The sequence below is a fragment of the Juglans microcarpa x Juglans regia genome, chromosome 3D (assembly GCF_004785595.1).
Source record: "Juglans microcarpa x Juglans regia isolate MS1-56 chromosome 3D, Jm3101_v1.0, whole genome shotgun sequence".
In the NCBI taxonomy this organism is placed as follows: Eukaryota; Viridiplantae; Streptophyta; class Magnoliopsida; order Fagales; family Juglandaceae; genus Juglans; species Juglans microcarpa x Juglans regia.
Genome location: NC_054598.1, coordinates 19,490,248 through 19,562,336, shown reverse-complemented (window position 1 = coordinate 19,562,336; position 72,089 = coordinate 19,490,248). Strand labels below are relative to the sequence as shown.

General features: G+C 38.4%; 2 protein-coding genes and 2 long non-coding RNA genes across 5 annotated transcripts; 1 reads left to right on the top strand and 3 right to left on the bottom strand.

The window, feature by feature from the left end:
• Positions 1 to 31,081: 31,081 nt before the first annotated feature.
• LOC121256605 lies at positions 31,082 to 33,962 on the bottom strand. The gene is made up of 4 exons (XR_005939030.1): positions 33,271 to 33,962; positions 33,108 to 33,144; positions 31,334 to 31,383; positions 31,082 to 31,223 (listed from the first exon to the last, which is right to left on the bottom strand). It is a non-coding gene; the product is annotated as an uncharacterized LOC121256605 (long non-coding RNA).
• Positions 33,963 to 33,964: 2 nt separating this feature from the next.
• LOC121256601 (pentatricopeptide repeat-containing protein At5g61370, mitochondrial) lies at positions 33,965 to 35,862 on the bottom strand. The gene has a single exon (XM_041157444.1). The coding sequence runs from the start codon at positions 35,577 to 35,579 to the stop codon at positions 34,119 to 34,121; it is 1,461 nt and encodes a 486-aa protein (XP_041013378.1). The 5' UTR covers positions 35,580 to 35,862; the 3' UTR covers positions 33,965 to 34,118.
• Positions 35,863 to 42,707: 6,845 nt separating this feature from the next.
• On the top strand, positions 42,708 to 46,876 carry LOC121256603. 2 transcript variants are annotated; one of them, XR_005939028.1, is made up of 3 exons: positions 42,708 to 42,863; positions 44,854 to 44,974; positions 45,072 to 46,876. It is a non-coding gene; the product is annotated as an uncharacterized LOC121256603 (long non-coding RNA). The 2 variants fall into 2 exon arrangements; XR_005939029.1 differs by having other exon boundaries at positions 45,069 to 46,876.
• Positions 43,275 to 63,103, bottom strand: LOC121256602 (tobamovirus multiplication protein 3). Its single transcript, XM_041157445.1, has 11 exons — positions 62,710 to 63,103; positions 62,395 to 62,485; positions 62,234 to 62,286; positions 62,031 to 62,123; positions 61,851 to 61,922; positions 50,198 to 50,270; positions 50,061 to 50,106; positions 44,845 to 44,908; positions 44,702 to 44,755; positions 44,232 to 44,309; positions 43,275 to 43,728 (listed from the first exon to the last, which is right to left on the bottom strand). Exons 1-11 carry the CDS (start codon positions 62,875 to 62,877, stop codon positions 43,636 to 43,638), a joined length of 885 nt encoding a protein of 294 aa, XP_041013379.1. The 5' UTR covers positions 62,878 to 63,103; the 3' UTR covers positions 43,275 to 43,635.
• Positions 63,104 to 72,089: the final 8,986 nt, after the last annotated feature.

The window sequence follows — 72,089 nt, the reverse complement described above, 5'->3', positions numbered from 1 at the left end:
TGGTGATTCCGGGTGTGTGTGAGTCTTACCGTGCGTCAATCATCATGGGCGGGTTGTGGATTCCTCGAACCATTCCTATGATCGTTGCTACTAATTTCACACTGGAAGGAGAATGCCTCGTGATGAATGGGGTGGGACATTTTCGTATTGACCTCATTTGATAGACGGAAATGAGAATACCCTAGACTTATCATATGTGGTGTCTTCGAGTTAGTTGGCCAGGTAGACGTGTCCTTGGTGCAACATGTATATTTCAATGTGTGATTGAATGACTTGAAATAGGTGAATCAGTTTGCACGTTGGTCGGGTGGAAGTGATTTCTCGAGTCGAATGGTGAAGTGATTTCCCTTACTTGGCATTTTATGCGATGAGATTTTATGTGATGACATTCTATATGATCAAATTCTAGATTATGAGTTTTACATGTTTGATAAAAGGGTGATTTCTCGCCTCGATGATATATGTGTGTGTGTGTGTGTGTGTGTACACTTGAGATTCACACAAAGGATAATTTCTCAAAGGGTGTTCCTCGCCTTGAAAATATGTATTCTTGCTTAGAGGGTGATTCCTCATCATGCATAAATATATGTATTCATGGACATTTTACATGAAACTATGCATTACATCATCACATACATTGTTTCTCATTAGTAGTTTTGTCATAGTTGTTTAACCTACCTATGGTTTTATTTATCAAAACCGTAGATTTTGATGCAGAGGTTGACTCAAGAGAGGTACCCGAGGAAGAATGACCAACCCTGCCAAGCAGTAGATACAAAGGCCTATCTCCATTATAATAACTGTATTGTTTATTTAGAGTTGTATTATTTAGTCTAATGACAAAATATGTTAGGTTCGCCATATTTGAATATAGGGAACAAGCATATGGTTTTCTATATTATTATTTGGGAGATAAAGTGACATATGGATATTTGGGTAATTAATGAATGAACATATTTGTGGTTTAAACTCTGGTACAAATAGTGTTTAACTTTACTTATTCTGTTTTGATTTAAACGTTCATCCACTTACACGTGCAATTCCTTGTGAACATTGTGTAGGGGTGTAAAGAATTCGGTCCAGACCGAAAAAATCGACTGGACAAAAAATTTTGGTACAAACCAGACCAGACTGAATACTGTACCGGTTGGTCTCGATCCCAAAAATTGTGGACCGAAGACATTGAGTTCGATCCCGAAGGGACCAGACTGGACCGAACTATATACATATTTTTTAAAAATATTTTTAATAATTTAATATATTATTTTTATATAATAATTATATAAGTTATTGATATAATTTTCATTTAATCTATTATCATTGACCATATAAAATATAAAATGATATATGTTATCAATTAAATAATTAATTTAATGTGATAATTGATGTCATATATGTAAATAGTTAATACATTATACATTCATACATACTCTATTATTTACACTTAATTAAAGTAATTCTTTCAGGCTTTTTAAGATACCTAAGTTGCAAGTAAGCATTAATAATATATGTTATCAATTAATAATATATCATAAATCATGTGATAATTTATGTTATATATGTAAATAGTAAATGCATCATACATTCATACATATTTTACTATTTACACTTAATTAAAGTAATTATGTAATGTTTTTACGATACCTAAGTTGCAAGCAATCATTAATAATATATGCTATTAATTAATAATATATCATAAATCATGTGATAATTTATGTTATTATATGTAAATAGTTAATACACCATACATACTCTACTATTTACAGTTAATTAAAGTAATTAGGTAATTTTTTTAAGATACCTAAGTTGCAAGCAAGCATTAACTATTTAATTACAAATATGCTATCAATTAACTAATGTATTATATCCATTAACTAACAGATCACCATTAACTAATTACTAACATCTACATCCATGATCTAATTAAAGTATAATAATTGCATAATCAATTATGTAATTTTCATCTAACTCACCATTGATAATATCAAATATTAAATACTTAATTACAAATATGCTATCAATTAACTAATGTATTATATCAATTAACTAACCTATCACCATTACTTAATTACTAGCATCTACATCTATATCTAATTAAAGTTATTAGATAATTTCTTTTTTATAAAATACCTAAGTTGCAAGTAAGTGTAAAGCATGTATGGTCAATGACAAATTGACAATTATTTATTAATAATATACAGAATTTATAAAGTTTAATATAGCCCCATTATGCATTAACTATCATAATACATATATATACTCTAAGTTAGTAATAAATTAGCAATTAACATCATAAATATAATTATAATAAACTTTTTTTTAATGAGTTAAATAGTTAATTACATAATCCACATTAAATAGTTTACTTAATTTTAATTTTGGTTTTACTAATTTAAATAATTTTTTTAGTCATTTATGTGCAAAAAAGAGAAAAGAATTAAAAAAAATAGCTCTTACTCAACAAAGGAAACAATGTTGTTTAGTGTAAAATTGGACTTAAACGACGCCGTTTATGTCTAGTGGCAAGCAAAATTAAGACTGAGTTGTTTGAAACGACATCGTTTTACAAGACTCAGTTTTTTTTTTTTTTTTTAAATAACACAATGCCGTTTAGGGATATTTTCAATCCAAACGGTTCCGTTTCAGTAGAAGGATTACACTTCAAAGACCACACCCCCCCCCCCCCCCCCCCCCGGGCGGCGGGAATCCCTCCCATTCTCTCACACTCCCTCTCATGCAAAACACAAGCATTTTTAGAGCCCCCTACTATCGCCCATTATCCCTTCCATCTCCAACCCCTCCGTCACATCCCTTCCCTTTTCTGAAATCATCGTAGTCCCTACCCCTAATGTACGGTCTTCACTCTTCAATTTTCTTTTTTCTCAGTGTAGTGAATTTTCTCCTTGGTCCTATTTAAATATTTACAATGTAGTGATTCTAGTTAATTAGTGATAAATTTGCATATAAATTGTTAGATTCATTCATCCCTATTTACATATAATTTGTATGAATTTTTTTCCCATGGATTTCTTGATTTATTTGGTGATACTCATGGCTTGATTACAGTGTAGTTGGTTTTTTCCCTTGGATTTCTTTGGATACTAATACTCACGGCTTGATTAGTACATAGCATCTCTAGTACTCATGTCTTTGGATTTAAGACATTTAAGACTAGTTCTTTAGGTTTGTTGTAGGAAATTTGGGAAAAAAGATTTTTTTTCATGAGCTATTCTTTATATGTTTAGTATTTTACTAATTAATGAAAAGAACTAAGAATGATTCTTATGTCTCTGGATATATCGTTAGATATTTATTATTTGTTTGGTATGTTTTTGTAGTATAGTAAAATCGTTGTTATGAGTTGTGGAGACATGGAGACTTGGAGTTTGGGTTGTGAACTTGTGGCATCATTGTCAATCATTTAGTCATTTCTTTTTTTTAATATCATTTAGTCATTTGTAATTTGAAATATCACTTTTATAAGTGGGTTATGACTAGATGCATGAATTGTTAAATTGTAATAATAATAATTCTTATGTGTTAGTTGCCTTTATTGTTTTTGGTTTTTTTTTTCCTTTTATTCAGAGTTTGGAATTTGGAAGATTATGAAATTTTTTAAAAAATATTTTATCTCTACTTTTTTAATTTTATTAGTATGAATCATATGATTGATAGCCTTGTTTGGAGGGATATAGATAATTTTTATTTTTATTTTTTCCTTTTATTTTGAGCTTGGTTGTTATTGGATTTTTTCATGTTCTTTTCTGGTATTTCTGGGCTAAAAGGGGACTAAAATGTCATTTGGACTGAAAATGGACTACAATTCTTAGTTGGGCCGAACAACGTAGAATTGGGCTAATTAGCCCATTTGGTAGATTGGTACTGGGCCAGGCTGATCAGCCAGACCGAATCGATAGGGACCGGTCTGGTCCAGTCCCTTTGGGGGTTCGGTTAGGTCTAGGGTAGGAAAATCTTGGATTGAAAGGGGTTCGGTTCGATCCAAAAAATATCCTCTGGACCGACTAGACAGGATCGAATTCACCTTTATCCATATTCTTAATCTAAATCTTGGGTGTTGCCAACCAGTTAGTACCTTTGGTACCATAGATCCTCACCAAGTCATTTACCAAGGAATAGGGAGCCACAATTTGGTATCAGAGCGCATTTAAACAGCTCTGGATAAATCCATTGTCACATAGAAACCGTACCGAAGATATAGTATTTGATCTTTAGAATCATAAGCTTGTATCTTAAAGTATTGTAGGCTTGATATCCATATAGTAGGCAAAGGTTAAGCTAATAAGTGATGGTTGGGTTATGTGGCAGGGTTTGAATATGGTGCGACCGAGAGTTCCACAAGGTGAACCACCAATAGGTAGTTGTGAGCTGGAGCCATCGAGTGAAGGGAGAGATAGCGAGTTAGCAAGGGCACTTAATCGCATTTCGGATGTGCAGCAGCAACAACACGAGCTTTATTCACATCGCATGCAAATTTAGCAAGTCAATTCCCCCAAGGATGAGTAGCAAGGGTCACGTACAAACAATTTCTAGCCTACCATTGCCTGGGATTCTTTGGTAACGAATGACCAATGAAGGTGGAGAGGTGTAGGATATTGAGAGGACTTTCGACATGTGTGGTTGCACCAAAAGTCAGAAGGTGCTATACACAAGCTTTGCTCCAAGGAGAGGTTGTAATATGGTGGAATGTCAAGTGCCAACTTCTTACCATAGAACTAGAAACCATGGAAAGAATATTGTGGAAAAGGTTCAAGAAAGAGTTCTTCGATCAATACTTTCCCACCATCATAAGACAGTAGAAGTCGATGGACATTGCTAACTTGGTCGGGCAAATATGCTATTAAATTCATAGAGTTAGGAAGGTTTGCTCCTCATCTCATTTCTATGGAGAGCATGAGAATGGAGCAATTCCAGGATGGACTGCAAACGTGTATCAGAGCACAAGTACGTGTTAGGAGATTAAGGATTTTCATAAGTTAGTACATGTGGCCTCTATTGTCGAACGTGAGCAATGTAATTTGATGATTGTTTCGACTGGCCTAAGGAGGAGGATGTTCACGAGCAAGGGAAGTCGTTTGGTTTCTCCTCATAAATTTGTGTCGAGGACGAGAGTATGACCGCCAACTACTCCAGAGTATGCATGGCCAGTGTGCGATCTTTGTCATAGGGCTTGTGGTGCCCCCAGCCCCTACTTGGAATTTGAAGAAAATTGAAATGTCGGGACATGCAACACCAATGTTACCTGCCCCTCGTACATGATAATATAAGATGCAATGCACCTAATGTTAACTAGTAGTATGCAGTATATCGCAATGGAAAGTCAACTTAAGTCAAATAATGGAATAATAGTCATGGTATCGAAAATAAACATAAAATCCCAAAAGTACTTCATAATCCATAAGAGTCATCATAGTTGTTACGAGTTTCCAAAAAACTCCAAAAAAAAAAAAAAAAAAACACGAGACCAAAGCATTAAAGCTAAACAGAAAGTCTTTTTTCCAAAAGTGTTCCCATAACATAAGTCTTTTACTTTGGCGAGATGTGGGCTTCACACACTTCGTTAAAGCCCAATCTTTGTCCCGATTATGGGATCTCTTAAACTTCTCAATATATTATAGTATCTTAGTGATTGCTCGATCAATAGACTCTAGGTGGTCCAAGATAGAAGGCTCGGTTAGGCCTATGACCATTTTAGGCACGATCCTCTCCGGAGGAAGTGTCGTCCTCTTGCGCTTCGTTATTTGCGACCTCTTGGGTTCCTGTCATGAGTTCTATCATTCTGAATAGGGGAATGATAGTGGAAATAATACGACAGTGAGATTTTGAGAAATCTCAATAAGTAAACAGATAACATGTAACAGATATCGCAAGCATATGAAAGCAAACTTAACAATGAATGCATGGATATGAGACTTTACTTATACATTTGACCTTTCAAAAAGATATCGTTTAAAACATGACTTTCATGACCTTTCTCTCATAAACATTGTTTCTTCATTTCATACTTGTTCTTTTAATATACTTATGAGCTCAAGGTCTTTCTTGACTTATAACATATAATTGGATACCTCACGACTCCTCTATGCACCATGTGTTCCCTACTAGTTATCGCATCAATCATTGGTCACTTTGACCAAGGTGACTACGTCTTATCTTTCATATATGACAGTTCGTAATTCGCCTTCACCGTAGGTGCACCCACAAGCTTTATGTGTGATCTTGCTCTAGTGTCCTTTTCTTTTAGGAACCATTCGAGATCCACCAGTAGTATTTCGTCGACCTATGAGGTATCCTTCCATTTTAAACACCTCTGAAAGAACAGAGGAGTTCCACTAGGATATTTCCCGGTCCTAAGCATTTGGGGTCATGATAAAAACTTTACTTTAAAAAGACTATTTTCCTTTCAAATGGGTTTTCACAATCTCAATGAATGTGACATGACAATGAAACTTAGAACTCTCATGAGACACATGAAATGGCGAAATGCTTCATCATAACCATAAGACATTCATGCATGCAATACAAATCGCGTTATGGCTTGAAAATATTGGACCATGCAAACATGTTCTTTTATAACAATTCTATTGCATCGAACATCAACCAATACTTCATCTATGGGGTTGGCTAAAATCTCTCATTTTTTAAAATCATACATTCCATTCAATTTTCATGAATTTAGAATCTTCTAATGTTTTAAACAAAATCTTTAATAAAGAATACTCATGGTAGGTTGAAAACTTTATTAGTTACGGGCAACATTTTCATGAACTTAATCTCATACTAAAAAGGGGTAAGTGACAAATATTTATGTACAAACAACATAGTGCAACCAAAACCCTAGCATGGCTTCTTACTCCTTTTTCACAACAAACATACCTTCCATAGACCATTCTAATCATGCATTAAAATAATCAAACCAAGAGGAGTTCATAGCACATGGAAGAACATCAAAATCATGAACAACCACAAAACCGAATCAACCAACAAGTTCTCATAACATATACATAAAATATCCAAATACAAGTTAGAGGTTTACTTACAAAAATCTGAAATATATTTATAGAAAGCAAGCTGAAAAATCAAATGTAATACTAGTTAGGATCATTATTCAAGAAAAACTCTAACCCAAGTATTCAAGTGTAGTGCTCTTTACATCTCTTTTCTTTTCCAAGGAAAGATTCCCAGCATTCAGACCCTTCCCCTTGAATCTGAAACTCATCTTCAACAAAACCCTAGCTTAAAGAAACACTAGTGTCGTGGCCTTTAATTTAAAAAACACCATGTTTTAAGGCTTAAAACAACTAGGGTTACATTTATCTTTCTTTGATGAAAACCCTAATCTAACCTTGTGAGTGTAGGCGTGGGTTCATATGGGAGAACCTTTCAAAATACAAGTTAACTCCTTCTAGCTCAAGTGTGTGGGTATTAGAGCATAAGTTCTAGATGAACTTTTCTTAAACCGAAACTCTTCTTTCTTTAAGCCGTGCGTGTGTGTGTATGTAACAAAGGAAAAGTTGGCTTTATACCTCCTATGTTTCTCTTCTTGAGAGTATCCTTTCACTTTGCTTATCCTTGAAAGAATGTTTGGATGAGAAGAGAATATTGTGGAGAGTATTTGGAGGTGAGAAAGTAATAGAAACTTGGAGGAAATGGTGATGACCGAAACTATCAAGAGTAATGAACAAAATAGCCAAAGGTCCTAGGCTTTTCGGCTCCTTCCCTTTTATTGATACTCAAAAGCTTCTTGCATAGGCCAAGCTCATGCATGAATGCCAAGTGGCATGTAGCCCTATGAGCTCTTTCTCTAGCTCATCATTTGATTGAGTTGGAAACCCTAAAGCACCCTATTGCATGTGGTGTGCCTCCTTCCTCCAAAACCGAAGCTCACTTCCCTTTTTGTCCTCCATTTCATATCTTTCTTCAACATATCTTGTGGCTATAAGGTCTTTTATCAAACTCAAATACTCCTCAAGCTCTTACATGTGTGCATGAGTGTCAAGTGGCATATGAGGAGTGTGTGTATGTGCGCGTATGGGCTGCCGAACCCTTCTCTTCCCTAGAATATCTTCTTTCCATCATACATTTGGACAAGCATGTGATTGGTTCTTGAACAAAAGATCATTGCCCTAGCCGTCCATCTCAAGGGGTTCTTACACAAGATTTCCTTCTAGAAGCCCTAGCGTGTAAGCCTTCTTCCAACCTTGATCTTGCCCTTTCCCAAGACAACTTTTTACCTACCTTTACACATGTATAACAAATGGCAAAAATCAATCCTTTTTCCTCCATGGTTTCCATCCATGGCCTCTTGGCCTTCCCTAGGTTCCACTTTTCCATAACCTAATCATTCCCTTCTAAAATCTCTTTCCCATAGTGACACGTGTCAAAAAGTTTCTTCCTACAAGCAAATATCCTTATGCGTGCGTGACACATGGCAATAAATAATTGGTCCCATATGGTAGGCGTGTAAGCCAACCCTAATTTCTTCTTACCTCACTTTCTTATTTCTATCTAGATTCATCAAGCACTAGATATAGCTCTATGGATGACAAGTAACATGCTAGAACTTAAGTTGGGCGTGAGCCCTAATTCCTTTGGGTTTCAAAACCCTAATTCTTACTAAGGACAAAATTCTCAAGGGCTTGTAATTAAAAACATATTACACAAAAATCTAGAAAGTCTTGGTCGTCACATCCTCCCCCCCTTAGGAAAAGATTTCGTCCTCAAATTCGGTATCATACTCTTACTAGAATTTTGCGAAGGAAAATAAACCATTCTCCTTATTACCTCTTGCACTAACAACTGTAGATTCTTTAGATGATAATAGTCGTGGCACTTTGCCTTCTTCATTTGTCACTTAGTCTTCTGAGAAATAAAATATCACATCCAAGTCATAATCGTAATACATATTTACTCGCATTTCATTTAGCCTATACTCAATCTCAAGCTCAATGTCTTCAATAGATTGTCCTTCTTCACAACAACGGATACGATCAATAGATGTATATGGGGTTTCAAAAGGCTCATGTCTCGAAACGCGAGCTTCTGCGGCATGACTGGATTCCGCTTCAGAGTTAAGTCCAAGAAGACGTAACCTATTAGCTTCTCTCCATACCAATGGGTCATGCGGGGGTTGACACTCTTCATGTGGTCGAGCTCTCCTTAGAATGATATTGTTTCGAAGATCCGTGTCTAACACATGAGTACGATGATGTTCGAACCTTTCCATTTGCTACCAATGAGCTCTCATCATTTGATCTCTCCTTATTTGTCGATTATGTCGACTACATTCATGTCTCCCTCTTATCTGTGCTACCGAAGATATGGACATACGAGGGGTATTCCTATTACGAGCCATACCCTTTGCACGGGTATGGTAGGTACACACATATCATTATATACATTTCATAGATAACATAGAGACAGTCACAATTAAAGAGCAAGATACAATCAATTAACCATATCAAAAGGTCCGGGATACCAGGAAATAATGGAGAATAGAAGATGGTGGCTATAGTGGGATCTTTTCTCTTATCGCGGACGACACTGAGGCATCAAAGGATGGGGGGTCATAGGTACATCAGAGACACCACACTAAGAGAAAAGCCACTCGGGAATACAAGGATGACATCAGTGACAAATATCCCTATCTGTTTAATCTTGAGGATGAGATTTCTTTTAAGGGAGGGAGATTTATAACATACAAATCAATAGACAATAATAATAAATAAATAACAAAATAAATAAAATTAGGATAACAAAATAATTTAATTTGAGTCTAGTTATTATTCAATTATTTAATTTTCGAATGGTATTATTACTTTATTTATGGATACACCATTCAAATCTTTAGTTAGAATTTTCCTCATTCTGAATTATCAGTTTAGATTTTACTATGTTTGAATCCAAATCAATTGATCGAGTTTTCCTTTGGAATTTACTAATAACTTTTATCTAAAACTCTCATGTTTCTTAAAATCTTATCTGTTGCTTGGATAAATTTTACATGTTGGTTGGATAAATTTTACATGTTTAATTCATCCACAGATTCCTTCTCTAAATCCCACAACCATTGTATTATCCACCAGCCAACCGATTAGGCATAATTTCATTAGAGTTGTCATCAAGAACAATTTCATCAAATCGGCTTTTTCCGTTTAAACAGTGAACCATGACATAAATATTTTGGCTTATGGCAATTGCTGCTCGGCTTCAAGTCAGACACATTGAATCCCTTATTCCATCTATATATATCACCTCTTACCCTACAAATTCCTAAAAAACACAACAATATTCTCCCCACAACAAACCATCTCTCACATCCTCAGTAGCAAAGCCACTGTAGCATTTTTCTCCAATCACTCTCGTAGCACATAGCCTTCCCTTCCTCAAACCCAGACTTTGTCGGTAAGTCCTCACTGATCTCTTCCTCTGCTCCATCGTTTCCCTTGGTTTGACAGCACCAATAACTTCCTCTCTCTCAGGGTTTCACCACCCTGTTCAAAGGATGTTGAGGACGTGACACCTCTTATCACCCACGATCTCCTGCAACCAAAGGATAAAAGACACTGGGACGGAGAAATGGAGTCTCTGATGCTTAAGTCAGTAATAATAGGAGTAATCTCTAGGCTAATTCATTTCATGCCTTATTTTACGTACTTGATCCCTTTAAATAGATCTTTTGCTTTCTTCTCATCTTTTGGGTTTAACCACTTTATCTATCTTTTGAAACTTGAATATCAGTCTTTTGAAGTTATTATTTGTCTGTTTCAAGTGGATAAATATCCTTAACTGTGCCGAGGTAATGGGCTAGAATCTCCCTTATTAGTCTAGCTTGAACTTTATCGAGTTAGATGAGTATTTAGGCCTCATACGTCTTACTGGGCCATGGAGGGTTGAGCCCATGTTAACACCCTGCGATCCATTGAGAGTATTTAGAACCTTCTAGTTACCCCGCGAAGTCTCTTGGCATTTTATGCCAAGGGACTTTTATTTCAGGCATTTTGAGGTTCTCGAGGCTTGGGCTTAATAACTTCTGTTATTGATGGGGCCAAGTCTTGGGTTTTACGATTTGAGCCCAAGTTTGTATTTCCCCTTTAACCACCCCGCAAGCATTTTCTACTCATGATGGCTTTTGAAGTGACAGCGATGACGCTTCGTGATCCACGTCATGATTCCCATGCTTCTGGTTAGAAGTTGATACAGCTTCCCAACAATATGCTTTCTTTCTTATCAACAGTCGTTGACTATTTATTGCCACAGTCTTCTTGCATAAGTCTCTTCTGCTTTTTTGCTTCCGAGTCTCATTTTCTCTTCTTCTTTTCTTCCTCCGTGCTCTCTGTACTCATGCTCTGATGGCTTCTGGTAAGAGTCCAATTGGAGGTTCCTCACAAGGTGTGGGTTCCTGGCAACCCCACAAGCCTTTCACTCTAGGCGGTTCTGGGGGTGCCGGCAATGCTAGGGCTAACCCTAACGCCGATGGAGGTATTTCCCGTTCCATTTTTTACGGCCATCGATTCTTCTCTCTCCCATCGTGAGCTGGACGGAATGAGGGATCAGTTCAACATCCCCGACACTATGGGGTTGTAGTTGCTCGGCCCACGGAAGGGGGCGGTGGATATTAGAGGTATGCCTATTTCTGTTGCTTTGTATTTAGCTATGTTCACAATGGAGCTTCATCTACCCTTTGTACAGCCTGTTCGTGACGTTCTAGAAGTCCTGGGCCTTGCTTCTACCCAACTGGTGCCGAATGCATGGCTTATCTTGGTGGCCTACTGTATTATGTGGCGGTGGGTCTTGGAGACTACTGATGATGATTCTCCTGATCTCACTGCCCGAGAATTCATTTCCCTTCACGGGTTCAAGCGTCTGGATGTGAATCTGTGCTATGTCAGATCCCATAATAAACTTGTTCAGCTTAAGCGTAAATATTCTCATACCAAGGATTGACATAAATAGTTTTTCTTTGTATCGGGAAGGGGGTGGGAGTTCCCGGCGGATGAGGTTGTACATCGGGAGTTCCCTATTAGGCAACATCCAACATTAACTCTAGTTGGTCTTACGCTCTTTTAACGCCTATAATAAACATTGATAGATTTTTTATTGTTCCTAGTCATGCTCACATGCTCGGTCATGAGTTAGGTGCTTTATCGCCAGTGAGAGACCAGAAGAAGAGGGGGCCACCCACGGAGGCATTGGCGAAGAAGAAGAAAGCCCGTTCAACGTCAAAACCTATGGATGCATCTAGTTCTTCTAGGGGTGTTCCCCTCCTCCTCCATAAAACAAAGGCGAGGGGTCAAGGAATCCCCGTTTAACCTGATCTGATTAGTTGGATGCTATTATGGCTTAAGCGACTATATAGCTGGACTTTATTCAAGAGGTCAAGGAAGTGGAAGCCTTGCTGGCTAGTCCTATTAGACAAATAGCAACTCTTGAGGATGTTTCTCCTGGTGAGAGGGAGGACTTTATTTCCGTTATGGACCCCGACCGTCTTAATGCACCTCCCATCGGCGATCTTCCTCCTTTCTTGTTTGAAGACACAGATTCTCCCCACTTGGTGAATGTTGGTAAGCATTCGTTTGCTGCTTCAACGGCTTCCGGTGGGGATTCTCCTGAATTTCCCTTTGTTTTTCCCAATTTGTCGGTGACGAGTGGGAGTATGGTATCGACTCCTTCCCCCCTTTCAACACTTCCCAGAGAGGATGCGGGGAACCTTCTCCTCTGTTGTTGATGAAGGACGCCAGCATTCCTTCTATGTTCAATACATCACCGGGGGTGTTGGAGAGACATCGCCAAGTTTTCTATTGGCAACGGGCAAATGGGACATTCTAATGTCAATCAACCAATCAGGATTTATCCTCAAGTAAACACCAGTATGTTGCCCTCTCTTGCTCGGGAACCATTGTTTTCAGAGAACACAACTGGGGTTTCTCGTCGGATCCCTGTCACTCAGGGTGAAGCCTCCTCTTCTTAGCCCAAGTATTCCTCTCAGCCTTTCAATTCTCATCGGGAGAAGCATTCCGCTTGACTGTTCTCAAACTTCGTGGTATTCGTTTGCCGGTAAGACTTTAATTTTACTTCTTGTGATCATTCTACGATTCTCTTTTCTTTAAATAATATTTTTTTAAGGGGTCGACCAACTGGCTAAGATACTTGTAAATGATTACGTGAAGCTTGAAGAGGAAAATGACCCCGTTCGTTTATTGGTCGGGCCCATGGGGTTGTTGCTTCCGTTCGGGAGGAGATTGCAAAGCTGGTCGCTGAGCTTGCTCAGGTTGACGTCCTTCATCAAGATTAGGTTGCCTCCCTCCAATCTCAGTTGGTAGGCACCTGTGAAGAAAATGAGTTATACAAGGGCAACGCAGCTGTTGTAGAAGCCAAACAAAGTAGTCTTGCTGCGCGCTTAAATGAGTTGGAGCAAGAAGTGGAGGCCTTAAGCAAGGCGAAAGCTGATTGCCTTACACGTTTGGCTGCTTCTGAGGAAGAACGGCGAGAGACCATCCTGAAGTTGAGTGTTGCTCAAGGTAAGAAGGTTAAGGCAGAGCAAGACTTAGCCACCACCAAGATTGCCCTCCTAGAACACGATCGCAATTTACTAAAGTTGAATCAGAGCTGGGAGGGTAATAAGAAAGCCTTGGATGCTTCTGAGCAAAAACTCTCTGAGTTAAATTAGGAATTGGGCCTTTTGCAGGAACAAATTACTCACCTTATCTCTCAAATTCATTCTGCTTATGCCATTTGAGATCGTGCTTTTGGGATCAGTTTCAAGCTTGGCATCAAACAATTGCGGTCATTTCTTCTTGCACATCCTCAGGCTAATCTTCATACCTTAAATTGGAAAGACATTCGTGCTAGCTCAGCTGCTTATCATTATTTCGATTCCATTGGGCGAGACGTGATGCCTGATGCCTTTCCTCCCCTTCGCCTGCTCCTGGACATTTTACTTCTAATGTTTTGTCCTTGTGTTTCCGGCAGTATGCCTTTTTTATTTGCATTTTGACTTTGTAAATTCTAGTCTCTTTAAACGACTTTGGTGAAAGTTTTATGTTTCTGACTTGACAAGAAATGCACTCGTTTCTAAATCAATGTTCATGTATGTCTTAAATGAATGATTATCACAGCTCGCCTAGACTTTAATTGAATCAACTTAGGTAAAAAATGAATTCAACTTATTTGGAAATCCCTGGTTTGTCTTGGTTAAAGGAGTGGAATTTGGCGAGAGTGATGCACGACCGCGTAACCGACTGGTGAAAGGCGGGAGAGATGCTTGACCTCTCAGTTTAAAGGTGAGTAGGTGTGGCGAGAATGATGCTCGACCATGTAGCCTTGCCGATTGGAGAAGGGCAGGAAAGATGCTGGACCACTCACTTTTTGGCGATAAGGTGTGGCGGGAGTGATGCTCGACCGCTCACTTTTTGGCGAGAAGGTGTGGCAAGAGTGATGCTCGACCGTGTAACCTTACCTTTTGGAGAAAAGCAGGAGAGATGCTCGATCGCTCACTTTTTGGCTAGAAGGTGTGGCAGGAATGATGCTCGACAACGTAATCTTACCGATTGGAGAAAGGCGAGAGAGATGCTCAACCGCTCACTTTTTTGCAAGAAGGTGTGGCGGGAGTGATGCTCGACCGCTTAACCTTACCGTTTGGAGAAAGGCAAGAGAGATGCTCGACTGCTCACTTTTTGGCGTGAAGGTGTGGCGGGAGTGATGCTCAACCACTTAACCTTACCGTTTGGAGAAATGCGAGAGAGATGCTCGACCGCTCACTTTTTGGCAAGAAGGTGTGGCGGAAGTGATGCACGACCGCATAATCTTAGCCATTGGAGAAAGGCGGGAGAGATGCTCGACCGCTCACTTTTTGGTGATAAGGTGTGGCGGGAGTGATGCTCGATCATGTAACCTTACCGATTGGAGAAAGGCAGGAGAGATGCTCAACTGCTCACTTTTTAGCGAGAAAGTGTGGCGGGTGTGATGCTCAACCGCTCACTTTTTGGCGAGAAGGTGTGGCGGGAGTGATGCTTGACCGCGTAACCTGACCGATTGGAGAAAGGAGGGAGAGATGCTCGACCACTCACTTTTTGGTGAGAAGGTGTGGCAGGAATAATGCTTGACTGCTTAACCTTACTGTTTGGAGAAAGAAGGGAAAGATGCTCGACCGCTTAACCTTACCGTTTGGAGAAAGGTGGGAGAGATGCTCGACCACGTAACCTTACCGATTAGAGAAAGGCGGGAGAGATGCTCGACCACTTAGTTTTGGGGAGAGTTTCAGAGAATCATAGTCATAACACGTTATGGAATAAAAACCTCTATAATATAAATAATAGTTTAATCAAAACGGTCTTAGCCATGAACAGGAAAAAAAATACTTAAACAATTAAACATAAAACTTCCTTGGATACTTGGCATTCCATGGATGTGGCAATTCACATCCCGTCATATCTTTTAGGCGATAGTTTCCTTGTCGGTTGGTGCCCTAACCAAGTAAGGTCATTTCCACCTTGGTCCTAGCTTTTCTTCTTTTGCCGTGGTTACTCCTGTCTCTTTCAAGACTAGGTTGCCTATTTTGAAGGTTCTTGGTCTTACTCTCTTGTTGAAATACTGCTCCACCTTTTTCTTGTAAACAGTTATTCTTGGCATTTTCCCTTTTTTCTTGGAGAAGGTCCAAATGCTCTTCTATCCAAGTTTCTTTTTGTTCTGGCAGTCATTGAAATGGAGCCTTCTATGACTTGGTATCCCAACTTCCACAGGTATCATGGCCTCAGTTCCGTATGCTAGCACAAAAGGAGTTTCACCTGTTGATGTCTTGGATGTTGTTTTGTATGCCCATAGTATCTCGGGGAGCTCATTTGCCCACGCCCCTTTGTTCTCGCCAACCTTCTTCTTTATTATCCCGACTATAGTTTTATTGGTTGCCTCGACTTGCCCGTTCGGCTGTGGATATCTGGGAGACGAGTGTTTGACTTTAATCCCAAGCTCCACACACCATCTACAATAATGCTCCGAATCAAATTGCTCGCCATTGTTGGTGATAATGCTTTAAGGGATCTCTAACCTGCACATGATTGCCTTCCAGATGAACTTCGTCACGTTTTGAGCAATTATTGTCCCCATTGCCTCAGCTTCTGCTCATTTTGTGAAGTAGTCGATGGTAACAATGATGAACTTTGTCCCACCTTTACTAAGGGGCATAAAGCCGACCAAGTCTACCCCCCATTGTGCAAATGACCATGGAGCTGTCATTGACCTTAACTCTTCTAGTGGCATGTTTGAGACTATCACATGTACCTGGCATTGGGCACACCTTTTGACGAACTCTTTTGCATCGCGCAAAGCGTTGGGCCAATAATAGCCCGCTTTCATTATTTTGGCCGCCAATGACCTTCCTTCTGAATGATTCTTGCAAACACCCTCGTGCACTTCTTTCATTACATATTCGGCCTCCTCCTCTGAGATGCACCTTAGCAATGGGTTAGAAAAGCCCTGCCTATACAACGTTCCATCTATCAAGGTAAAACGGGCCGCCTTATTCCTTATCTTCCTTGCCTTATCCCTAGAAGTGGGTAGGTCACCATCTTTCAAATACTGAATGATGTCATCTGCCCATCCCGACAAACTCCCGTCAATCCCAAAAACTTCATCCCCTATGGCTGCCGTGTCTACTGCTCTGAAGGCAACTTCCCAAGGTAAAACCTGCTTTTGTCCCACAGATGCTATTTTTGCTAGTCGATCTGCCTTCCAATTGTCCTATCTTGGAATCTGCTTGATTCAAAAATACTGGAATAGTTGGGATTTCTCTTGGACGCAATGAAGGTATTTTATTAGCTTTGGTCTCTTTGTTGAGAACTCCCCCGTCTCTTGGCCAACTACCACTTGAGAGTCCGCCTTAATTACTACCACCTGTCCTCCCAATGCTTCAGTTATGTCCAAGCCCATGAGTACTACTTCATATTCCACTTCATTGTTTATCATTTTGAAATTCAATCGGATGGCATGAAATGATTCTACACCATCTTCCACGACCTTGTGGATGCCCACGCCTCTTCCTGTTCGGCATGACGAGCCATCGACATGTACGAGCCATGGTTTTGTCTCAATGGCCTTTGGTGCCTTTTCAGGAAGATTCGTTAACTCCACAACGAAATCTGCCAAAATCTGCCCTTTGACAGAAGTTTTGGGGACATAACTGATGTCATACTCGCTCAGCTCCACAGACCATTTCAACAAGCGCCTTGCAATGTCGGGTCTTTGCAGTACTTTCTGTAAGGGTGTCGAAGTGATGACCCTTATGTGTGGGCTTGGAAATAAGGATGCAACTGCCATGCTGACGTTACTAGGGCGAAAGCAATTAGCTTGATCTTCGGGTATCTCCTTTCTACTCCTCTCAAAGCTTTACTTACATAATATACTGGTCTCTGATCCTTCCCTTCGTCTCTAACCAAAGCTGCAGATATTGCTTCCGGAGTTGTAGCCAGATAGATTGACAAGGGCTCTCCTTGTCTAGCCTGACTGAGTAGCAGCGGGTAAGCGAGGTATTCCTTTAATTGCACAAATGCCTCTTCACATCGCATATTCCACTCCTGCACTTTTTTCAATACCTGGAAAAATGGCATGCACCTGTCAGTTGAACGGGACACAAATCTGTTGAGAGCCGCTATCCTCTCTGCTAGCTTTTGTACTTCGTTGAAAGTCGTGGGTGGCTTCATCTCAATGATTACTCTAAGTTTTTCGGGGTTCGCCTCGATGCCCCTTTTAGATACTATAAAGCCTAGGAATTTACCCGATTAGACTCCAAACGCACATTTAGTTGGGTTGAGCTTCATCCTGTACTGTCGTAGAACTCTAAAGGCTTCCTTTAAATCTTCCACATGCTGGTTGAACTCCATGCTTTTTACCAGCAGGTTGTCCACATATACCTCCATGTTCTGGCTTATTTGTTCTTTAAACATTTTATTGATCAATCTCTGATAGGTTGCTCCTACGTTCTTCAATCCAAACGACATAACCGTATAACAATATAAGCCCCGGTCGGTTATAAAGGTCGTTTTCTCCTGGTTTGCACGGTTCAATTTGATTTGGTTGTACTCGGAATAAGCATCCATAAGGCTCAACATCTTGTGACTAGTCGTGGCGTCGACTATCAAATCTATCCCTGGGAAGTGGAAAACTATCTTTTGGGCATTTGTTTAGGTTTGTGAAGTGGACGCACATTCTCCATTTGCCGCTGGATTTCTTCACTATAACAACATTCGACAGCCATTCTAGATATTGAGTTTCCCTGATAAACCCTGCTGCTAATAGAAGATCCACCTCTTTTGTCATAGCCTTATATTTTTCGTGCTGAAATTTCTCTTCTTTTGCTTCACATGCCTCTGGTCGGGATTAACATTCAGTCGATGCTCCATCACCTCCTTATTGATTCCCGATATCTCCTGGTGATTCCATGCAAAAACGTCTTTGTGTTCGACAAGGAGCTGTATCAGGCGACTTCTTTCTTCTTTTGCCATTGTAGTCCTGATCCTTAAATGATTGTTTGGCTGGAATGGATTTAGAGACACAGGTTCCAACGGTTCGTCGGCCTCTCCTTTCCTCGACACTTCCTCATCCCTTGTTTCTGCTTCTGTTATAAGAATTGTTGACGGAGGTGGTGGGCAAACTTTCTCGCCATGTTCTTGTGACTCTACTAGTCTTACATCTCGCTCTCCCCTTTTCGACTCTTGTACATAACATTCTCGAGCGAGTACCTGTTCTCCACGTACCTCGCCAACTCCTGATGGCGTTCGTTACTTCATTTTTAAGTGATAAGTGGATGTAATCGCCTTCAAAGCATTCTACGTTGGTTGACCTATTATGGCATTGTAGGATGATTAAGTCTAAACCATCAGGAACTTAGTCATATTGGTGGCAATGCAAGGGTCATTTCCCATTAACATCGGTAATGTGATGGACCCAATGGGTTGAACCGCGTCCCCCGTAATTCCCTTCACCCATCTTTATGAAAGCCTCCCAAAACAAAATGTCTGTCGAGCTCCCGTTGTCTATCAATGTTCTTCTTGTAGTATAATTTTCAACCAACATTGTCACTACTATCGCGTCATCATGTGGGTACACCACCCCCTGGAATCCTCCTTGCTAAAGAAGATTGAGGGTGAGTTCTGCATAAGTGCCTGCTTAACAGGCCTCTCTACATTGTAAATTTCTTCAAACCTTGCCTGCCTAGCATAACCCTTTCTCCCTGACGAGGTTGGTCCTCCTCCTGCATATCCACCAGTTATAGTACGGATTTCTCCCAAATGCGGTCTCCGCCTATCTACTTCTTGCCTACACCGCTAGTTTCTTGTTTCTTGCAACCTTCTCGCCTTTTTAGGGGATCTCCTCTTCAAGCTTCTATTCCATCTATCTTCATGTTTTTGGTTTTTGTCATTCTAGTGTCATGGAAGAAATGTGTTCTCGGCCACAATATGCTCCAGCTCCCCACTTCCCTTCAGTTCCTTGATTTTTTGTTTGAGCTCATGGCAATCCTCAATTCGATGGCCATTCACCATGTGATACATACAATGCCTTTCTTGTCGTTGCCCGTGGTCATCCTCTAGCCTATCTTCTTTTGCCTCATCCTGGTTATGTGCACTAGAATAGTGAACGTGACTAGTATTATACCTCCCACCTTCTCACCTTTTCTCGTATTGATTCTTCCTTGGCTTCTGACTATTTTCTTGAGTCTTCTTATGGCCCTCCCTTGATGCATTCTCTTCTTTTCGCCCCAGCCGGGTGGTGAGGGCGATCAATGTATCTTCAGCATTCACAAAGTCGTCCGTCCGATCCATAAATTCTCGTAAGGTGGATGGAGTTTTTCTTGCTAGCTCAGCCATAAAGGGACTCCTCAACCATATTCCCCCAAGTAATGTAGCCAACATGATTTTTTTTATCTTAGTCATCCGCTATCATTCTCTCTTTATTAAATCGTGTCAAGTATGCCTTCAGACTCTCTTCTTCCCTCTGCTTGACTGTCAATAAGTACACTACCAGTCACCTTCTCCGCCGATTGGCCATAAATTGGGTATTGAACTGCCTGCCGAATTCTTCAAAATTTTCAATGGAGCCCGGCCGCAGCGCCCCGAGCCATCCCCTAGTCGTTCCCTTTAGTGTTAAAGGGAAAAGGGAAAGCTCTACATGCAATCTCTCCTCGGAATCCATGGAGGGTCATATGTGCCTTGAAAGTCTCCAAATGTTCCACTAGATCCTTAGAGTCGTTCTACATGTCTATCGACGGAGCTTTGAACTTTGGAGGGAGTGGGGCTGCCATGATCTCTGAGGTGTAGGGTAGGTTGGTGTTGGTTAACAACTGGTCAACAATTGAGGATGTGTTTATCTTTTTGGCCATTTCTTCATATTTATCCATCAGGCTGCGTAAGTCATGGTGCATCGTCTTCGTACCTTCATCCTTCTGAAGGCCCTTATCGACACCCGCATTGTTTTTCCTCTGTCTCCTCTCTATCAGCTTGATTGGGGTTTGCATCTTCTCCCGACGGCCCGTTTCGCGCCTTGAGGGTCTTGTTCTCCTTTCGCAGCAAGTCTACTTCTGAGGTGAGTTTCTTCACCATTTCTTCCATTTCTGCAAGTCTTCCCTCCATATTTATTGAAGTTTCTTCCAGATCTTTAGTTGCCTAAGATCGAGTAGTGATGGGCATGTGAAAAGCGCACTGATTTGTAAGATACGACGATACCACTAACGACGCCAACTGTTGAGGACGTGTTTCACCGCTTATCACCCACGACCTCCTGCAACCAAAGGATAAAAGACACCTGGGCAGGGAAGGGGAGCATATGATGCTTAAGTCAGTAATAATGAGTAATCTCTAGGCCAATTCATTTCATGCTTATTTTACGTACCTAATCCCTTTAAATATATCTTTTGCTTTGTTCTCATTCTTTGCGTTTAACCACCTTATCTATCCTTTCAAACTTGAATCTCAATCTTTCAGAGTTATCTGTCTATTTCGAGTGAATAAATATCCTTAATCGTGCTGAAGTAATGGGCATGAATCTCCATTATCAGTCTAGTTCGAACTCTATCGGGTTAGATGAGTATTTAGGCCTCATACGTCTTACTGGGCTGTGGAGGGCTGAGCCCATGTTAACACCCCGCAATCCATTGGGAGTATTTAGACTCTTCCAAAGGAGATCCTAGTCGTCGTCGGCATCTTCGTCTCATGTCTAGATCTGTTCCGTCGCTTGCTCTACCGCATGGTAAGCCTTCCTCTGTCTCTCGACCCCAGCTCTCTCTTTCTCAACTTCTTTCTCTCTCCCTCTTTTTCCTTTCTGGTAATTCGCACTTCGTTTCTCTCTCAATAGTGTATTGCTTTTATCATATGCGTACACTAGCAAACAAATCGTGTCTAAAACTCTAAGCAAAACGATGGCTTTTCCTTTTCCAATAAAGTATTTTTAGCTTTCCGAAAAGCAGGTGCAACCCATTTTTAAATTATTGTGTCGTACTTCTTAAGTGTTATTACGTTATTACCCATATTTGATAACCATGGCAGCTTAGAGTTGGTCTGGATTTATCTTATAATTTCACGTGGGCTTTGCTTTTACGATGGGCTCGAGTTTTATGTTGAGCTCGATTTAATTTGTACAGAAATTATTTTAAGTTGGGTTGGGGATAACATTTTAATTTGAGTTTAATTGTGTAATTGAATAAATATGTTAGTAAAAAAATTTATTTTACAGAGAATATTTAAGGAACTTAAAATATGTCCCCTCCTAAATTATAAATTGAAAGTTAATATATGGTATTAGTATGTATAACTGAATATTCATTAGATTAAATTCCCTAGTGCCAAATTAAGTAAATAGAATATTATAATACAACTTCCTAAAACTTTAGTGATGTTTAGTACTTTGTATCGGTGAAGTTACAAAGAGAAAATTTGAAAGCAGTACGAGGTAAGCAGCTTGATCAGAAATTAGGATAAATATATGTTAGCAATTTATATATATTATTATTAAATCAAGTTCTTTGGAAACCAATATTTATATACCACGCATGTCATGATATCTGCAAGCACGCCATTCATCATAATTCATAATTATGTTTCATTCCGAATATTATAGTTATATATGTATTATGCATCTCATGCATTTCATATTGTATAAGACACGTAAACTTCCATAAGATAAAGTGTAAGATAAAAATTAGATTAATCATATGGTCATTCAGATGCATGATATCAATGCATACAGACTGGATATGCAAGCCACAGACTCAAGCGTGATTCAACATAGTATTTTATCAAATCAGATCAACAATTCCTCTTGTGGCCACATGATTTGGGATTCGTGCACAACCTTGCACATTAGGTTTATTGTGTTGGCCAGTCAGTTAATCCATATAAGTTAGATAATTCAAATCAGTCATTATACCATAAATATTTCCAAGTCATGCATGCAATCAGCATATTTATGAACAGTCGGGATTTTAATTCTCAACATGAAATATTTTATGAAAAAACTTATGTTAAGTATGTTTACGTTATGATCGATTTCTAATGAGTCTTCGACTCATTTAACTTTGTTTTATGTTTTAAACCTCCCCAGATCAGAATAATTATGAAGGTGGAGCTGCAGAATAAGACTTGGCCCAAGAAGTCGTGACATAGGCCTAGATCATGCACAAAGATTTAAGTTATGATTTTTATAGTACAAAACTTAAGAAATTTTAACAAGTCATTCCGTATAGTCTCTTTTACAATTTCAATACTTTGAAAGATTTTTTTTTATTATAAGGAATCTTTATATTTAGTGCTTCTTTAAGAATATTAAATTTTTAACTCAAGGTCAGTAGTAGCCACCGATTCATCAGATATTTCTAAAAATGACGTCGTTCTTAACACTGAGAGACTTGGGTATTACAAGTGGTGTTCATAGATGATATTTTAGTGTATTACAAGAATGCCAAGGTTCACCCGAGGTTGGTGTTAGGAGAGTGCAAGGAACATCAATTATTTGCTAAACTTGACAAGTATGAGTTTTGGCTGGAGGAAGTTTGATTCCTAGGTCACATTATATCCAGAGAATGAGTCATGGTGGACCCAAGCTAGGTTGAAGCAATGGAGAATTGGTAGCGTCCTATCACGGTGCATGGGGTTAGGAGTTTCTTAGGACTGGCTAGTTCTGTAGGAGATTCGTGGAGGATTCTCCAAATTATCAAGTTCTCTCATAGCGTTAACAAGGAAGAACGCTAAGTTCATTTGGACCAATAAGTGTGAGTAGAGCTTTTAGGATTAAAGATAAAGTTAACCACAACCCCTATGTTAGGATTGCCAAAACCTTAGAAGCCATTTTTGGTTTATAGCAACGCATCAAAGTACGGACTATAAGGGTTGCCAGAATACCCCCAGAAGTGTTGCCTACCACCGTCGACCTCTTCTTTGAAGACAGAAGCTCTATCGGAGCCTTCGATCACTTGGGCTGGCCCACCACCCTTGTCGGGCTCTTAGATCTCGAAAGCTCTAAGTTGGTCTTAGCCCGCCATTTCAATGGTCTAGCAACTGGGCCTTTAACCAGCCCATTTATGATCTTCATATTATTGGCCTTAGATCCATTCAACCCAGACAACTCCCCCTTCGAACCATTAGGCACCTTAATACCCACAAATTCCCGGCCCAAGCCCACAAGATGGCCCGAGCCCCTATCTACTTTCTTCATCAAATTTTTGAGCCTCTCTTTCCAGCAAATGAGCACTGCCCTAATATGCCACAAAGACCCCTCGACTTCTCCATATCGGCTCCTCCATCATTATGATTCCATCGGGATACTTCATTTAAACATTCTTCCCTAATACTTCCTTCCGACTGAAACACTACCTTCCTATGATCTACATGGCCACTATTTTGACATAAACCAGTGGACCTAGTCATCAGCTTCATCAACGCCAACAAGTACGATGATGGCATCCATCTCACCGAAACAATACTTCGAGGAACTCATCAATCTAAGCTTGATCACATGTTTCACAGAGGACAAATGTTGGAGTAAAGACATGATGTATCCATAGTCTTTTCCAAAAGCCTTGCATTTTCAAGGGTAGATAAATGAATTATCTTGAAACGCTAGAGAATTTGAGCTATGCTTATGAAAATACAAGAAGACTATCCATTCAAGTTCCCAAGGAGTTATGCCTATTACTGCTATTTTTTTTCTTATGCTATGCTTTTTATAGTTAAGGATAGAGTTTAGAAATGCAGTCCTTATAGAATTGAAGTTATTTGAGATAGTGCATGTAGGAAGCAGAGCTTTACGTATCATTGAGAGGGGAAGGAATGTGACTAAAGAGTTGGTAATCAGTTTCACCACTGCGAGATGGCTTGTTCAGTCTCTTGAAGGCTGTGGTCAAGCAGATGCCAACAAGGAATACATTAAAACTTTTAGTTATGGCAGCAATGCTTATATTGCCCTGAGATCCTCTAATGCTTTCAGTAGACATATGGCCTTTGTGGAATATAGAGGTGGTGGCAGGAGAAGCATCATCATTGTCCCAGAAGATGCTGGAAGTCAAGGATGGAGAAGGCTAGCGTTGGAGATCAGTGAGATGAGTGGTGGTGGGGTGAAAAATGCAGGGGAGAAGCATGGGAGGGAGGTCCCCAAACACCTTCCTGTACAGAACAACACCTCATCCAAGACCTATGCTGAGGCCGTAGTTGGTGTTGGTCCAGCCATGAGAGGAGCTGCTAGTAGTCTAGATTTTGAATTGAAGAGCAATGATGGAATTTTGAAGGAGAAGGGCAGAGTGGAATGTCAGGGCAGAGATGTTTACACAAGAAGGGATGAAGGTCTTTTGATCAAGGGGAAAGTAGCTGAGAAGGTTTCCCTACATAGAATAAAAGAGGAACTGATAACTAAAAGGGAGAGGCTCACGAGGTTAATTGATAGTATTGAGTTGGACTTGGGCATGGATCAGGGGTCTGAATTAGTAAGTGGAACACCTAAGGCTTTGAGAACATAAATGCAGATGTTGGGCCCGTAGAAGGTCACGGGAGGAGTTGGTAGACTAGACAAGAAGTGGGCTGGTCAGCATACAGGCCCAAGAAGCAGGCCTAGAAAAGGAGGGCTCGAGAAGCAGATCTAGAGATGGAGGGCCAAGCTCTCAAGCCCATCCACATACGAGATTGGGTCATCGTCCGGCGCTTCTGTACCGGCGACAGACAACCAACAGACAGGACCACCACAGACTTGGTCGATGGGGGCAGGCGAACTGGTGGATGGTCTCCCGGACGAGGGGGAGTGACGGCGTCATCGTCATCAAGCTCTAAGGAACCTGTTATGGTTCTCGAAGCAGAAAATGCCGTTGAACCTAGTTCAACAATTATGGAATATCCACAGACCACGCCGACGGCAGAAATGATTGCCCTCTTGAGGTCGGAAATGGACTTTACTGAGGTGAGGAGTGGTGAGGTTGAAATGGAGGCAACGGGATGCACGTTGGCGTTGGTTCCTTTCGATGGTGAGATTGACAACACCGGGATGGGACCACCACAGACTGGGTTGACGGGGTCAGGCAAACTGGTGGCCGGTCTCTCGGATGAGGGGGAGTGACAACAGCGCTGCAGTCAAGCTCTAAGGAGCCTGTTTTGGCTCTCGAAGCAGAAAATGCCACCGAAGATTCACAGACCACGCCGACGGCTGATATGGCTTCCCTCTTGAGATCGGAAAAGGACTTTGGTAGTGTAGGGACAACAGACACATGTTCCTTGGCGTGTGAAGATGAGTGTTGCTAGGTCCTGAACAAGGCAAAGGAGATGCAATACAGCTTGGGGATTTTATGCGATGGTTTTGAGTACCAGCTCATTGCCCTCTTTGCAGCTATGGAAGCTGGAAAGAACAGTTTGGGATCACCTAGGGAGCTCGCATCAGCTAAGAAGCGAGCAAGAGAACTCCATAGACTTGACTAGATAATAAATAATGGAGCAAATGGAAAGAGCTCTAACCGGGGAATAGTGAGGGGAAGGGCAAAATATGTGGTTTTATGAAACCAAAGATTGTTTCTTGGAATGTAAAGGGGCTGAATGAGAAAGACAAACGTCGTATAGTTAGAAATCAACTTCGTAAATAGAAGGTGGATGTTGTATGTTTACAAGAAACGAAACTTGTAGTTATTTCTCTGCGTATCATTAGATGTCTGTGGGGTTGTAGTCAAGTGGGATGGCATTATTTACCGTCCATTGGAGCATTTGGGGGCATATTAGTAATGTGGGACAGGAGGGTGGTGGAGAAAATGGAAGATTTTCTGGGAGATTATGTGGTGGCATGCTCGTTTAAGAATGTCATGGATGGGTTTTAGTGGGCGTTCGCTGGAGTTTATGAGCCTAATCTTGATAGGTCCAGAAGTTTATTATGGGATGAGTTGGCTGGTATTGGCAACGTGTGGGACCTACCTTGGTGTAACGGTGGTGATTTCAATATCACTCGCTTTCCAAGTGAGAGATTGGGTGGTTCGGGTTTCAACCCATCTATGGTAGACTTCTCTAACTTCATCTCTGAGCAAAATTTACAGGATCTTCCTCTTGCAGGTGGCTCTTTCACTTGGTCTAGCAATCGAGATCTTCCATCTTGGTCTAGGCTAGGCAGATTTCTAATCTCACCGGATTGGGAGGCTCATTACCCAGACCTTATTCAGAAGAGATTACTCAGGCTATGTTCAGACCACTTTCCCATCCTTTTGAACTGCAGAGGCATTAGAAGAGGTCTAAGATACTTCAAATTTGAGAACATGTGGTTGAAGTCTGATGGTTTCCTGGACAAAATACGTCAATGGTGGTCATCTTATCATTTTCATGGCAATCCTAGTTATATTTTGGCCTGTAAATTAAAGGATTTAAAAGAGTTTAATGCACACGAGTTTGGTAATGTGGAAAGCCAAAAAATTGTTCTCTTGGAGGAGCTTAAGGGCTTGGAGAGTGTGGAAGAGGAGCAAGTACTACTTGAAACCGAGCGGGCGCGCAAAACTCAAGTAACTACAGACATTGAACGGATCTCTCTTTTGGAAGAAATATCTTGGCGACAAAAATTACGTGCTTTACGGTTGAAGGAAGGGGATAGATGTACCAAGTTTTTCCACCAGGTGGCCAATTCGCATAGGCGGAACAATGCTATAGAAACTCTAATGATAGACTGGGCGGTCTCATCCAACCAAACCGAGATCTCAGATTATATTGTCAATTACTATGATAAGTAGTTTTTAGAACAGTTTTCGTGGAGGCCGAGACTTGATAGGCTGGCTTTTGATGTTTTTGATCCGCAGGCGTTGGAACAACTTGAAAGGCCGTTTAAGGAGGTAGAGGTCAAATTGGTAGTTAAAGGTGCAACGGGTGACAAAGCCCCAGGTCCTAATGGTTTTACCATGGCCTTTTTTCAGAATTGTTGGGATATACTTAAAGAATATATCATGAGGGTTTTCCAGGAATTTCATAGAAGTGGGTGGTTCGAGAAAAGCCTCAATGCAACCTTTTTAGCACTCATCCCTAAAAAGACCGGTGTAGTAGAGGTGAAAGATTTTCGTCCCATTAGCCTGGTGGGTGAGTTATATAAAATCTTATCCAAAGTATTGGCAACAGGTTGAGCAAAGTAATGGAAAGTTTGATCTCAAAGCCTCAAAATGCCTTTGTTAAGGGCAGGCAAATCCTAGACTCAGTACTTATTGCCAATGAATGCCTGGATAGTCGTATTAAGTCGAGAGAGCCGAGACTTCTTTGCAAGTTGGACATGGAGAAAGCTTATGATCAAGTCAATTGGGGATTCTTATTGTATATACTTGAGAGATGTGGCTTTGGCATCAAATGGCGCACTTGGATCCATTACTGTATCTCTACGACTTGTTTTTCTGTATTGGTGAATGACACGTCAAAAGGCTTTTTCAAAAGCTCTCGAGGATTGCAACAAGAGGATCCCTTTTCTCCACTCCTCTTTGTTTTCGTGAAGGAAGCTTTTAGTAAGATGATTGCAGGGGTAGTGGCAGGTGGTTTCTTATCAGGATTTTCAGTTGGCGAGACAGCCTCAGGTTCGATCAACATTTCACATCTTTTGTTTGCTGATGATACTCTAATCTCTTGTGATGCCAAACAAGAGCAAATCCAAGCGTTGAGGGCTTTGTTATTATGCTTCGAGGCCGTGTCAGGGTTAAAGGTGAATTTGGCCAAATCTGAGGTAGTGCCAATGGGGTTTGTACCAAATGTGGAGAGTTTGGCATCCATCTTGGACTGCAAGATATCTCTGCTGCCCATGAAATATCTTGATCTTCCGTTGGGTGCAACTTTTAAATCAAAACCCATGTCGGATGATGTGCTCAAAAAAATGGAAAGGAAATTAGTCGATTGGAAGCGGGTTTACCTATCCAAAGGGGGTCGGGTGACTCTCATCAGGAGCACTCTATCCAACTTCCAACGTACTTTCTCTCATTATTCCCGCTCCCTACCAAAGTGGCTCATCACATGGAGAAACTTCAACGTGATTTCCTTTGGGGAGGGATAAATGATGAGTTTAAATTCCACTTGGTGCAATTGGGCCACAATTTGTTCTCCCATCAAAGAAGGTGACTTGAGTATTCGAAATTTGAAATCTTTCAATAACGCTTTGCTAGGCAAGTGGTTATGGAGATTTCACAATGAACAGGAGGCCTTGTGGTGAACTGTCATTGCTTTGAGGCTTGGAGAATCATGAGGAGGTTGGTGTTCCAATGAGGTGAGTGGGCCTCATGGAGTTGGGTTATAGAAACATATTAGAAGAGGTTGAGACACATATGCAGCACATACTTGTTTCAAAGTTGGAAATGGAGTGAAGATAAAATTTTGGCATGATTTATGGTGTGGTGATCGGGCACTCAAGGAAGTTTTTCCTCAAGTTTATGGCTTAGCAAGAAGAAAAGAGGTATCAATAGCGGATTTAGTTCTCATCTCCAATGGTCTTCCACAATGGAACATTACTTTCCTTAGAGATGCACAAGACTGGGAAATGGATGAATTTTCGGTGTTCTTTGACTAGGTGTACTCCACTCGTGTGTTAGGGGAAGACGAAGACATGATTTATTGGCGCCCTTCCAAGAAGGGAGTCTTCACAGTTCATTCTTTTTACCATTCTTTGACCATGCACACCTCAGCCCAGTCCTTCTTATGGAAGAGCATATGGAGGACAAAGGCACTTCTAAAGGCGGCCTTTTTTGTTTAGACAGCTTCTTTGAGAAAGATTCTTACTATAGACAATCTGAGGAAACGTGGAATCATAGTTATGGACTGGTGTTATATGTGCAAGAAGTGGGGCGAGTCCACTAATCATCTCTTACTACATTGTGAGATTGCCAGGATCTTGTGGAACAAAGTTTTTGCTCGATTGGGTTTAGCTTGGGTGATGCCGGAAGGGGTATGTGACTTTCTAGCCTCGTGGAGAGGTATTCGAGGCAACCCTCAAATTGCATCCATATGAAAAATGATACCTATATGTCTATGGTGGTGCATTTGGAGGGAAATGAATGCAAGAAGCTTTAAAGATCAAGAGCGACCGATGGAAGAGCTTAGAAATTTGTTTTTCAATACCTTGCTTCATTGGTCGATTGTAATTGATTTCCATGGCATGTCTTTTCATGAATTCCTTGTATCTTTAAACTACCACGCACAAGCGTTGCTCTTGTATATGTCCCATATACTTGGGTTTTTTGCCTCCTTTTGATCAATAAAATTTTGTTTACCGATAAAAAATAAAAATTAAAATAAAAAAATTAAAAAAAATGTTCCCAAGGAAGTTGGAAGGCTGATTCATTTGAGGTACTAGAGGATGAGAGCTTGACGTCAGGCATTTTTCTTCCACCATATGCAATCTTCTTAATCTGCAGACATTGGACATGAGAGAATCTAGCTTGAGCAACTTGCTGGCTAGGATTTGGCAGCTCCCGACATCTCCACTTCTGCTCCATAGTTTACCTAAGCATCAAGCTGACGAGAAGTCTCTTGTTCCAATGAGATGGACATCGTCACCGTAATAGTGGTGGGAGTTGGGAGAATTCAGATTTTGGCGATGAAAAAAACCAGTTATCGGGCAGAGCAAAAGAAGTGGGTTTCAAGAAAAAGTTTTTTGAATAGTACTATATGTACTTACAGTTTTACTTACAAGATTTATTTTGTCCATTTTCTTTCGAAATTCAAATTTTGAATTTCAAATTTCATAATTTTCAGCATATCAATAACTAACACGTAGAAATAAATTTTTTGTATGTTTTTCTTAAGTACATTTAGCATTTTTCAAGTTTTATTTTTATTTTTATTATGAAATGGCTATGACAAGTGTCAGGCCACGTCAGTGTGAGGAGATTTTATGAAATGTGTGTGTGAACCTAGCAATTCTCATCTAGTAATTCGAAAAAAAGATGCTGATATTCACACATTGAATTAATTTTTCCCAAGGAATTCTTCATGGCAATACTGATCAAATTGGCAGAGAGATGTGAGGCTCTGATGTAGCATCCTCCTTTCCCTTTGAGTTTTACCTTGCCGTGCTGCATTAATTGCACATATCCATGATTGAGCATAATAATCTGCCGCATTATTTGCCAATTCCTGCAATTGTAACCATATAAAGAGGAATCCATAAAGGTGAATATGAACATAAGGTACACTATCTTTTATCTTATCCTGATAGTGGATTCCATATCCTAGACCATCAGAACCTGACTACATGATCTTGTACCAACTAATACATTTGAAACTTAATCCGACTCATCAAGGAAATTAAAGACTCAGTGTGAAACCTCAAAGTTGGTCTGTTAATTCATATGTTTAATAAAATTTCTGTAGCCAGCAGACTTACAGCACATTGTCACCAAGCTGTTATAGGCTACAACTTAGGTTGAAGCATTTGATATCGCCAATAAAATCTCAACGAACCCAAAAATGTCAGCATCCATCCATGCAAAACCATAGTAAAATATCATAGGCATTGCTAGAGTCTTTTAATGCTCTTACTCCGAAAATAAAGGCATACCATCATACTTCATACTTATTTTTGAAACTATTTTCTTTTCCTTTTTATTTTCTTCTCTGGAGAGGTAGGGGGTGTCTACAGCACACATACAAATGGGAAGCCAAACTAGCAATTAGCTTGCCTCTTCTCTTTCTCTTGTTCCTTCAGCTGGGTAGCTATCCTGCACCCATTCAACCTTTGCAAAACAATAGCTGCAGGAATTATAAACATCAGCAAAACATAGAGTCTAACCAAAACAAACAAACAGCCGATGATCTGAATGACCAGTAAATAAACATGTAAAATGACAATAATAACTCACCCATCTTGATCCCAAGATCAGATTATGCTAAATCTTTGTTTACTTTCAACCTGCAAATTAGATATGGATAATATTTATTGAACATCAATATGAATATTAGTATCCATAACGATTATGACTCCCTATCTATAGATACATAAGCACACATTATGCACATGCTGACATGTATTTAATCATATGAGAACCATGTTTTCTTCCTCTCTTAAATGTTTGGAAGCCACCTTAGTGAAGAAGATAATTAAAATATCTTAAACCACAAATGAACCATCCTTCGGGATAAAATCATCACAAATTCCTTTACCTCAATTATGCATGCCACGGGAGTATTACTTAATCACCTATAAACAACTCACACAATTATTTTAATAAAAAATAAATAGAGCCGTGGAGATAAATTGTAAAATCTGCACTACAGGAAGTTGTGATTTTATTTGCAGGATATTCTCTGGTAGCAGGACGTCAGAGATTTTGTCACTACAAGGGTTAGCTTCAGCAATGCACAATTGAAGGATATATCGATGGTCTTGAAGCAAGAAAAGCAGGCAGGGCCTGTCCTGGGTTTGTAAAGACTCTTGCAAGAATAGAAAGCAGACTGGTTTTTGCTGTTTCAGATGCTTGTTTATGGTAAGATGAGGTTCTTACATAGGCTTTCATGATGAGAATTAGAAGAAACCTCACGTAATTTATTATCCACAGTGCAGGGAATAAAAGAGCATATGAGTAGATTCTAGGCTTCATATGTAGATTTTCCCAGGCATTACTTTGGCTTTCCTTGGCATCACACCTTGGCTTAATGTTGTGACACTATTTTTACAAAGCATTTATGCTAGAAAGTTATCAAAGATTCAAAATAAGCTTACTAATGTAAAAACTATTACAATCCGACTCATAAGCCACAACAGACCACACATGAGCAGTCAATTCCCAAAATTGACTCAAACTGGAATGGGTATTATCCATAGGAATGTATATTATTCATTTAGGGGATCTTTCTTTAAGCCCCATGGGCCACAAATAAAGCCCATGCCAGAAATTTCTAAAGGACAGAAATCACCTAACTTCAAAAAATAAAGATATGAAGCTAAAACTAAACGAACAATTTTCTGGTGAGAAGAAACCTTAAAGAAAGACAATTATTTGGTCTAGACATTTTTAATATTTAAAACTGCTCCCTGCATCAAATACCAACAGCTATCTTGAACAGTGTAAGCTTGCATTTCCAAAAATTTCTTGTCACCTTGGTCAGTCAGACTCCTACATTTTGTCATTTTATAAACAAGTTGGAAGGTATCAATGTCTTGGATAAGCTAAGAGGCTAACAAGGTGTCAGTAACCATCTTATTCCTTGCAAGGAGCCTCCAATATAGACTAAATAAAGCTCCATCCCTTCATGTTAATAGGCTATACAAGTGGTTATGAACCCAGTCGTAATTTTCTAGTAAAGGAAATTCAAATTCTTGAGTGGGTTTTAAAGAATCATTTCATGGAGTTTATGCCAAATAACAGAGTTAGCCATTTGTCACAATTACAGCAACTCATCAAGTGCAAACTTACTATCTTGAAACATACATAACCAGTCCAACCAAAAGCTTCATAACCAAGAAAATGACCCAAGTTTTAGATAGTAATGACCTTCCATGTTCATCAATGTAAAATAACTGCAGTCGCAAATTACAAGCAGAAAAGACATGAGATACATTATCAGAAAGGAAATGCATTGAATTAGTTCCAGAAAAGTGCACAGCCATGAATACAAGGAAGAAAACAACTTCACCTCTAGATAGAAATGTTCATCTGGAAGTGGCTTACATCTACATCAACAATAAAAAATCAAGACCACTTTATTCTGAAAATAGTATGTAATAGTACAGTTTAAACAAACTAATTAGTACGCATGCTAGCCAAGTCATAAGGGAAAAAAGGTATCAAACTCCTACCCAGTAATCTCAACTTCACAAGCAAAATCATCTGTGGAACCTGTTTTAGAATCAATGATAACCTACATGATTAATAGACAAATCAAACTCAGTAATAGTGAGGAATTCTTGATCAATCAGATATACCTTAAGAAGGAAAAGTGAAAGAAAGAAAAGGGCCAGTGACAATAATCTACCATTCCCATCCAATGTTTCCTTATTCTCCCTCACCTGATGTCCACATAAACAAAAATAACATAATATTATTTGCATGGATATATTTAACATGATAGATGGAATGATAGCTTATGATGTAGACAGAGGTTTGTGTCATCAATAGACCAAAGCAGAACTTGGATTCTATCTTTTGTCAATTTTAATAGAAAAAAAACAAACCTTTTTTTTTCCAATTAAAAAAGAAATGGAAAAAAAAAAAAAAACTCTCGTAAGCGCCATGTCTACAATCCCTTCGCTTATCCACTCTTTTGCAACAGTTCCCTTAGGCCCAAAAAAAAAATTTGATATAAACTATCAACTAAAGCTTAGACAACAACTTAGCTATTAATATGGCTTCTCAAATATGCAATAGACAAAGGTAGTATATCATATGGAGATACTGGCATCTTCATACTCGTCCATTTGTAATAATTTTATCATGAGATATGAAAGCTTGACAGGAAGATTAACCATCAATAGACTGACTCATCAGATGGAATAAGAGATTCAAATAACACATTCACTATACAGTTTTTAACGTATCAAGTTATACATTTGCTAGTGGATTATCCAGGGGAAAAATAACTAATGATAAATGTACTTGCAAAAAAAGAAGCCTCATGAGAGCTAGGAAAAGAAAAAGAAAAAACTGATCATTTTGAAGCAGAAGTCTTGTTTTTCTTCTTTTTGTTGCTGGCCTTTTCAAAATTATTTGCAACTTGTACTAGCTTCTTGGCTGCGGTGCATTCCACAAGGCTGACTTTTTCCAAACTCCTTGTTGGCTTGAAAACCTTGGTGATTGAAGGGTCCAACACATCACTTGAGAAGTGAAGAGTAACACCCATTCCCATGGCCTCATTCCAGAGCTCTTTACCCTTCTCAAAGTCCCCTCCCCTACACAGTTTTGGGATAAGCACATCATAAACTGGCCCATAACCACCCAATGAACATCTCTTCATTCGCTCAAAGAGCTCAAGAGCATGATTCACCCTCTCAGCTCCACATAGAATACCAATCAAATCATAGTAAAACATACGATCTGGTACCAACCCTTCTGCAATCATCTCATCCACTATCTTATTACCTTTACCATATCTCCCAGTCAAATACGATACCCTTGCAACAAGATAATAGCTAGTCCAATCTGGAGAACAGCCTGACTTCCTCATTGTCTCAAGAATTCGACAACATTCCTTCACTCTTCTTGCCCTTACAAGACAAGAAAGCAAGATATTATAACTAATTGATGTTGGGACAATCTTATAGGACCTCATTTCCATCATCACATTCAAGGTCTCAGGAACAAGGCCAGAAGGATTGCGTTTAAGATTTCTCTCACAAAGGCACCGAAGGAATGTATTATAGCAAAATAAATCTGGCATAAACCCAGCCGACTTCATTTCCTTGATGATTCTTCGCGCTTCCTTGGCATTCTCCTGCTCAGACCAACCATAGAGAAGGCTCCTGTAAATGCATTGCTCTACACCAGAAATCTTATCCTTGTGGTGCCAAACAACCCCCTCTGCTCGCCTAGCATGCCCTTTTCCACATAAAGCAGTAATAATTGCAGTGACAGTAACTCTATCTTGGGGGCACTTGTACTTGTCCAAGTTCTTGAAAATACCCAATGCCTCATCTTCTCTCCCCAGTTTAACCAATGTCTCAGCTACAACACTAAAAGTATGAGTATCCATAGCCCGACCCTCCTTCCTAAGATCTGAGATCAATATATCCATTGCCGTGCGATCATTTTTCTCGGCAAATACTCGAATGGAATGATTATAATCCTTGTCTTCCAAACTATAATTCAAATTCTTACGAGTCCACAAAAAGAATCTCAGCAATCTTCTACTGGGTGCTTCATGCTTGCAAGAGTCAATTACTTGGGTCACTAGTGAGGATGTTAAAGAAGCCGAAAGTTTATTTAGATTCAATTCTAGTTCATCTAATCCACCAATTGAACTTGAAACAATACTGCATAGCTCCTGCAAATTGGGTGGTGGCAGGTTTGGCTGCATTGTGCAGTAAAGACATAAATATCGACGTTCGTGTTTTTGGGCTCTCATAACTTGCCAAAGAAAATTTCGCCATTTCAATTTCATAACGATGTGCATCTTCTATCTTCAGTAGGAATTTATCAAGCAGGCGGAGTGCATGTGCAATGTAATTCTATCGGTCATAGAGCCATCTGAACATACATACTGGCAAGGTGGTCGGAGAGGGAGATGGAGAGAGAGGAGCTTACTGGCGTGAGGCGGCGCGGCTGTTGCGGCGTGTAGACCAGGGTCGCACGAACAGGGACGACGGTGGCAGCACGGTGTCGCAAGGTTGGCTATTGAGAGACGTAGCGGAGAGAGCAAGAAAGAAACAGATGGAAAAGGAAAGAGGCGGGCCTCGTTTATTAGTATATTACTCTTCTAGACGAGATAAGAGATATTAAAAGTTTGAATAAAATATTATTAGAATAATTTTTTTAATATTAATTTTATTTTAAAATTTATAAAATTAAATTTTTTATTTAATTTTTTATAAAATTTAAAAAATTATAATGTTTAAATAATTATGAAAATAAATAAGACTTGAATTCGTTAGCGAGAGAAAACTAAAACGCACCGTTTGCCTTTTTTTCTTTTTGAGCTAAACTGTATGTGTCTTGAGCTAGTGTCACAGTTATTCGAGGGCTGCTGCACGGCAGCCTGTATAAAGCATACTTTTTTTTTTTTTTTTTAAATGTCGAGACCCATCCAAATCTAATTTTCTTCTCTCTCTTCTTCATCTCGTTTACCGAACCTCATCTCTCCCATCTGCATAAATGTGACACATTTCTAAGATGATTGTTGTATGTAAAATGACAAAATAGAACATAAGATACGGCATTTAAATGACTGTTATAAATTAAAAGCTGTATTTATTAATAAATCGTAAATAATCATCAAAATGTAAATTAGAGGCCAACTTACAGACTATGATACTCCATATGATATGAATAAGGGTAGGTAATGTATAGGATCTCACATTGCTTGGAAATGAGAAGTTCTTGCTCTTTATAAGATTCTAATAGAACTCCAATTGTATCATTGACTAGTCCTTTTGGAGTATAGGTTATGTAGTTTACGTCTTCTATTGGGGCATTACAAATGGTATCAAAGTCTATCCCAACCAGAAATGTGGGACTTGAGTCATGCCACCTACAATGGACAGGCCCGACGAGGACGTCGGGAATTTAAATGAGATAGATTGTGATACCCCATATAATATGGATAAGGATAGATGGTGTATGAGATCCCACATTATTTGGGAATGAGAAGTTCTTGCTCTTTATAAGATTTCAATGGGGCTCCAATTGTATAATTGACTAGTCTTTTTAGAGTATAAGCCATGTGGTTTGGGCCTTCTATTGGGGCGTTACACAGTCAGATCAGTTAATTCAGTCAGCCATTTAATCAGTCAGTCGGACAAATTAATCAATCAGTCAGATAAATCATGACAAGCCATGCATAGCATAAACATCAGTATAATTAGTCATGATTTTAAGTTCTCAGCATGATAAGTTTATGAAAACTATATGCTTATTATGTTTACGTTGTGATAGATTTCTTATTGAGTTTTCAACTCATTTTCGTTTTGTTTCATTTTTTTATCACTCAGGTGATGATGATTAGTACGAGTAGGCAGACTAGGCTTAAAAGGAGCAAACTATGAATTTAGTGAATTTACTATTGTCTTTTCCGCTTCAGTTGGTTTGAAAACTTGGATATAACTATGTTTTAGACAATGGTTTGACTTAAGTCTCTTACCTAGCTTCAGTCATGCATGCACGTGATGCTTCCCAAAGCCTACGGAGGGGAAATTACAACTTGTGAGTGCAGTGGGGAAATGAAGACCTTACTTGCTTGTCCAGCAATTTAATATTAAAACTAACCAACAAGCTTTAAAGCATTTGTTGGAGCAGAAGATAGCTACAGAAGCACAACACAAGTGGATCTCGAAGCTCATGGGATATGACTTTAAAGTTGAGTATAAAAGGGGGAGAGATAATAAAGTGGTTGATGCAATTTCAAAGAAGATGGAGGAAGATTCTGCTACTTTGGCACTAATTTTTTTTCCTACACCTATCTGGATAACTGAATTAAAGCAAAGCTACTCAGAGTCCTCTCACATTACTCAATTAATTGAGGCATTGAAGAAAGGAGAACAGGTTCCTAGATAATTTTCTTTGCAGCAAGGCCTTCTACTCAAAAAAGGCAAAATGATGATTGTCCCTGGTTCATCATTTCATAATAAAGTATTGCAGCATATTCACTATAGTCTAGAGGCAGGACATGTGGGTTACCATAAGACTCTACAAAAAGCTAGAGTTATTTTTTTTGGCCCGGTATGAGAAAGGATATCAGGAAATTAGTAAAAGAATGTCAAATCTGTCAAGTCAACAAGTCTGAAAATGTTCTTCCAGCAAGGTTGCTCCAACCCTTGCCTATTCCTCAGAATCATTGGCTTGATATTGACATGGATTTCATTGAGGGTCTTCCTAGTTCTAATGGCATCACAGTTATTTTTACAGTATTGGATTTATTGACCAAGTTTTGTCATTTCTTTCCTTTGTCTCATCCATACACAACATCTAAGGTGGCAAAAGTTTTTTTCTCTAGGGTTTTCAAGCTTCATGGTCTACCTAGGACCATTGTATCAGATCGTGATGTTGTCTTCACAAGTTTGTTTTGGCAAGAGCTCTTTAAGCTGCAAGGTACTATCTTAACCATGAGCTCAGCTTAACATCCTCAATCTGATGGTCAAGTTGAGTCTTCAAATAAGGTTGTTGAAGCCTACTTAAGAGTTTACAGTGGCTCTAAACCAAAAAGTTAGAGTACTTGGCTACCTATGGCTGAGTGGCATTATAATACCATTGTGCATGTGTCTACAAGTGTTTCTCCATTTCAGGCTTTAAATGGGATGCCACCACCAAAATTGTTGCTTATGTAGCAGGTACCACTGCTAATGCTGCAGTAGATCAACACTTGAAGACTCGTGAATAAGTGTTGTCTTTGTTGAAAGAAAACTTGAGTAAAGCTCAGAATAGAAGGAAGGTGTATGCTGACAGGAAGGTGTATGCTGACAGGAGAAGGTCAGAAAGATCTTTTGTGGAGGGTGATTGGGTTTTTCTTAAACTTCAACCTTATAGACAAAAACCAGTAGCCGTAAGACACAACATGAAACTTGCTCCTCGTTATTATAGACCCTTTCAAGTCATTCAAAGAATTGGTTCAGTTGCTTATAAGTTGAAGTTGCCATCTACATAAAAAATCCGTCCAGTTTTCCATGTATCTTACCTTAAGAAAAAAAATTAGGGGACCAGATTTCCCCTTTGCCTACTCTGCCTCTAGTTGATAATGAAGGTGTTGTTCAACCCGAGCCTAAAATAATTCTTGAGAGAATGATGAAGAAAGTGGGTGACTATGCTGCTACTAAGGTGTCGATCAAGTGGGTAGGAGCTGACATGGAGAATAACTCTTGGAAGTTATTATACAAACTGAGGTCTTTGTTTCCTCATTTGGTGGGCACTTTCTTGTAATGGTTATGGGTGCCTTAGGGCCAAGGCCTTGAAGAGGTGGAGATTGTCATGAGTGCTTGGAGGCAGGTTCTTAAAGAGGAAAGAAAGGTTGTAAGATGTGAAGAAGGGCAGTAGGAAGGGGATGAAGAATAACAGCTTTAACTGCCATTTGAACAAAATGGGGAGTTTTGGTTTTAAGTGATACAGTGTGTATTGTAATAGAAGGATGTTGGTGTTGTTTGGTTTGTAGAGTCTTGAGTTTTGAGTTTTAGTTAAACGATGTGTTTTGTCTTTAGGAGTCATAAGGTGAGTTTTACGTTTTGAGTCCTTGCATTTTGATATTCTTCATGTTCTGTGTGTATAAAAGTAGTGCATGGCCTGTGTAAACTTCAGATTTTGATCATTTGAGTTCAATAAGAACTTGGAGGTTGGGAATTCCTCGAAAATTCCCTATCAAGATTCATGAAGGGAATCTTGAGTTTGAATATCAATTCTTGTTTAATTTTCCTCTGGTTACTCTTTCCTCCTTGATTCTTCTGTGTTCTTGGTGAAATCAGCAGTGCAACAGTATTCTTGATATCAAGAGCATTACAAAGATCCGCCATTAAAAATTTATTTCAATTTTAAATCATCACTGATTGGAGTCTCTTACACAGTCTCAGTCACTACCAATCCTACATTGAATGAACTTTTAAATCATATTTTTAAATTAAACTCTCTTATTGAATGATCGTGACTGAGTTCAACTCGAACTCGAACTCAAACTCATCGGCACCCTCTCCAAAATTTCTCTATAAATATTTTCCTTCCGTGTGTTATTTGAAAAAAATCATAAACCTCCATAAGTGTAGTGGCCGAACCCAAGATACCCAGTCCAACACCGTGCATATCCTACATTTACCACACCAATAGCCGACTGCCTCATTCCTCTCACAACATCCCTCATGTTTTCTTTCTCATTCTAGTTCACGTGATAGATTTCCTATCGAAAATATTGGATTAACTCAATGAGGTAAGTAACTTGATCATAAATTAGGATTAGAATATGTTTGTTAATTATATATATATATTATTAAATTCAATTCTTTGGAAGCCAGTGTTTATGTACCACGCATGTCATGATATTTGCAAGTACGTCATTCATCATGTTTCATCTTGCATATTATAGTTATGTATGTATTATGTATCTCACGTTGCATAAGACACGTAAGTTTTCATAAGATCAAATGTAAGATAAGCTCAGAATAATTAATTAGATGACCATTCAGATGCATGATACCAATGCGAATTTATGGGTAGACGTACAAGCCATGGACCTAAGCGTGGTTCACCATAGTATGTTAGAATATTATTAATGGCTCCCCTTGCGGCCGTGAGATGTGGAGCTGATGCACAATATTACACACAGGGTTAAGTGTGTGGACCAGTATGATAAGTAAGAAAAGTCATGCATGTTATAAGCATACGTATGAATGATCATGATTTTAATTCTCAGCATGAAATATTTTATGAAAAACTTTATGTTAAATATGTTTACATTATGATGGGTTTCTTACCGAGCCATTGACTCATTTTAGTTGTTTTATGTTTTTAAATCACCCCATGTCAAAATATTTATGAATGTAGAGATATAGGACAAGACTTAGTCTAGGGAGGCATGATAGTGTACAAGGATTTTAAGTTATGATTTCTTTATGGCACGGACTTTGAGAGATTTTAATAAATGTTTCCGCACACTCTCATTTACGATTTCGGTATTTTAATTTAAAACGACTCTATTTGTTATAAGGAATCTTTGTACTTGGTGCTTCCTTCAAAAAATAAATATATTTTTTAAGTCATGTTCAGTAGAAGTACTCCGGCTCCCGTGATTTTCTAAAAAAAAAATGTCTTTCTTTACTATGGGAAGCGGGGTGTTAAAGTAAATATGTGGCTACCAACTCAAACCAAGGTAGACTATATTTATTTACTTCCAAAAAAATAGAACCACAACTAAGTAAATATGTGGTTACCAACTCAGTCCATTGATGCCACTCATGTGGGTATTAACGAGAAGTAGTGGCGATTGGTTGTGGACAGAAGGAGAGAGAGAGAGAGAGAGATAGAGATACCTAGCAATGCAACGACATTTGGGCTGACACCCGCATGGTGCGAGGTGGGGGGGGGGGGGGGGTACTCTTCCCCGCACCCCGCCCTGGTGCCGAGGGGAGGGGGAAAAAACTTCATCCACCCCGCCCCCCGCCTAGGCCAACACATTGGGTCTAAAAAAAAAATTTGGTCAAAAAATATTTTTTTAAACCCAAATTATAATAAAATTTAAATTTATAAATACAAAAAGAACTTAAACTCATTAGAGATAGATTTTGGATTGTCTTCCTAAGCCAATGCAATACAATAGTCACTCGCCCTCGCTAGGCCTTCTTCATGCAGGGCGGGGTAGCGGGGTACAGGGCCCCGCTGCCCACCCCTAGGCGACATTGGTGTCAACGGGAAGTAGTGATGATGACTTCATCGATGGGGGCCAAGTCTCTGGGGTTTGGGAAACAGAGGGGATGAGAGGGGAAGGGGAAAAATGAAAAAAAAAAAAAAAAATCTAAACTTCAACTGATGTGGCATAGTGCCACATCAGTTTGTGGGGTCCCTTTATGTCTCTAGTAGCCCTCACTATTATAATTTCAAACCTATAGTTGCAATATAAGTATGTATAAAATAATAGTATACTTCTTATACATATCATATGGCATAAACCTAATAGAGATGGAGGCCAGAGACAGGGTTTAAAGTCAGAGGCAATGTTTGGAGTTGGAAGCAAAGGATTAGTTGTTGGGGTCGGAGTCAGTTAGATAAATCCTCTGCCTCTGATCGGATTTCACATACAAAATCTGGCTTTGGCACTGTTTTCTTGGTTGATGGTGCAAAGTTAGACTTGAAGTCAGATGGTTGGAGTGTTGTACAACCCTAATTGAAGTCACTAAAGAATTATACATGGAATCTTTGCAAGCAAGAAGAAAGGAGACAACCACAAATTCTCGAATAGTGGTTCTATTATTGCAAGAACAATACCAAGCGAATTTACTTTTTTAAAATGATATGAAATAAGGAAATATTTCTTGTCTAAATGGCAGGTTGCTGGTACCTTATTTGCATAATCCAGAGAACAAGAAAACGCTCATTCTATTGCAAGACATAATGAGACGTTGGTAATCCCATCACTTAGGAGTTAGAGTGCATTGCTATTGCATGTAAAGGATATCAGTGTGCTCAGGATTACATGATCATTGTTAGTACCCATGGAGAAAATACTGGATTTACCTCTCTCAAAGTGTATCCTACCTACCTACCTACAAGTTTTACAACTAAATTTTCTTCCCGGAGGCTTTATTATCACGATACATGCCGTATCACAGCGGTGGTGCATTTTGCTCAGCTTTACGTCCTTCTCTATGGAATTTCCAATGCACCCTTTTTAAGTTTGTGTATTATGTAAAGTAGTAGGAAGATCCAACGATAAATGGTCCATCTTTCATCAGTTCAGTTGGATGAAAATCTGATTATTTAAGAGATCAATACCAAAAAGTCAAAACCTACCATTCCATATGGCTGAGGGGATGTCACAAAGACCGGTAGAAGGTGAATGGAGGACACAACAACATCGTAGACCTGTCCACCCTTCTAAACAACCCTTTATATTTCCCTCGACTTCCTAACACAGATTCGTTTTCCTTCCTTTATCATTCAAAGGTTCATCCCCCCACATCTGTTATCGAATATAGAATCCTACGAGAGACAGCTTGAAGGAAGACAACCATAGTTTCAGCCATGATAGAAATCCAACCAAACCTGTTACAAGGTATGCTTCCTTTGACCTGGATAAGTCTCATGTAACTCTGCATAGCATCTTCAATCAGATTCATCCTATTCACAATTTTGCCATCAAATAAGAGTACTATTTTTGGAACCATTCTAGCTCAAATTCTTCTGATCTTTTGCTGTATGCATATTTTTCTAAAAATTGTATTCGAGGATGGAACACATTACTCAACACTTGAGACTGCTTTGGAAAGCAAATGCCAAGTATGGGCATCGCATGACCACTGCATGACCACTGCATAACCACATTGGATATTGGTTTAGAACAACACATGGAAAGTCTCATTCTCAGTGTGTTTCTTATAACTCACCAGCACTCTTAAAACAATCCCCATAGTAACAAATTACAGCAAAGCTGGTAGAACATGTCCAACCAACACTTCACAGTATTAGAGGTTCAATAGAGAAGCTTTAGCATTGACATTCACATGTTCTGTCCGTGTCGAACCGAAAAGAACAATTATATGATCCTAGACATACACATCAAAGATCATGACACTAACAGTCTTTAACATATCCCACAATCCTTAGTACATTCTTTTCAACAAATCTACAATTCCCCAAGGATCACAAACTGACAGTTCAGAACCCATGAAAATTAAATTGATACACCAAACACAGAGTGGTACCCTTGTCGTCCTCTCGTAGCACATCGTCTATTCAGTGGTTAGATAAGCATCTAACAACTCCACCCATCCATTTCTCCTCCTTTTCTAGAAACTGCTTTCCATATTGTCTTATCTCCAATCACCTCAGCGAATAGGGTGATACTGTGTGATCCCACGTTTTGGAGGCAGCTTCCTTAAAATGAAGAGGACCAAACAAGAAGGTAATATCTCCACCAACTGAAAATGAAAAGGAGGAAAAGAAGAAAACTGTCAACCACAGGAACCAATAGATGCACAAAGAACATATAAATCAAAATCAAACTCTAGAATACCACAACAATACATATCCAAACATCACTATAGCTCAATTGCAATTTTCTGGAAAGGTGTCAAGGGTCAACCTAGATCGATAAAAACCCTAATCACAACATGATGTCCTCATAAATTGCAGTATGATATAGTCTGCCTATATAATAGTATATTTAAAAGAATGAAAGCTTAGCGAATCAGAAATTAGGTTAATGTGCATGTTCTCATCCCCCAGTTCTAGATGAAGATTCAATGCACATTTGCTGTTCAAATAATTGCAACCTGATGACAATCAAGGTATAAGCAAAGATAATTCAAATTCTCACACGCACGCCACATACACAGGCACACATTAACTTTAAATGAGAATGTCCACATAGGATTATACCTATAAAAAAGACGTCCGCATAGGGTTATAGATTAAGAATTACCAGGTAATATATTAAATTGAGAACAGGATGATCCAAAACATCAAGGTCTGCTGCTTTATCAAATGCACTCAAACACATCTGCAGCAAGAGAAAACAATAAAAAAGAAAGAAGAGAAGTTCATAATTACAGGAATAGACAGAGAGAAAAAGCAGTGAAAAGCAAAATAGTTATGACATCATCACCATCAATTAATCAACTAAACAAAACCAAAAATGTGACCGACCAAGCAGCATGCAGGATCCAGTGTAAATAATTTAGTTAGTTGACAATACTCATGTTCACACAATACTAAAAGAAAAACAAATGTACACAATTATGAAATTAGATATCATCAGATTTATCACCCAGTACTGTCTTTGGTAGTCAATTAAAAGCATAAAATTTGCTTCCCTTTGCTTTGTTGGTTGAAGAAACAGAGGCAAGGTTGAGGGATATGGTAAAATGGTAGAAAAAATATACAAGGTCTCACCATAACGCATCTCACAAGGAAACATGAAAAACATATGGTGGTTACATAGCCGACCTGGAAAGATGAGACATTAATAACAATTAATAAACTAAAAAGAAAAGAATAAAAATGGTATAAATGGAAATTTCTGAACAAGTAAATACCTCTTGCAGCTTCTTACGCCGTCCTTTGGATTCTACTGGGAAGCGCTGCAACATCAAGAAGAGTCTGCCAGAAGATGACAGTTGGAGATGTCAGAAGATCGAACAAAACTTAAGCATTCAGAAAACACAGGTATTTGCCAAAATTCATCATTCTGCTACATCCATCCAATCACACTACCAACTTATTGCAGAAAACATGGATGCCAATGATATTTTTTTCTCAGCAGGATGCCAACAATTTTGAAAGTAGGGGAATCGTTCCAAACAACATAATCAACGTAAAGGTATTATGTCACAATTTCTAACACAAATTGTAGAATAAGCCAAAGGAAATTAATATCTTATATAAATTCTGCCTCTTCACACCAAAAGCCCATGCTTACCACCACAGCAATCAAAATTTCGGCCACACCTTCACCCAATAGTCAGACCAACTACAGGGTGCACATTTCAGAATGATGTCTACAACAGTGGCCAATGGAATTGACAGAGAGAGAGAGAGAGAGAGAGAGAGAGAGAGAGAGATTTATTCTTAATATTAATATTACTAGTTTTTTATGCAAAAGAATGAGGCTCCACATCCACAAATAAAGAGCCTTTGCAGAATTGAAGAACGGCAAGGAGTAAGGCAGCTATGGGATGGCTGATCAGATGACCCACCAAAAACAAACTGCTTATTAATCCTTGAGCAACAAAGCAGTGGAGTTTGAAGTATTCAGCTGTTTTCCAAGGACCATTGGATATGGGATTTTGTCTTTCACCCATTTAATAAAAAATATCTTTCTAATTTATAATATATAAATGTCATTTTCAAAAATTTGTCTTTCATTTTTTTTAAGTAAAAATTTTATGGATAGCCAACTAGGCAAAAGCCCAGTACATAGAACATATACAAGAGGAGGCACCTAGTTAGGAAGAAGGGGATTTTTGTTTTTGATTGGTACCGGGTGTCTAAGAACAAAGTCCCGCCTAATCCGGGGGCGCATTGTCCCTCCTAATTCAAGGAGAAGTTCTCCCCTTCCGATGACCCCTAGAAATTATTTGCACCCAAAAGGATTTGAATCTTAGACCTGGAGGGAGCATACCACCAAGACCAAGGCCTTTACCACCTGAGCCAACCCCTAGGGGTTAGGAAGAAGGGGAATGAATACACTACAAAAATAATAGTATTTTCCTCAGGGTCTTTTCCCTTAATTAGGCTTCAGACATTAGGGTCTTTTCCTCCTTCAGATCTGACTGCCTCCCCCTTCATACCCGAGAGTTCAGCCTCCAGCATCTATCTCAGGCTATTAGTTTATTCTCCTCCACACAGGTACCGAGATCAAATTTATGAAACTTTTGAAACAACTTTTGAAGAAAGGTTTTTATGGGATTTTTTGAAAGTGATGGAACCCGTTAAAAATGTGTTTGGATTGAGAAAGCTTTTTAAAGATTTTTTTATTGGGGTCTGAAAACATGGTGAGATCCATTGAAAATGTTTTTGAGGAGTTTTTTGTGAGAGAATTTTTTGAGTTAAGTGAGATTATTTTGGTGTAAAGATGTCTAGATAAAAACTAAGAAGATTTTCTCACAAACCACTTTTTGCCAAACATCGTAAAGATTCAACTTGTTACAAAGTTTTCCATTTCCCTCAACCCACAAAAGAAAGTATCAAACTTTATTTTCTACCAACCCATAGGCAGCTAACTACTAAACTTACTTTCCAACGATACACCGACCCAGAATATAGTAATGTAAATATTGAGCCAAAATTTTTCTATTTACTTGAGTTGCAACTATTGCATTTTTCAATAAAGGATGAATTATTATTTTAAAAATTCAAGTTAAGCTTTCACATGATTGGGGTCATAAATTAGATAATAGTGCATAAGTAGATTGGCTTAGAAGTTCAAATTTCAATCATTTGTCAATTTGAAATTTTTTTTTTTTTATAAGTAAAAAATATTATATATCAAAGGAGAAACCAAGTACACAAAATGTATACAAGAAAACACTTTGCCCAAAAAGCCCCTAATGACTCAAAAAGCCCGTGAAATAAATAACCCAAAATACACCAGACCGGTCCCCAACCCTTGTCTCTCGTAGACCTAAAACTCTACCCGAACACCCAACCCCAAACCCTTGATTCCCGTCTTCATAATGTCCTCCCTTTAGACTTCCCTCTAGTTGAGCTACCACACTTAGCGTCGTAGTTAATCATCCAAGAAAGACGCTATAACTCCTTGATTTTCTTGAAACTTTTGGTTTCAAGTGCGTGGCTTGCCTCAATCGTAGTGATTAGTTCATTGAATTGGTCTTCACATCCTCCATGTGAAATTCCCACAAACTGTTGAATCTCGTTAACTTTAGGCAAAATCCAGTCCGCTATTGGTGGAAGAGACACCAAGGGAGCAAAGCTATCCCCAGACACAGTATCCAAATGCACTCCCGACTCTAGGCGTTCATCTACATGAGACACCAACTCCAAACCCTTTGGTTCTCCAACAACTCCATTGGTTCGCTCCAATGGTATCATGGTCTTCATTGGAGATTTTGGAGTGATAGCAAATCCCTTTACCTCTGGGGTTCCTACATCTCCTTCAGACCTTGGCAGTATACCATTTTCCTTCAACTCTGACGAGGAATCGAGGGGTGTAGTACCGACTATTGGTTTATCCTGTGTTACATGAGGCGAATGACATTCCATTACTGATGTCTCTACGCCGATACCCGATGTAGACCCTGCTTCAAACAACCCAGATTTCTTTTTGACCCGCCATACTCTCCTGGATCTAGATATAGGGATAGAGCCGAATCCAATCGTCCGTTTTCCTTTAACTGGGTAAATATGCTTCGGGCTTATCTTGTTCTTACAACTCTGTTGCCTCCAACTGAAAGCCAGTCTATTTTCGAAGACAAGAAAGTTATCGCTACCTTCAGCTAGACAAGTTGGGTTTCCATCTCCTTTAAGGAATTATGCATCTCAACAAGCTGGTCCTGAGACGAGACGTGATTTGCGAATCTCCTTCACTCTGTACTCCCAAAGCATGACCTGTCTTTAGAGCTACCACATAGGATCGCCTCGCCATTGAGGATTTACTAGGATTTTTGTGCACCTCCAAGTTTTCCTTCCCTGACACGCCACCGACATGTCTGCTATGCGTCTCCCTAGCAGAGCCACGTCCTGCAGCACCTTGTCCTTCACTCCCTCTCTTGCCGAAGGAAAAGTCACGCAGCACCTCCCCCATCCTTTTCCAACCACTGCCCCCCTCCTCAGGAATGAAGATAAAATTCCTCCTCCCACCACCACCATATTCTTCTACCGCCATATAACGTCCTCGAGTATTTGAACAGCGGTGCGCCGTGAAGCTGCATCTACCTTCTCGAACAATGGAGAAAATATCTTATTTTTCATCCTTTGTGCACACTTCCATGGCCTTAGCCAGCCACTGCATTGTTGTTGAACCCAAAACCAACTTAGGAATCACCCTTCGACCCCTTTCAAAAATGGCCAACATACTCCTCTCCTTCACCAGAGTAAAGGATTTAGATTTTATGGCTAACACCATAGAAAAACCCATACTGACCAAGTCCCCTTCTTCAATAGCCATTCATCATCACATTGAAACCAGTTCAGAACCACTGCTGAAGACCAACGAGCTAGAACGACGAAGGGTGGTCTGTGACCACCGTGCTATGTCTCTCGCCTGTAAGGGTGTGTGGCGGCAGATCTGTTTTCTTAGGAGATAGAACCAACGACACGGAGACCCGAAACGAATCCCAAAAACAGATCTAGAAGAAAACCAGGTCGCCAGAGGGTGACCAATGCGGAAAGACCCTTGGCGTAGCCGCCGTGGTCCGTCGGTCTATTCTGTGCCACCGGAGCCACTTGCCGGCCTAGGTGGCTGCGAAATGGAGTTCTCTCTTACGGGTAATAACCTTACGCACTGGCATATCTCTCACCGGCGGGATGACCAGCTTCGGACAACCCTACGTGAGGTCGCCGGGGCTCGGCGATGATATCTAAGCCGGCGGTGACAAGATGGTAACTCTCACACGGGGTTTTCTCATGAGTGTTTCTCTCTCCTCTCGCAAGCTCACAACACAAATTTTTATCAATTTGAAATTTAAAATCAAAGACAAGCTAGGAAACCCCAATTTCAAATATAAGCTAAGATTAATGAATTAAGGAACTATGATTGACATTGAGAGTGTGAATATCTCCAATAATACAAAACACTTATAGAAGTCTCATTTTTTTCTTTTAAGAGGGGCACAAATTCAAGCCCAAATTTGTATGAATGCATACAGTTTCACATGTGTTAGTGTATGTGTGAGGCATTTGAAATCAAGCTAACCACTAACTTTGGGTGAGAGTACGTGGATTCTGGTTTGTGCCTGTGTATCTATGCTTATTCATTGACTCATACGTGATGCAACCACATTACCAACCGATCGTAGACAACCTAGACACTGATTAACTTGCAATCAGAAAAATTGTTTGCCAAACAAGGTAATCTACATAAAGGTATTACAACACCAAATTTCCTACCACATATTGCAGGATACGCCCAAGGAAACCTTTTTTATAGGTGGAAAAGCCCAAGGAAACTGATACCTAAAGCCTCCATTTCCCTCAACCCACAAAAGAAAGATTGAGCTTCTATTCTATCGATTTTAACTCATTGGCAGCTAAATGTTGATTTACTTACAAATGGAACACCGACCTAGAAGATAGTAAATAAAAACTGAGACCTTTTTCACATGATTGGGATCATAAATTACACTGTAGTGCTCAAGTAGACTAGTTTTGAAGTCCAAGATCTAATCACTTGGCAATTTGAAATTAAATACTCATAGAATAGAGATTGCAGATATGAGTTCTTAACAAAGAAAGGAGCCAGAACTGGCATTGCGAGTGAATACCACTGGAAATATAGAAAACTGTTTAAGTCTCACTTTTACTTGTATGTCTTTGAACTAATTGGTATTCCACAGTGGGAGATGGGTATGAACTAAGCCCTAATACTTAAGAGTGCATACAATTCCCCATATGTATTATGTATGAAGTAACCATAGAAGATCAAGCTGACCAACAATTTCAAGCAAGAGAAAGGGGATTCAAGTTTGTGCCTTCGTATATATGCCGAGTCACAGATTCATACACGATGCAACTGCGATAAATTCATCTTGATCCAAAAGCCAATGCAGCAGATAAGCAAAAGCAAGAAAATTACCTTCCACCATAGACAAGAAATCCAAGGGCTGCAAACAAAGAGACACCTGCCAAGATATATGGGTCAGTATCGATGATTCGTTATCAGGATAAACTGCATAGTTTCACTAAAAAAAGGTGTATCTAGTATAGATAAACCTGCAAAGAACATTTTAGATAGGATGACCACCACTCGTACAGGCTTCCACCATAGTATCAACCACAAAGCAATCTGGAAGGATAAGACCATGATAAGGGGGGAAAGCAAATGGTTGTACAATAAAAACCACATAAATTTCATTACACAACACAAACAAAATCATAGTTTAAGTAACAAATAAGAGTACAGAACATGGCAGGATAATCAATAAAATTAACACTATGCATAATGATCCTGCCACCAAAACTGGATACAGTAATTCAGTTGGGTACTGATGAGTGGGAAAAATTGGGAGCATAATTTTAAGACTGAGACCTAATATATGGAGACAGACCATAAATGTACATAACGCATATGGACGCTCACACCACCTCAAACATATGCATGCACCGCAAACAAACATCACAATGATTGCACTGAATGATGATTGTGTAACAACGTAATTTTTTTTTTCTTTCGGAGTTTTATATCAAGAAGCAAGAAAAATCAACATATGAATCCAAACTTCCAAAGCATTTTAATACCCACAACACAGAAAGTAGATGTTCATTCAACATAAATTTGCAGAAACTGACTTTCATAAGTCATACTGTGGACCTTTTTGTGAGAGGGGTCAATAAGGAATTACAAAACGAGAGGAGCTTCAAATTCAAACCATGGAATTTTTTATTTTTTTTTACTTTTTATCATTGGTGACTCAAAAAATTTTATTTATTTTTTTCCTTTCTTGCTTTATTATATTTTTTTTATGTTGGTTCAATGGCAACAATCAGCTTCAAAACAAACACACAGTCTAATCCCAACCCCTTCCACGAGTGTTAAAAGGTCAATTTTATAAGCTACATACAGATTCCATTCATACAACATGTGAAAGTATATATCAAGTAAAGGTTAACCTTAAATCAGTTTTAAGGTCAAGGAGAACTTCATTTTCTTTTAATATTTTTTTTTTCCTGTCGATTCTCCCTGTCTGGATTGGGGAATTTAAAACTCCAGAATCAACTGAATAGAAGGAATACATCACTATTATGGAGATGGAAAAAATCAGGCAAGGAATCTCCTTCAATCATGCCAGCCGAGTGGTAAGGAGAAGGTAGTATAAAGCTTTGGATGGAAAGAAACGAGGAAAGATAGATAGGATATTGGATTGGGTTGAAGGGCTGAACCATCCACTTTGATTATTAAATACAGTTATGGAGTTTCCCTGCCTAAACTACTAGATGAAGTAGTGCCCTATGATGCACGATAACACAAAAATCAGATCTGCTAGGTAGACATTATCGAATAGCACCTTTTGATGAGAGATATGAACAGGAGGCTCATCACTTCTTTCTGGCGACTAGCCTCTCAAGTAGGTGGCTTGGTAAGCAAGCTACATTCAGAAATGGATGGTATCCAGGTCGTGTGCAAAGCATGAGAGCTTGTATCAATCCAAGTTTCTACTCAATCAGATTCTTTTTACAATAAGTAGGAGGAACTAGTCCTAAAAATAATTATTAGGTACAACAATGACGAAATTTGATAACTAATGATTCAATTGACGACCACTACAAATATTATAAGAAAAAAAGGGCAAAGAGGAGGGAAAGGCAAAGATGGCGACAATCATAAAACTAGAGTAAAATATGAGTTCATTAGTCCACACGTGGTGTGTCTATATCTTATACCTCTTAAACAAAAGCATAAAATTGACTAAGCAAAAATTATCAACGATGAAAGGGCTATGCCTAGCCTAGTGGTCAGGCGCCTCCCTTGGGGAAGGGAGGGCACTAGTTCGAGTCTCCAGAAGTGCCTTTTCAATTAAATTGATTTTTAGCTAGGTGCTTCTCATGTATACTACCTGTAGACCTGAGCTTTGCCTATTTCTATGAATAAAATTTCTTGATTACCTATCAAAAAAAAAAAAATTGTCAAGGATGATTCAATTGCATAATACTAACTTGAATGGATATCTTTTTTGATACATAAAGATGTGAAATTATATTAAAAAGCACGGGTGAAAAACCCAAATCTATAGGGGGTATTTAAAGTGGAACCTCTAAGGAGGCAGAGAAAAAAAAAAAAAAAAAGAATCTAGAAAATGTAAATTTTATTTGCTTTTTTTTTTGGTGGTGGAGGAAATGAAGTATGAGAGCATGTGTTGTAGACGATGTACTAATCTGGGCAATGGGCTTTTCAGAGTAGTAGCGTGAAAAACATTCTCCATGGATGGAGTATTTTCCAGGTCTATTAGATTCGGTAGGACAAGTCCAAAATCAAATTTTTGACATGATGTGTTGTGTGGAGATCAAGCCCTACGGGAAGTCTACCAAGAGTTGTTTACAATGTCCAACTGCAGGGAGGTGTCAATGGTTAAACTTCGCCAGGTATCTAAGGGCTTCCCACAATGGAGTCTCTCCTTTATCCGACTAGTGGAGGATTAGGAAGTGGCTCCCCATCTAGAAAAAAAGGAAGTTTCAGTTGAAACGGTGCTTAAGTAGGGTCCATAAATAGAGATAAGTAGATTGAAACGGTGCTTAAGGGGGTAAACATAGCTATTTCTCACATATGTGATGACTCATAAGGCTTTCATGAGAGAGAGAGAGAGAGAGAGAGAGAGAGCATAACTTGGATGGGATAAAAAAGGTTACAAATGGTAATGGACCAATGGATCTGACGAGCCAAAATTCCAAGCCCTATTAAATTAAGAAACAAGTATAGCTATAAATCTAGTAAATGATAAAGTTGCTAGGGCTCTGAGTTCCTACTTAACCATTTTTTATTTGGGCCGTTTCAGAAATCGAAAAAAAACCAAGGCCCTACAATAACCTTGCAAAAATAAACACAATATGCTGGAAAAAAGGTTACAAATGGGGATGTACCAATGGATCTGACGAGACAAAATTCCAAGCCCTATTAAATTAAGAAACAAGTGTAGCTATAAATCTAGTAAATGATAAAGTTGCTAGGGCTCTGAGTTCCTACCTAACCATTTTTTATTTGGGCCCTTTCAGAAATCCAAACAAACCAAGGCCCAACAATAACCTTGCAAAAATAAATACTATGCTGGTCAAATCAAACATGTTCACTTTCTACATTGGCTTAAGATAAAATTCTTTTCATCCCATTTAAAGGTTTTACTTCTTTGTTTGGATGTCCCAAAAAACATATTTACTTTCTATGTCATTATATATAAGTTTTTTTTTTATTGCCCATACTTTTCCTAAAAAGCAACAAGATTGAATTAAATTCACGCCATTTTTACTTTTTTATTTATAATCAGGACGTTTCAAACCAAGGCATATAAAATGGAACAAAGTATATGCATGCACGTATCATCAGTCTTTCCTAACATTAATGGCATCAAGAAACAAGACACCAAGCACCAACATATACTTCAATGAGGGCAAAAATGATATTTGATGCTAAAGGGGGAAAGTAAAAAGGAAAAAAATCATGTTACCCATTGTTGATCTAATCGAAGGGAGGTCCTTTGAGGCCAAGATAGTCCTAACCTCCAGTTCGCATGAAGTTGCCGATTTTAAATATTTGAACCCGACGGACTAGTCTGTGAAACACTTTGAGGAAGTTGAGGTGGCTGAGGAGGAGGAGGAGGAGGATGACTTGATGCACTCAGTGGAGGATGAACCTTTCATCCCTGAGGCTTGCGGATTGGAGGAGCTTTCGGTGGGGGGTGGTTTTTAGGAAATGGGGAATCCTATCCCATTGAATTACTATTTTCCAGATCAAGCCTCAGATTGGGTTATACATAAAGCAAAGGAAATTCAACATGTGGTGGGGATTGTTTGTGATGGGTATGAGGAGCAGTTCATAGCTTTGTTAACTGTTATGGAAGCTGGACATCGCCAAAATAAGAAAGGGAAATCGAAGAAAAGCCGGGAATTGAAAAGATTGATATGGTCGATGAACTCGAAGCGTAGCTCTAGTAGGAATAGGGCAAAAGGGAAGGGGCTGACTGTTTCCCAATGAAGCCCAAGATCGTATCTTGGAATGTCCAGGGTCTCAACGAGGTAGAGAAACATCTTCGGATTCGGCATTTAATTCGTGAGTGGAAAGTGGACATTGTGTGCCTACAGGAGACGAAGCTGAAAATGATCAGTAGGAAGACTGTGCGGAGTTTATGGAGCAGCATGTATGTAGATTGGGTATACTTGGCCTCTTTAGGGGCATCGGGAGGAATTGTGGTGATGTGGGATAAGCGTGTGGTGGAGAAAGTGGAGGAATACATAGGGAGATATTTGATAGCATGCTCGTTTAAATGTGTATCAGATGGTTTTGTGTGGGCATTTGTAGGTGTGTATGTGCCTAATCAAGATGTTGACAGAAGATTGTTGTGGGACGAGCTGGTAGGGGTGCATAGCTGGTGGGAGCTCCGTTGGTGTATTGGGGGGGGGACTTCAATGTGGTTCGTTTCCAAAGTAAAGTTTCTGGAAGTAGAAGATTGAGGCCAGCAAGTTTGGAGTTCTCTGAGTGTAATTTTTACTTGAATTTGATCGACCTTCCACTTGCAGGGAGTGTACCCACATGGTCGAATAATCAGTCCTGGTCCCGTTTGGACGTTTCTTAATTTCACCTGAGCTGGAAAGCCATTTTCCTGATGTCTGGCAAACACGTTTGGTACGCCTAGCATCGGATCATTGACCTATTTTGCTTGATTGTGGAGGTATTCGCAGCGGAAGAAGGTATTTTAAGTTTGAGAACATGTGGTTGAAGTCTGAAGGTTTGGTGGAAAGAGTCAAACAATGGTGAAGCTCGTATCATTTCGAAGGGACTCCAGTTTCATTTTTGCAAATAAACTGAAAGCTTTAAAAAGAGACTTAAAGTTGTGGAACCAACAGTCTTTTGACAATATAGAGGATAACAAAAATACTAAGTGGGAGGAAATACAGGAGTTAGAAAGACTACAAGAAGGGAGACCACTTACTAAGGAGGAGCAAGCATAGAAAACTTTGCTGGTTGCAGATCTTGAGAGAATAATTCTACAAGAAGAGATGCCATGGCGCCAGAAATCAAGAGCTCTTTGGCTAAAGGAAGGGGACCGGAGCACAAAGTTTTTCCATAAAATTGCAAACTCTCATAGAAGAAATAATGCCATTGAGATGCTGAAAATTGAGGGGGTCGAGTGTAGAGAAGAAGAGGTAATAAAAGATCACGTGGTTGGTTTCTTTGGAGAGCTCCTCACTGAATAGGTGGGGTGGAGGCCTACTCTGAATGGTTTGGTTTTTGACACTATTGAGTCGGGGGAAGTTGCTAGGATGGAGAGGGCTTTCGTAGAGGAAGAGATTTATGATGTAGTCTGGAAAATGGCAAAAGATAAGGCCCCCCGGCCCTAATGGTTTCTCTATGAGCTTTTACCAAGAATGTTGGGAGGTGATAAAGGAGGATCTTATGAAGGTGTTTCAGGAGTTTTTCTCGATAGGTAAATTAGAGAAAAGCCTCAATACCACTTTCCTTGCTTTAATCCCTAAAAAGGTAGGGGCTTTTGAGATTTCTTATTTTCGGCCTATTAGCCTAGTGAATGGTACTTACAAGATCATTGCTAAAATGCTTGCTAATCGTTTGAGTGGGGTCTTGGGGAAGATTGTTACTAAGTCTCAAAATGCCTTTGTGAAGGGTAGACAGATACTTGATGCGGCTCTAATTGCTAATGAATGTTTGGACAGTAGATTGAAGGCTGGCAGCTCAGGGCTTATGTGTAAGTTAGATATGGAAAAGGCGTATGATCATGTGAATTGGGATTTTCTTCTATGTTTACTGAGTACATGTGGATTTGGAGAAAGATGGAGGTCTTGGATCAGATGGTGTATATCCACAGCAAGATTCTCTATGTTAATCAATGGCAGCCCAGAGGGTTTCTTCCCGAGCTCTCGTGGTTTGAGACAAGGGGATCCATTATCTTCATTACTTTTTGTTATTGTTATGGAGGCATTAAGCAGGATGATCTCGGCTTTAGTGACTAATGGTTTTATTTGGGGTTTTCAGATTGGATCGTATCACTACCATTTCACATTTGTTGTTTGCAGATGATACGCTTATTATGTGCGAAACTGATCCAGATCAGTTGAGGGCTGTGAAGGCATTCCTGCTTTGTTTTGAAGCAGTGTCTGGTCTAAAAGTGAATTATGACAAATCTGAGTTGGTGCCTATTGGAGAAGTTCAGAATTTGAGAGAGTTGGCTGGCATTTTGGGTTGTAAGATAGCGTCTCTCCCTATGAGCTATTTGGGATTACCACTGGGTATAGCCCCGAGGGCGCACTCTATTTGGGATACTGTGATTGAAAAAGTCGAGAGGAGACTGGCAGATTGGAAGAGAATGTATTTGTCAAAAGGAGGCCGGACTATGCTAATTAAAAATATGCTTTCTAATCTACCCACTTACTTCTTATCCTTATTCCCTACACCGGCAAGTGTGGCAGGTCATCTTGAGAAGCTACAAAGAGATTTTCTGTGGGGGGCTTAGGTGAAGAGTTTAAATTCCATCTAGTTAAGTGGGAGATGGTGTGCCATCCTATCTCCAATGGCGGTTTGGGTATAAGAAATTTGAGGTTGTTCAATCAGGCATTACTTGGAAAATGGTTGTGGCGATATATCAAGGAACCAGAAGCCTTATGGAAGACTGTGATTGAGAACAAATATGGTGGTTTAGGGGGGGTGGTGCACTAGAGAAGTTAGAGGGGCCTCTGGAATGGGGTTATGGAAACATATTAGAAGAGGATGGGTGGTTTTCCACCAACACACAAGACTACAATTGGGTACAGGTTCCAAGATCAGATTTTGGAAGGATGTTTGGTGTACCACTAGTACTCTACAAGACTTGTTTCCTACACTCTTCTTGATTGCAAATGCTAAAGATGACATGGTGGCGGAGGTAATGGAAGTCATAGGAAGGAACATCCACTGGAATATCAACTTCAATCGAGCAGCACAAGATTGAGAGTTGGGGAGTTTTGTAGATTTTTATAGTCTTTTGTATTCTTGTAGCCCAAATACCCAGCATGCAGATGATCTGTGGTGGAGACCAACAAGGAAATGGGTGTTCACTGTTCGCTCTTTTTACAAGGTACTCACACAAGTTCCTGAGATACAATTTCCCTGGAGAAAGCTTTGGCGTAATAAGGCTCCTCCCAAAGCTTCATTCTTTGTGTGGACAGCGTTTTTGGGAAAGATTCTTACTACGGATAATCTGAGGAAAAGAAGCATAATCATAATAGACTGGTGTTTGTATGTGTAAAAGAAGGGGTGAATCGGTGAATTATTTACTTTTACATTGTGAGATAGCCAGGACAATTTGGGATGAGGTGCTCAGCAGAATGAATTTAGCTTGGGTTATGCCGAAAACTATGTTGGATGTTTTGGCTTGCTGGACCTCGATTCGAGGTGTGCGACAGATCAAAGCGGTTTGGAAGATGATTCCTATCTGTATTATGTGGTGCTTGTGGCAGGAGCGCAATGAGAGGATTTTTGAAGACAGAGAGATCTATGGCGGAGCTAAAAATGTTATTTTTTAGGACCCTTTGTACTTGGGCCATTGCTGTGGACTTTAATGGCATGCACTTTCATGAGTTTTTAGTTTCTAATGCTCCTACATAAGTAGGGCATATTCTGATTTTGTAATTGACAATTGTTTGGATGAATATATACTTATTTTACTTATCAAAAAAATATATATATATTTGAACCCGGCAATTGAACTTGCAAGCTTTCACCACTACAACAACAATAGCCCCTACAATCATCTCTTTTTTTTTTTTTTGGATTAATGCAAAATCAATACTTAGTTTTCACATTTTTACAAATCGAATGATAAGGTTTTCTTCTTTTGCAAAATTGATACCTGAACTTCAAAAAACTTGCAATTAGGTACCTTCATCAATCTCCCATTAAAAACTAATGGAGGATTGATTACTTTGATTGGCTAGCATGGGGTATCAGTATGTCACGTCAGCCAATCAAAGAAAGATGCACGACATATTAATGTCATGTGGCAATCTATTAGCAGGTATCAATTTTGTGAAAGTTGAAAACTTAGGCCTCGATTAGTAATAACGTGAAAACTCAAATATTGATTTTGCAATGAAATTTTTTTTTTTATCTATTGTTTAGTTATGACATATTATTGTTATGAAAGAGATAATGATTCTTAGTGGGAAATTAACAACTAAATCCATTCCCCCAATCTCTTCAACATAAAAGGAGGGGATTGAGATAGGGGGATCCCCATCTCCATTACTATTTGCTTTCGTAATGGAAGCATTTAGCAAAATGATCTCCGGTGTTGTGGAGGGTAGTTTTATATCTGGCTTCTCAGTGGGAGAGGCAAATACTGGCTCTCTCAATATATCTCATCTCTTATTTGCGAATGATACCCTGTTATTTTGCGCAGCCAGCCATAAACATATTCGTGCATTGAGGGCTCTCCTTCTACACTTCGAAGTCATTTATGGATTGAATGTGAACTTGGACAAATCAGATGTAGTTCCAGTAGGGCAAGTGCATAATGTGGATAGTATGGCTTCCATCCTAGGACGTAAGATATCCTTGGCCTCTTGTTGGGTGGTCATTACAAATCGATATCAATTTGGGATGGAAAAAATGGAGCAAAAACTTGCTAGTTGGAAGCAAATGTACTTATCTAAAGGTGGCAGAGTCACACTTATCAAACGTACCCTCTCCAACTTACTAACCTATTTCCTCTCTTTATTGCCGCTTCCATCAAAGGTGGCTTACCGCATGGAGAAAATACAATAGGATTTCCTATGAAGGAATGAATAATGTGTTCAAATTTCATCCAGTAAAATGGACCACCGTTTGTTCCCAATTTCAGAAGGTTTGGTAATCCAAAATTTCCAGCTTTTTAATAAGGCTTTGTTGGGCAAATAACTATGGAGATATCCCATAGAACATGGAGCTTTGTGGAGAACAGTTTTAGGCTCAAAGTATGGTAGCGCATGGGGAGGTTGGTGCTCGAATGAGATGAGTGGACCATATGGGGTGGGGCTCTAGAAGCACATCAGAAGAGGATGGACAAAATTCTCTAACTTTACACGTTTTGAGGCAGGTGACAGGTCTCGAATCAAATTCCAACATGACATATGGTATGGTGAAAGGACACTCAAGGAAGCCTATCCAAACTTCTATGGTATAGCGAGAATGAAGGAAGCCTCGAATGCAGACCACGTAGAACAATCCAATGGCACACCCTAATGGAACGCCACATTTTTTTAGAACTTTCCATGATTGGGAAGTCAAAGCAATCTCTGAACTTTACAATCTATGTTCCATTGGGGGTGGGGAGGAGGTGAAGACAAGCTTTTTTGGTGCCCCTCGGTGAAAGGGAACTGCACAGTCCGCTCCTACCAATCCATCTATAAGCATAATGCCAAGTGGTGAAACCCATGGTCTTAGGGTATCACTTCCAAGTCTAAGGTTCAACACGTCATGGGTGCAAATAATCCTTTGAGATCACACCTCCCGGTGAAAAGCCAGCAATTTAACCAGTTCCGTGTAGGAAAACTTCCGAGGGTGCAGTGCACGGGACCGAGGTTTACTCTGCATGGGTGGGTCTGAAGGGCCCTACCTTGAAGAGGTTCCCCGACATATAAAATAAAAAAATAAAATAAAATAAAATAATTCTATAAGCATAATGCCAATCCATTCCCGTGGAAGAGTATTTGGAAGACAAAGGCCCCCTTAAAAGCATCCTTTTTGTATGGACAACTTCTTTAGGGTAGATTCTCACTATCATCCAACTAAGTAAATGTTGAATCATAGTATTGGATTGGTGTTGTTTGTGTAAAAAGAGCGGAAATCTGTGGATCATCTCCTAATACATTGTGAGATTGCCACGGCTTCATGGAATGACTTTTTTGCTAGGGTGAGTGTTGCTTGGGTGATGCCAAGAATGGTGATTGGCCTCTTAGCTTCATAGAGAGGTCTCCAAGGCACTTCTCAGATTGCCGCAATTTGGAAGATGGTTTCGTTCTGCCTATGGTGGTGTCTTTGGAGGGAGAGGAACAAAAGAAGCTTCCAAGATTGCGAGCAATCAATGGATGAACTTAGAACTTTCTTTTTAACAATTTGTTCCAATGGTCGATTGTAATTGATTTTAATGGCATGAACATTCATGAATTTCTTGTATCACTAGAACATCACTCCTAGGCGTTGCTTTTGTATATGACATGTGTACTTGGGCTTTTGCCTATTCTTATGATAAATAAAATCTTTTTTTAGATCGGTAATCAAGGTATTCTATTCATAAAAAAGGCAAAACTCAAGTACACAGAAAGTATACATGAAAAATAACCAATAAAATCTTATTTACTGATAAAAAAAAAAAAAAAAGGAGAGGATGAACAAGAACCAAATTATGAACCTAGATCTAGGCCATGAAATCATAGCATATAAATTTTCAAAGCCTGGGCTTTACCACCCATAATCATGCATACCAACTGATAGGTAACTAGCCCTATTGCAGAAGGCAACAGGCCAAGATCTAAAACAATTCCCACTAATATGCGCATGCAAGAATAACAATTGTTTAACATGAATAACATCATATACCATGACACCAATATGTACTTCAGTTAAAACAAAAAAATATATATATTTGATGCACAAGGGGTGGGAAAAGGCCATATTATCCACTTTGTGATGCCATCTAAGCAAGGCCCTCTAAGATCAAGATTTGGTCGTAACATTTAGCTCACATGAATTGGTCGATTTAAAAAGAAATGAACCCCTATACTTAGCTTGAAAGCCCATGACCTTTACTATTACATGAACAGGGAAAAGAGTGTGAATGGACAAGGACCGATGAACCTAAATCTAAGTAACAAAATCAATAATATTCCTTTTTTTGAAGCCCAAGCCTCACAGCCCATAATCATCTATGGCCAACCAATAGAGGTCAACCATTCAAACAAATATGGGGCTTCACGTGCAAGTACACTCTCTATGTGTTATCAGTACTCAAATTTCTAATTATGGGATCTGTACGTGACTAGACCCATAGCAGAAGGCAACATATGAAGAAAACAATAAAATTTATAATTCATTAGCAGCTTGACATCTGACAATCAACCTTTCTTGAAGCCCCCAGGACCTTCCACTCGATAGAAGCCCAAACATTTCTACTAATTCTCATGATTCTTTTTTTTTTTTTTTTTTTTTTTTATTTATTCTCATGATTCTAGAATACCTTCACACAACCCTTGGATAGTTAAAAATTCAAGTACAAATATAAGAACCACAGAAGGTTCTTCAAATCTTTCATAATCACAACGGAAGATTTTCTTTTATAAGTATCACAATGGATAATTTTTGTAAGTACACAAAAGGTTCATTCATAGAATCTCAATTACGCTATACACAAAAGTCCCTCAATATTAAATTAGCAGGAGAAATTATGGTATAGAAATACCATAAGTTGCTTCCACCTAGCTCTAATTACTCAATACATTTACTAACTCCAAACAAGTAACAAAGGTAAAGGGAAAAAAATAAGGAGGGGGAGGGGGGCTAACAGCTAAAGGAAATTTAATGACAATGCTCAATTCATGAAATAGAACTATTTTCTCCACAAAGGGAATCCAACTTCAAGACCTCTCCCATTTGCCAGGACTTTGAAGTGGGACAATGGGAAAGAAATTTCACCTGAACAGCATAAACTACTGCATTAATCGTAATGAAACTTGGTCTCAGTCCATCAGTAGATGCAGCACGTGCCTGTTTTACATTCAGGTCAACAGTGTTATTATCAGACTACCGTTTGTGCGAATAGACCTCATTATTCCAAAACAAACCAAAAGCAGACAACACGTTAACATCCCTAACCTGGTAATAAATCTCTGCCCAGAAAAGGACCAAAAGCGCATATGTCGTGAAGAAAGCAAGACTTGGCATATCAAGCAAGACATGTTGGACAATCTAATGGACATACCCAAACAACCTACGTGTTAGATATACAAATAAAATAATACAAGCTAAAGATTAAACCTTCTGAGAACAACAATACAACATAAACCATCAAGTTTAACCTCAGGTTGTATCTTCTGCAGCTCCCGACGAAAGATAAAAACTAATGATCGAACTGCGAAACAGGGATTGTAATTGGTAAAAAAAAATGATATACAATTGATTGCAATCAACAGAATAAAAATAAAATTAGAATCTTTTTTCCGAATCAAAGGATACAAACCCCCATTCACCAAGAAATTAAGGAAGTGGAAGACCTTCTGCGTGGTCCATCCATATTCTGGCACTCTCAATTGTATCCGAATCAGTTGAACCTTTAGGAAAAAAGAAATCCCAAATCACCAATCGTATAATTGAAATTTAAAAAAAAAAAAAAAAAACTAATATAAGTAAAACCCTAAGCGAAATTAATTCGATATGCAAATTCCCGTCAAATTGCCCAACCAGGAAAAAAAAAAAAAAAAGGACCACAAGGAAAAAGTAGTATGACTTGTAGAAAAATAGACGCGCACAGGCATATAGAGAAGACAAGACATACCAGAGCTACGGCGGCGACAACACCGTAGAGAGCCGCGAGGACGTGAAAGATGCGATCCTGCCAGACCGGAGACCGGTTAATTCGTTCCCACCAATTGGAGGCGTCTTGGAGTTCATACGCCGCCACTGCCGTCGGTAATAATAAGCCGATACTACTGCTGCGACCCATTCCCTTTAATAGTAACTCCCTTCCACGGCTTCCCTCCGGCGTCTCCACGCCACACCCAGCAAACCCTTCCTTTCGTTTTTTCAAATTTTGGATGAGGATTGTGCGATATTTACGATTCTTTCTTCTCTTAAAATAGTGACAATTCTAAATTTCTAACATATAATCTCGTGTGTATACATAGACGAAGGCACTAGAGCTTATTAAAAGTTAACATGAATTCGACAGGACTCTTCTTATTTGCGGAGTTTTCTTTAAGAGAAATGCTTTCGGGACCCAAAAAGTGTCCGAATGAACATTTTTTTTTTTTTTATTTTAACTTAGTGATTAAGAAAATATTTTTTAAAAATATTGTGAATTTTTTTATTTTTTTAAAAATATTTATGATGATTATAAAAAGACATGAAAAAATGAGAAAAGAAAAATAAAAATGTAAAGTGTGTTTTTCGGGACATACATTCGGGACATATTTTCGGTAACTATAGTACTGCTCCTATAAAGGTATTTTACTATTTTTATACGAATTTGAATCCTTTTAGGACATATATATTAGCTTGGACAGCACGTCCATAGGAGGTAGTTAGTTCCTCGTATTCGGGGAAAAAAAAAAAAAAAAAAAAAATTCAACAATTCTATGAGTTAGGTTGTATTTGGATATTGAACTGAATTGAATTGAGTTGAGTTGAAATGAGATGATAAAATATTGTTAGAATATTATATTTTAATATTATTATTATTTTGAGATTTGAAAATGTTAAATTATTTATTATATTTTTTATTAAAATTTGAAAAAATTGTAATGATGAGTTGAGATGAGTTAAGATAGATTTAAGAACTAAACGAAGCTTGAATTAATAGGATCATACTAATTCTCAGGATTTTAGTGTTTTTTTTTTAAAGGAAACATATTAAGCTTTATTGAAATAATAGGAAACAAAAGGAAGAATACACGAATGACCTTCCTTCAATCTAATCTCATACTATCTTTTTTCAAAATTATTGGCACATCATTAGAGATTCTATGACAAAGGCTGTGATGAATGTGCTTAATGGTGGTGAATTCCCTTCAGCCTTGAACAAGACTTTCGTTGTATTGATTCCTAAAAAAATCTCCTATGCATGTATCTGGTTTTAGACCTATTAATCTTTATAATGTTACTTATAAACTTATTTAAAAAATGTTAGCTAATAGGTTTAAGAAAATCCATCCTAGCATTATCTCTGAGTCATGAAGTACTTTTGTACCAAGTAAGTTAATTTTTGATAATGTACTCATTTCATAGAGTGTATTCATTTTTTGAAACAAAAAGAGTTGGGAAGAAGGGGTATATGTCCATTAAATTGGATATGAGTAAGGCTTATAATAGGGTAGAATGAGATTTTTTTCAAAAAATGATGGAGATCTTAGATACTAAACTGATTAATCTCATTATGAAGTGTATTACTTCTGTTTCTTTTTCTGTTCTTGTCAATAGGTTGCCAACTAGACATATCATTCCTAGCAAAGGATTGGGACAAGGGGATCATTTGTCCCTTATCTTTTCCTCTTGTGCACTGAAGGGATGATCCACTTATTGAGACAAGCAGATAAACAACATAGCATACTAGGGATACAGATTTGTCGAAGGGCACCAAGAATCAACCATATGCTTTTTTGCAGATGACAATGTAATATTTTGTAAGGCTAATGACAGTACAAATCAAAAGATCCAGGTGTTGTTGGAGAAATGAGAGTTGGCCTTAGGACATAAAATCAACAAGAAAAAGACTTTTATGGTTTTTAGCAAAAACATAAGGGCTGATATGAGAGAAGAAATCATGTCATTAAGGAAGGGGGGGGAGGGGAAGTATGATTTAGCAATATGAGAAATATTTAGGCTTACCACCCACCTATGACTGGCAAAGTAAAAGCAAGGCATTTTTTGGTATCAAACATCGTGTGTGGCAGAAACTTCAAACTTAGAAGGAAAAATAGCTATCACAAGGAGGGAAGGAGATTCTTATCAAAGCAGTGGTTTTATCTATCCCAACTTATACTATGAGTTGTTTCAAGTTGCTTGATTGTTTATGTAAGGAATGATGGCACACTTTCGATGGGGTAAGAAAGAAAATGAAAGAAAGATCCATTTGGTAAGTTGGAGCAAGCTGTGTGCATCAAAATTTCATGGTGGTTTGGAGTTTAAAGATCTTAGGAAGTTTAACATGGCTCTTTTGGCAAAACAAGATTGGAGAATTTTACAAGAAAATAATACTCTTCTTCACAAGCTTTTTAAGGCAAAATATTTCCCACATTCTGTATTTTTTTAGGCAAAAATGGGATATAATCCCTCCAATGCTTGGAGAGGTATATGAGAAGCTAAGTTATATTTGATGAAGGGCTGCCAATGGCGTGTAGGTGATGGAAGAAAGATTAAAATATGGCAAGATTGCTGGATCCCTGGTCATAACTCATTACAGCAAGAATCTATCTTAATACCAGAACAAAGGAGAGATGATACAGTTGATACTTTAATTGATAGAACTACAAAGTGGTGGGACTTACAGAAACTTTGAGCTACCTTCAATCCAAGTATTATTACTGATATGCTAAAGATTGTTCTTAATCCAGAGGGTGGAGAAGACAAGATTATATGGAGGCAAGCAAAGGATGACAGATTCTCTCCAAGAACAGCTTACAAGCTGCTGACAGATAGAGAGATTGGGCTAGATGTTGAAAGTTCTTACTATCAACATCTAATTCCTTTATGGAAAAGTCTATGGAAGCTAAAGATACCTCATAAGGTGAAGATATTTGCTTGGAGAGCATGTAAGAATTGTTTGCCAACTACAGAGAATCTGATACATAGACATGTCAATGTGGATCCCCTATGTTGTGTGCAATGATGTCCCAGAATGCAATTCACATGCTTTATTATACTGCCATTCAATTCAAGACACTTGGAGACAGGTATTACCTGCTATGCTCAATAATGAAGTTCAAAGTAGTTTTTTACAAACTGCTTTGGATATACATGGTAGAGGCTCAACTGAAGAGATGGGGTTGTTCTTTTTACTAGCATAGGGTTTTTGGTTTAGAAGAAACAAGGTGGTGCATGACCAGATAGCTATCAATCCAAAATAGATTGCAGCTCAAGCCTTGTCTTTGCAGAAATATGCTCAGGATCAAATGCAGTCACCACAATCAAATTTGAAGTATTATTGCAGATGGCATCCACCTCTTTTTGGTTTGGTTAAACGCAATGTAGATAGCGCCATGTTCTCAGACCAATAGAGGGCAGGAGTGGGGACAATTCTAAGATATCAAAATGGTGATATTTTATTTGCTATTAGTATGAAAGAACAAAATGTTGCTGAGCCTGAGGCAATGGAGCTCCTTGCAATGCTTAGAGGTTTACAATTCTTTTTGCAAAGAGGGATTACGCAGCATGTCCTAGAGAATAACTGTTTGATGATGATCAAGGCTATTCAAGATGAAACAATTGCTCATTTGTCAATTTTATTTCATGTGCTACAGGAAACCAAGAATCTTATGAGAAGGTTTAATTTACGTTTTGTCCAACATGTCTGTAGATTAGGTAATGAGGCTGCCCATGGGTTGGCTCATTATGCATGGCATGTAGATAATGTAGTTATGTGGGAGGATGTAATTCCTATACCTATATCCCAAACTGTTTGGGTGGATAAGGCTTCTTTGTAAGTCATTGATTCTATAATGAAATTTTCTTACTATAAAAATAAAATAAAATAAAAAAATCTAACCTCATTCTCCTCACTCTCTAAAGCATACTTAGCCAACACATTTGCTGCCATATTGACATTTCTTCTCACATGAACTGCAATCCAATGATCAAAATGAGACAAAACTAACTTAGCATCCCATAAGAGAACCCTCGAAATATGGAACTGTGAAGATTTAAGAATGATACTGTGAATTACTTGCAGTGCATCCCCTTCCAAGATTATGCTTTTCAAACTTATGTCTCTTGCAAAGATGATCGCCTATAATGCTCTTTGAGACTCTGTTGTGAAGGAATCAATTGACATATACCTTTGCATGCTTCTAGAAGCCACCACCCTTCCTTCAAAATCCCTTATAACAATATCTATGTCAACTCTACCAACCTCGTGTTTGACTACAGCATCCCAATTCATAAGTGCATAAAGGAAGAGGTTCCCAACTAGTATGATTGCTTCCTGAAACACATTTGGAAACTAACTTTGAAGCTTGGCCTTCTTGATAGATCTGATAGTAACTATTTTACCTGTTGCATTACTAAGTTTGGATGGGATAAATTTGTCTTGAAAAATGAAAGAGTTTCTCCCCTACCAAAGTTTCTTTGCTATCATGATAAACTCCTCCAAGGATTCTTGCTCTAACAAGTCAAACATGTTAGCTACCAATATCACAAAATCTGATGCAGACAAGTCTTGCGCAGCCTTTTTATAAGAAAGTAGACTTTATTATAAAAAAAGTATAATTTTTGCCTTTTTTTTTTTTTTAAAGTAAGACTCACTTTTTTACAAAGGATCTACTAAAAATTTGTACATTTTAAATTTGTACATAGCATTATTCTATTAAAAAATATTTTTCACCAATAAAAATTCTAAGTTTTTTTATTTTATTTTTTATAAAAAAAAACTTTCAAAAACTAATTCTCAATCTATTGAAATAGTTCCCACATCTCAATTAACGCTCTCTTCTTTCTCTCAATTTTTATTGGGTCTCCTTCCTCTTTCGGTCTTTCTTATCTTCCTCTCCTTCCCTCCCGAATGAGTTGTTGTTGTTTTTTCTTTTTCTTTTTTTTTTAATTCCATATTTTGTATGCTTTGCATTTTTATATTTCTATTTTTTTAAGTTATAATAATTTTTATATTTTTGAATTTCTTTATTTATTTGTTTCTTTTTATTTTCAAGTTTTTTTATATTTATTTTAATTCTTAAGATTTTTTTTAAGGTTCGAAATAATTTTAATATATTTGCTTTTGTTTTATGGCATAGAGCACAGCTGAACATGCCATGTTAACATAGTTGATAAATTATTAATAGGTTTCTATGAAAATGACTAATTCAATTAATCTCAAAATCACAAAAAGTAAAAAAATTTAATTAAAAAGAACCAAAAGAAATTTAATTATAAGACAAACCATGAAGATTAATTTTGTATTTAAGTTTAGAGTCGTGGACTGCATAAGCGTCATGCAATCGTTTTGAAAAATAGTGGGGTCTATTATTAAAAAATTAGTTTTCTTCATGTGAATTCTATATTTACTCACTTTTTTCAAAGAGATTGTGAAGCGCTTGTGCACTCACAACTGCAAATATCATTTCTCTTAATCTTAATATATGCATCAAACAACAGAAACTTTTTTAAGAAAAATAGTCAATAAAAAAAAAATTCATGTAAAATAAATTTTGAAAATATTTTTCTTTTATATCCAAACAAATGGACCATTGTTTAATCACGAGTACCGATAATCATCAAAGAAAAAATGAAAATTTAATTAGTAATTCCCTACGCTTTGCCTAGCTTGTGATTCGATACTTTTTTCTTACTATAAATTTTAAATCAAAGTTAGAAATTGCATCTACCTTAACTCATAAAAAACACGTTACAGTTGGACTCTCACGTAGGAAAGTATATGTTATTTTAAAAAATGGAATTCAAATTAAAATAATTATGATAAATTATTTTTAAATATTAAAAAAAAAAGGACATTGAGAAAGTAGATCTAGGCCTGTTCATTCGGGCCGAGTTTTTTCTAACCCGGTCCGAAATCTAGTTATCTGGGTTCCAGTTACTGGTTCCAACCCGGAACAAATCGAGGCCGGTACCCGCATAGAAAACCAGAGTACACCCGATTCGAGTAACCTTTTTTTTTTTTTTTTGGGTTTACAACTCTCTCACATCCTTCAATTCATGACTCTCTTTCAACATCGGCTATTTTGAAACATGCACTCCTTTGTAATTTGTTAAGATTTAAAATTAGTTACACGAGGGAACACCAAGCAGCTTGCTACTGCTTCTCCTACTCCTCCTTCAACTGCAACAATTTCTTCCACCACACTATCATCAATCTCAAGTATTTTTAATTGTTCGAGGAAAACTTATGACCGAGGTTGGAAAGAAACTTTTCATAAAAAAATATTTATAACATTTAGGCTTTGGTGAAAAAAAAATTGAGTGTAACCTGGAACGCGGGTTCCGGGTTTTTAAAAATCGATTTCAATTTGGGTTCCGGTTCATTTAAAACCTGGGTTCTAGTCCGAGTAAACTCGGGTTTCCGATCCGGAATCCAGATGAAAAGTCTTAGCCACAATAAATATATGAATGCATCACTTTAGATTGATACCATGAAATTCATTGGACCAGGTTTAAGAAACGCCACTAAGTTTAATTGCATTCGTGTTGATTTCAATATTTTGTGGCATTTATGAAACATCAATAATAATTAATTTTATCAGTGTTTGCTATGAAATAATTCCTCGCACTTTTCCCTCCCCGAGTATGCTTATGAGATAATGTTCCACTTGTGATTCCATCCCTTGGGATTGCAACTATTTTTGTAGAGGGAATTGTGTCCCTAGAAGGAGAAGAAGGGCCGAGGGCAAACCTACCAACCCTTAAGGTTCAGTTTGGATAGTGATGAAAGTTGAATAAAATATAATTAGAATATAATTTTTTAATACTATTATTGTTTCGAGATTTGAAAATTTTGAATTGTTTATTATATTTTATGTGAAAATTTGTTTAAGTTGTAATGATGAAATAAAATGAAATGAATTAAGAGTGTTTCTTAATCCAAACTAAGTCTAAGACTTCAACTATCCCTAAGCTTGGGGTCTATTAGTTTTTAATTCACATAAAATTGAAAACAATTTATTTATCTATGTTATTAACTAAGTGGGTTTATATAGCCCTACTTTGTAGACAATTGTAATATATTAACTTGTTTGAGCATAAGGATAAGGATATATGATAATTTGTATGTCCGACGTCTTTAGATCCTATTTCCCCAAATAACAAGGAGTTAAGAATGTAACGTTCCAATAGAAAATCAAAACTATATAGTCTATACTCTAAAATGATTAGTCAATGATACAATTAGAATCTCATTGAAACTTTATAAATAACAAGAACCTCTTATTCCCAAGTAGTGTGAGATCCCCCATTCACTACTTACCCTTATTCTTATTATAGGGTATCACAATCTTTCTCTCTTAAATTTCTGATGTCCTCGTCTGGCCTGTCCGTTATAGGTGACATGACTCAAGTCCCATATTTCTGGTTGTGATAGGCTCTGTTACCATTTGTAGCGTTTTAATGGAAGACTCAAATCACATTACCTATACTCCAAAAGGACCAATCAGTGATACAATTAGAGTCCAATTGGAGTCCAATTGGAACCTTATAAAGAGCAAGAGCTTCTCATTCCCAAGTAATGTGAGATATTATTCACCACCTACCATTATCCTTATCATATGGGGTGTCACAGAGGATGCCATTATAATGATCTTTTTTCCTTTTTCAATTAGGCATGACCATGGATTTTATACAAGAGTTTTGCTACACAACCTCTCCAACCTCCACACACCATATTTTCTTAAACTTTTAAATTTTTTATTTTTTTTGAGTTTATTCTTTTTAAACTAATTCAATTCTTCTATTCATTATTTATATATTAAATATTTGACAAACAAAAAAAATAATAAAAATTAAAAAAAATATGGTGTGTGAAGGTTGCATGAATAGTAAGAGATTGTGTAAATTTTTTCTTTATACAAGGCTAATTTTGATCCTTAATGAATAAATTAATTTTCTTTTAGATGGGACATATTACTGGACTCAGAAGCCCATGTTTTTAGAAGTAAGGAACCCAAGGTTAAGCCTACAATTAGACCCAAGGAAATCAATTTTTTTTTTTTTTTAAAGGACGGTATCTCAATTTTATTGATAGCCCTCACTTATGGTAGAAGATTACCATGATTACAAGCAAATGCCTAAGGGTTACATACAATCATAGAAACCAAACCTAGGCATCAAAAAAATATATAGACTAGCTCAAATCCTATACAATTATTCAATATAAGCAAACAAAACTCAAATCTTAACGAATCAATTTAAACCATGGAAATCAACTCATTAGGGCACCCAAGCCTATTTGCATACCCAATACACTCCAAAAATTTGTTGAACAATTTGACCGTGTGCTGCAAAAGAAGATAGAAAATGAAAATCAGGCTGCTTTTGGATCATTCAATTGGACAATCTCAAGTATATATCACACTTGCATTTTGAGAAGATATTTAAGAAGGTTTACACAATTTCCAAGTTCAAACGGGTATGTATAGTTAGAGGTATTGAAAATAATATCTTGTCATTACATGCACACCCAAACTGAGGATGCTATTGCATGCCACATGATATCAAGTAGCAAACCAATTAAAGTGCACTCCAAACAAGCCCTTAAGTGCACTTAAGTTCACATTCTTTGTGATTGAACAAAATATAAAATGTGACCTTCTGTGTAGACATGCACTGTATGTATTGTGCATTAAAACTGTTAGTGAGGTGTCCTCAAAGTACATTTTAAACCGTTGAAGAAAGGTTTGCGGTGGTGACGTGAGGAGCAATCCTAATGTACAAGAACATGATGAAGCTATGGAGACTATGACAGGATTGGCAACCTTTATAGTAACAAAGGAGAGTAATTTTAGGGAAGTCATGCAATAGGTTGCAGCAATGAAAGATAAGTACTTCCGGAGTCCAATGAATGAAAACAGATGTACTAGATATAGAAGTGAATACTAGTAATGTACTGAGGCCCCGCATAGTTCATGGTAAAGGGAGGCCATCCCATAAACAGAGATAGTGTCGACAGTAAAAAAGAAAAAAAGAACACAACAAATAACCAAGTAATAAAGCCACCCCGGGGTGGAAAAATCAGGTTTTAAGTTGGTATAATAATATTAGTTTAAACACTATCTTCCGAGTTTGCATAATTAACATGATATATATGCGTACGTAGATTGTATTTTGTAGGTTTGTCGTGTACTTGAATTAGATACTTCAAACATAAATGAGGGCACAATGCTTTTGAGTAATATATAATATACAAAGTTAATCCGTGCATGACAAGGTAATTCGGTTGCTGATCAATTAGCTAAAGTAGCATGGGGTACTGCATTAAAATTGGATTACATTTGTAGTGTTTTG

Excerpts from the sequence above, each read along its gene's own strand:
- LOC121256601 (XM_041157444.1), bottom strand. The coding sequence starts at position 35,579 with ATGCACATCGTTATGAAATTGAAATGGCGAAATTTTCTTTGGCAAGTT.
- LOC121256602 (XM_041157445.1), bottom strand. The coding sequence starts at position 62,877 with ATGGGTCGCAGCAGTAGTATCGGCTTATTATTACCGACGGCAGTGGCG. Across the intron at positions 62,486-62,709 it reads TTGTCGCCGCCGTAGCTCTG|GTTCAACTGATTCGGATACA; the intron begins GTATGTCTTGTC and ends TTTTTCCTAAAG. Across the intron at positions 62,124-62,233 it reads TGCAGAAGATACAACCTGAG|ATTGTCCAACATGTCTTGCT; the intron begins GTTAAACTTGAT and ends TATGTCCATTAG.